Raw genomic sequence first — 60,923 nt, 5'->3', positions numbered from 1 at the left:
TTTAGGTCTGATGTGACTTCTTCATATCCCTATGCTTTCTGAAGAGCAACACATGGGCTGGATTATCAGTGCTGAGATAAGGGTGTCAACTGAAAGCAAAAGCAAATAAAAATGAATGAAGCCTCATGACATAACTTTGAGTCAAAATGCCTTAAATATTGATATAAATTTTAATATAATCATAAAATCCCTACAGTGTGGAAGCAGGCCATTTAGCCCATCAAGTCCACACCAACCCTCTAAAAAGCATCCCACCCAATCCCTGTATCCCTGCATTCCCAGTGGTTAATCCACCTAACCTGCACATCTCTGGGCACTATGGGCAATTTACCATGGCCAATCCATCTAACTGGCATATCTTCAGACTGTGGGAGGAAACCCATGCCTACACAGGGAGAATGTACAAACTTCATACAAACAGTCACCCACGGGGGGAATCAAACCCACATCCCTGGTGCTAAGAGGCAGTTGTGCTAACCAATGAGCCACCATGCCGCCTAACATAATGGAATATAATATGGGGAAATATGAATTAGAAGACTAGAAGAGTAGAATAGTCTTTAGATGGTGGCAGACTAGGAAATTTAGTAGTCAGAGTGATTAAGATGATGTTGATAAATTAACAAACAAAATTAACATAGCAGGTATAGCAAGCAGTTAAGAAAACAAATAATATGCTAGACTTTATTGCAAAGGGAGTATAGAAGAATATTTTCTGAAGAAGGATCTAGGCCCGAAACGTCAGCTTTCCTGCTCCTCTGATGCTGCTTGGCCTGCTTTGTTCAACCAGCTCTACACCTTGTTATCTCATTATCATAGAAGAATAAAGGTCTATTGTAAATGTATAGGGCCTGGCTGAGACCATACCTGCATCACTTTGCACCTTTTGGCTCCGAAAAGAATCTACTTTCATTGAAGGAGTGCAACAAACATAATTAGACTGATTGTTAGAATGCAGAGAGACTGAGTAGATTTGGATATTATTCCCTAGACTTCAGAAGAATGAGATGTGATCTAATTGAAACAAATAAAATTTTTAATGTGCTTGGCAAAGTGGACAGTAGGAGGGTGTTTCCCCAGAGTTAGGCAGATTTTTGATTGACAGGGCAGTCAAGGATTTTGTTCGCAATAATGGTGAGATGCAATATAAATCATAAGGGTCGATTCTAAATGGAGTGCAGGAGCAGAGTAACCTGGGGATATATGTACTTAAACCACCAAAGGTGCCACACTTAAAATTGTTTTGCACTCAAAGGGTTGTCTTTGGAAATCTCTAATGCAGAACAGTTATTGAGCATTTTCAAGTTAGGGATTGACACATTTTTGTATATTCATGGAATCAAAGGATATGGATATTGCACAAGTACATGTTGCAGAGTTGTAAGTCAGTTCGCATTGAATGGTGGAGCAGTAAGAGGGGCCAAATAGCTTACTTACATTCCCACTGCTTTGATTCTTACATGATTGCTGCTTATAATGGAATGTGGCCATTTAGCTTTAATTAAAAAACTGAAATTTTCTCAGATGTTGATTTTTAATTTTTAGGGGGTCATGTGAAAGAGTAAAGTAATGTACTTCATAATTTTTTTTGAAAGAGGTCAAGCTATATACCACATATATGTATTGTGAAATTTGAGGAGATAGTGATAGATTTCAAGAGGATATAGGCAAGTAGTCAGGTAGAGGGGTGGCTATATTATAGATGAAATGTGAAGTGATACATTATGTTAGGAATAATGAAGAGATACAAGATAAACTAAAAGAGACAATTCTAAAGGAATTGCCATTGCAGAGAAACCTTGGGGTACATGTGCAAAAATCATTAGAGGTGCTAGGAAATTGGTTAAAAGGACACTTAATTTCTGTTTTGAGCTTTATTCCATTGTCCACACTGTTATTGCTGTCACATGCAATATTACTTATTTCAAGCATGTTTATACCAGATTACCCACCTTCTCAACCTTTGCCCTTGCCTGAGGTATGGTGACTCTCAGGTTAAACCACTATCAGTCTTCTCTCTCTAATAAGTGAGCAGCCCTATGGTCCTCTGGGACTATGGTGACTTTAACTTTATACTTAATTTGTGTTTTTACATTTTGATATCACAAATATTTGAGTCAACTGACTTTCACACATATTTTAGATTATTTTTATTTACTTTCAGTACCCTGTGCTTACCAATCATGCTAGACCCTTACTAGTATTGATACAGAACTTGACCCAGGGCTTATGGACACTCCCTACATATGATTATAAGAGCATGAAAGCAGGTGCAGTGAACCTTTTGATGTAGATTTCCTTCTTGTCCTCAAATTACAGACATGAGGAAGTTATGGTCCTTCTGGTGCAGTGGGTATAGCTGCATTTCTCAGCATGATAAATGACTTCAAGTGTCATGAAATGCCACCAACATCTAACTATTGATGTATGCCAAAGGAACCCAGCCAGAAGTCTAAGTCTCATTATCAGTGAGCATTCACAACCTTTTGTCTGAATAAACAAAGACATATTCTTATTACAAATAAGTCAGCACATTACAGCGAGAGTTTACTGTTATGTTCCATACATTGGCTCAATGAAATACTATGACAATATATGAAATCTCCCATCATGACATGAAAAAATTTTAAACAAGTTAGAAGTATCAAAATTATGTAGGTGCAATGAGAGAGAAATCATTTTCTGTGCACTGCACGGCCTTTAGTGGCATTGTGACAGAGAAACATAGAAACAGAAAATAGGAGCAGGAGGAGGCCATTCGGCCCTTTGGCCCATATGTCAGTCCCGCCATCTCCGGAATCAGCCTGGTAAACTTTCACTGCACTCCCTCGAAAGCAAGAGCATTCTTCCTTAGAAAAGGAGACCAAAACTACACACAATATTCTAGGATAACGAGGTGTAGAGCTGGATGAACACAGCAGGCCAAGCAGCATCAGAGGAGCAGGAAGGCTGACATTTCGGGCCTAGACCCTCACCAAGGCCCTGATAACTGCAACAACACATCCCTGCTCCTATACTCAAAACCTTTCACAACGAAGGCCAATATAACATCTGCCTTCATTATCGCTGTACCTGCATGCTTACCTTCAGCGACTGGTCCACAAGGACACCCAGGTCTGCTGCACACTCCCCTCTCCTAACTTACAACCATTCAGGTAGTAATCTGCCTTCTTGTTGCTTCCAAAATCAATAACCTCACATTTGTCCAAATTATACTGCATCTGCCATTGATTTGCCCACTCACCCAACTTGTCAAGACCATGCTGGTCTTCCAAACTATCAACGACATAGAACAACATCCTGAGGCACTTTGCCATAGCATAATCAAATACAAACAAATAAAGGGTCAAAGAAGAGGATATTGGGAAGGTTAACTAATAGTTTAGATGAGAGACAGGTTCGTTAAATGGCAGTGTTGATCAGTGGCACTCTTGCTTTCGAATCACAAGGTTATGCATTCAAGTTTCACTCCAAACAATTGAACACAAAATTCAGACTGAAACTTCAGTACATTACTGAGGAAGTGCTGCACAGTTAGAAGAGTTATTAAACCATGGTCTCCATCTGCTGATTTGGATGTTTGTAAAAGACCTATATTGAAGAAAAATGTTCTCTAATGATCTAGTCAATACTTATCCCTCAATCAAAATCTTTTAAGAAAAAGGTTTTTGATTGTTATCTTTGATTTGCCACTGTGTTTTCCTACAATGTAATGGTAACTGTACTTTATAAGCTGATAAATACACATGCTGTAAAAATACAAGTCCTTCTTTTCTTTTGGTAAAGTGGTAGGTTTTAAAGATGGTCTTGGGAGGCAGAGGTTTGGAGACAGAAATCCAGGGCATAGGACCTAGATGGATGGTTGCCAATGATGACGTAAAGAAACTGGTGAAAACACAAAAGGCCCGAAGGTAACTAGAATATCACATGGATTGAATCAACTTGGCTGAATATTGTGAGGGCAAGGACCTCTGAAGGAGGCCAAGATGAAGTATCCATCTCAACATTTCTGCCTGAAGGTGGTTACAAATGTTTCATCCTTGTGTTCTGTATTTATGTGCTGGATTATCCCACCATTGGGATGTGAATGTTTCTGGAGTCTCCTTACCTGTTGATTAATTGTCCACTGCCTGTCATGACTGACCATTAAAGTACTGCAGAATTCTGATTTGATCCATGGTTTGAGAGATCACTTTGACCTTCTATCACATGCTGCTTCAGTCAAATTCCACTTCTTCATGCTATGTGGATGTATGGTTTTGGACTTAGCTTTCCTCCTCTTCATCTGCACATACTTTCCAAATGTCAACTTTTTTTTACTGTAGGCCTTCCCGAAGATGGATTCGATATGAAAAGTAGGATTTTAGATCCTGCATGTAATATTTTGTCTTTCTCTATCCTTTGTTGGTCAAATTATGCCACTTGCTTCCAAGACTCTGATGCTGGGCAAATCTATTACCATTCATCATCTTCCTACTCCCCGAGATACAATGATGAACCTTTCAACAAAATATTCTGCTGCACAATGATGAGAATGTAAGGCTCCATAACTTTAGACAGTGCACGCCCTAAAATAATTGTTATTTCCAAAAGGTAGTAATGGATATATTAGGGACTATCTTCAGATAACCAAGCTTCTATGATGCCAATACAAGTGGAAAATCTACATGATATTCAATAGGCAGCATAGTAGCTCGGGGGCAGCACTGCTGCCTCACAGCGCCAGGGACCCAGGTTCAATTCCACCCTTAGGCGACTGTCTGTGTCGAGTTTGCATGTTCTCTCCAGGTCTGTGTGGGTTTCCACCGGGTGCTCTGGTTTCCTCCCACAGTCCAAAGATGTGCAAAGTAGGTGGATTGGCCATGCTAAACTGCCGTAGTGTTCAGGGATGTGTCAGTTAGGTGCATTGGCCATGGGAAATGCAATGTTGCCGGAATAGGGTGGGGGGGGATGCTCTTCAGAGGGTCGGTGTGGGCTCATTGGGCCAAATGGCCTGTTTCTGCGCTGTAGGGATTCTATAAAAAAATGTACTGCGGATTGCACAGCATGATGGGTGGAGGGGGGCATCTGGTGGCAGGGGGTGCAAATAATGGTATATAGGTAATGCTACGGTATAAGTAATCTAGATACCCAGCCTCCAAAGTGTTAATGTAGGATGTAGCTTCAAGTAACAAAATCTGAAATAAAAAAATCTAGTCTCAGTAAAGGTGGCCATGGATTGTCTTAAAAACCCATCTCCTTCACTAATGCCCTTTAAGCGAGGATACTATTAGTTCCCAAACTTTCATCTATCTTAATCTGCTCTTGCTTACATGTGATGTAAAATTAATTGACACTTTACTGCCCCCTGATGTAGTCTAGCAAACTATTCAATTCAAAGGCGGTTAGGAATGGGCAGCAAACGCTGGCCTTACCAGTAACGTGAATCCCACGATAAAATATTTTTGTTGACAAATTATGATAACACATAGTTAACTTTATTTGTTAGATTTATGCAGTCAATGAGATAAAATCATAATATAAGTTGAATGAAAAGAGGCCAAGTAGCCTGTCAGCCTGTTTCTTCCACAGCCTGAACTTTTCTTACCAACTCAGATGTGAATATTTTCTAACCAATCTGCCTGGCCATGTTAGTACACACTTCTGGAGCAGGTGGGGCACTGGCTCTGACATGACTCACAGTAGTTCATTCCAAAGCTGCTGGTGATCTAATTTAAGGCAATAAAACAGCAATGGAACATTGTGTGAATTCTGTTTTCCAACAAATGAAAAAGTTGGTCAGCTCATCCTTTCAGCAACAGGCAGCTTCTTTTTATGGCACATTAAAAAATGAATTTACATTGCAACCTTCAAAATGTTTGAGAGCTAATGAACTATTTTGGAAGGGTGGTCGTATATATCTTAACTCTTTCCTATTTCATGTCTTTGTTATAAGTTACTTTCAAACACGTCTGTTTGCTGAAGACTCTTTTTAATATTGGATGCTTTGTTTATCATTTGGCCTTATATTATCCCTAATATTTCATCATCCTCAGGCTGTAGATGCAGATAATTTATTTTTGGACTCAATCATTTCCTGCTTTACATTAATTAATTGTTTAACCACAACATAAAGTTGCTGCTGTCCAATGTGGGCTCTATCATACTTTGGTCTTATACGCTGCTTTTCAATGTTTATGGACAACAGAAGCTAACCTATCCCAAAGAAAAAATTTGAAAAAGATTCATTTCCTGTTTAAATTGCATGATTCTATTGAACAGTATACTGATTGGCTTCAAATCAAATTAAATTAAATTAAATACAGCTGCTGCAAAGGCACAATGGGGAAAGGTCACAATGTGTAGCCCTTCAGCAATAGTGCACCCAGGGGTAGAAAACTGAAAAATGCCTTGATCTGTATGTTTGGAATCTAATGAGTAAATTAAAGGTCATTTAAAATGATCTTAAGACCGTAAGATATAGAAGCAGAATTAGGCCGTTCGGCTCACTGAGTCTGCACCACCATTCGGTCGTGGGTGATATGTTTCTCAGCCTCATTCTCCTGCCTTACAGAGTCATAGAGTCATACAGCACAGAAACAGGCCCTTCGGCCCAACTTGTCCTTGCCAACGAAGTTTCCTAAACTGAACTAGTCCCATTTGCCTCCATTTGCCCCATATCCCTCAAAACCTTTACTTTTCTTTTAAATGTATCTTTTAAATGTTGTAATTGTACCTGTCTCTACCACTTCCTCTGGTAGTTCGGTCAGATATGCATCACGATCTGTGTTAAAAAGTTGCCTTTCAGCTCTCTTTTAAAACTTTCCCCTCTCACCTTAAACCTTAAACCTCTCACCTTAAATCCTTTAGTTTTAGACTTTTCTCTGTGTAACCCTTGATTCCCTTACCAATCAAGAACCTATCTATTTCTGTCTTAAATACAGTCAATAACTTGGCTTCCACAGCTTTCTGTGGCAATGAGTTCCACAGGTTCCCCACCCTCTGGCTGAAGAAATTCCTCCTTATCTCGGTTCTATCCCTTCACTCTTAGACTGTGCCCTCAGGTCCTATTCTCTCCTAATAGTGTGAACATCTTGTACATGTCCACTCTAACTTGGCCCCTCTGTATTCTGTAAGTCTCAGCGAGATCTCTGTTCATTCTTCTAAACTCCATCGAGTACAGACCCAGAGTCCTCAACCACTCCTTATATGACAAGCCTTTCACCGCAGGGTTCATTCTTGTAAACATCATCTGGACCCCTTCCAAATGTAACGAGTAACTTATAGTATTGTAAAAATTGATATAGTTCATGCTTTGTCTAATGTCAACTTTGAATGGTCATGTAATGCATACTTTTAAATATTATAAATAACGTATATTTTTAGAGAAAAATATGGAAAATAACACATGCTGATAAGTAATAAAAACAAAATCCTGGAGAAACTCAGCAGATCTGGCAACATCTTTAATAGAATCCCCACAGTGTGGAAACCAGTCATGCAGCCCAACAAGTCCACACCAACCCGCTGAAGAGCATCCCATTCCTGTAACCCTGCATTTCCGATGGCTAACACACCAAACATACACATCCTTGAACATTATGGGTGATTTAACATGGCCAATCCACCTAACTTGCACATCTTTTGAACCGTGGGATGAACCCACACAGACTTGGAGAGAACATACAAACTCCACACAGATAGTCGCCTGAGGCTGGAATCAAATCCAGGTCCCTGGCACTGTGAGGCAGCAGTGCAAACCACTAAGCCACTGTGCCAGCCCTGTGGGGAGCAAAACAGTCAATGTTTCAAGTCTGATATGATTAATCTTTGTCTGTTCATTGATGCTTTGAGTTTCTCTAGAAACTTTTGCTTTTTTATTTCAGATTGCTAGCATCTACAGTATTTTGTTTTGATATGCTAATATTGAGTGGTTACAAACAAATTGATAAAACTGTCTTAAACAGCACCAATGTGAGCTTATATTTTTCACAGTTATTTCTACCACTGTCACAGGCTGTTAGACTGTTGAGTTCATAGTCTGGTTAACAAAGAAATGTAGTCTGTAATTAGTGCAGCATTCAGCTAATAACAAAAGGCAGATTCTTTTTGATGCAAATGTTCAAGCATATTTCCCAGTGAACCATCCAAACCTAGGAGCCCACTTAAAATTGAGGCTGGCAGATTGCTTTATTATGTTTCGAGACAAGCTAATGGTCACCTGATGTCCACACATATATACCAGCATTCACCTATTATGCCACTCACAGTTTGCTCTATTTAATTCCTTCAAAGAGTATTTTGTGCTCTGGTGACTCAGCCATGCGAAAATTGTCAAAGCTGTTTGAGCTTGATACTTCTCACAACTTAGAAAGTAAGAAAACAGTCAGATTATCAACTCATGCATGTTTCTTTGCAAAAATAAACCAGAAATGTAATGAGTAGGTGAGTAAACAGTTTTGTTATTATATTTTATCTTAACAGCACATGAGGAAGATAAGATTAGCATTGATAGGGCATTTTTCAGGGCCTCAGCATATCCCAAAATACAATTCAGTTAATTAAGAACTTTTTAAAACTGTTATGATTGTTGCAATGGCAAAGAAAACACAGCAGCCAATTTGGACACAGCAAGATCTCTCAAATAGGAATCGGTTAAAGAGCAGATAATTTTGTTTTAGCATTTTTGATTTAGGGACTGTAGTGATTGTAATGAGGTCAGCCAATTGGACTTCATAGAATATGAGTTCTCTGATTGGGGATGTTAATCTGGTCCAATCAGGGAGCCCTGGCTGACATAAAAAAGTTGACTGTCAGGGATTCTGGCATTCTGGTGACTGACTCTTTACGAGGCAGTACTATAATCAGGGACTGTTCGTGTATAAATAAAGGGTGACTTGGTAATGGGATACTGGCCTCTATGGAGTTATTTCAGGGACAAATATTGGCCATGTCTGCAGGAACAGCTCCCATCCTCTCCTTCAAAATAGTGTCATTGAATCTTTTGTGTTAGCCTATGAGGATAGATTATACCTCAGTGTAATGTCTCACAAAGAAAAGGCACCTCCAACAATACAGACTCTTGCACTTTTTTTTGTTCAGATATGGAACTTCAACGCAAAGCTTGCTAAATCCAAGAAGATGAATTGCTAGAATATAATACAGGAATTGTTTTCTGAATTTGTACCGTTTAAAAAAGATTACAAAAAGCCTCTGACTATTCACATCTATTTTTATAGAATTGATCTCACCTATTTTAACATTTAATGATTATTCTGAATCTAGTGATGGATTATTACTGTTAAAGTCATGATTTTTGGAAGAAGATTTACAGAGATGCATGTACAGATACAATGATGTATAGTCCAGTTTAGATCTTATACTCCCCAAAGCATCAAGCAGATGGAACTGAAGCAGTTTTGATGGGTTAATGCCAGAGATGATTATCAGACTGGTCATTCTCAAGTTTGTGTTCCTCAAGTCTCTCCTGTTTTTCTGCCCACAGACACTGCTAGATCTGCGTATCTCAATCATTTCCTTTTTAAAATCCCAAGCTTATCATTGTTAATCAATTACACTGTCTTATCCCGTATTATGCAAGATTAGTATATCTTCCACCATCTGGAAATCTTTTTCAAAAATGGACACAATAGATGTTGTCTAAAGTTCCGTAACCAAATCATTTCTCTCATTACTAATGATTACCAATGGTTCACAAATCTCAATGCAAGTACTACAGCTACAATTCATCTTGTGGGATTCATTTGTTTTTGAGCCCTTTAGATCTTTTAACTTTCTATATTTCATGTCACAGACATTAATTCTACTAGGATTATAACTATTTAGATATATTTTGTACAGTTACCTGAATAAACACTTGGAAGAAGTAATCATTTGATAAAAATACCTGAGGGTAAATTTAAATATGAATTGTAGCATTGATGTGAAGTGAGTTTGCTTTGCATCAATACCAATACAAGCCTAGTGTGAACCTCGCATCAAAATCCAGCCTGATATGGTACAAGATGAAGTAAAACTCCCTGGATTATGTTCAGGGCCTCACACTATATTGATACGCCAAATTGCAGTTTTATACCGATGGTGACTTTTGGGATGTGAATGTACAAGATAGTTAACAGATTGGTGTGTGAAACTGTTGGTCTGCACATTCTTATTACTTGCTTTATACCGCACCATGAAAGTCTGATGCTGGGAAATGTTGAGGAAGGGACCTGTGCCAAGATATTTATGCCATTTAAATTCTAACATTGCTTCATGAAGCATTAGGCAGTTTGTGAAAAAAAGATTGTGCAGTGCAAAGACATATTGAACAAAGATTGCAAAGGGGTGAGATTGAGGGCAAGTTTAGGTCCATATCACCTCCTGCCCCCACTAGACCAACACTTAAAAACTTTGGAAATATGATCTGATGCCATTTACTTTAAGCTGCTGAGTAAATCATTACACTGGGGACACTGCCCTATGATGGAAGTCTTGTTTGTTTGACTGCTTTATCTAAAGGCAGTGATGACAGTTCAAAGCCACTGAATTGTCTGAGCTCTGTGTAAACTATGATAGGCCTGGGCTTAGGTGAAATTCTGCTGCTCTGTCTGAGCACACTGATTGAAAAGCCATGGTGAAAAACACGTTGATAAAGATCTGCCACCTATTTCACTTGCACCCCTAAGATTAGGGGTCATGGACTGTAAGCCATCAATTTACAGTGTAGCTGCTTCTGTGCAGTGAGTGATCACAAGGTACTACACTCTAAGTAGAGTGCAAAACCACAATAATATCAAAGATCCAGTTTGGAAATTACAAACTAATGCCTTTTGAATTATCCTCTCAAACAGTTTACAACTAGAACTTATTCAGCAATATTACCTTATAATCTATTGTATAATTAAAAAGTTCTCCAGACCAACCCTTGGTATGGCAGGATTGTCGTCTGAGGAGATTGGGTAGATTGTGCCTGTAGTCACTGGAGCTTTGAAGAGTAAGAGAGAATCTCATCGAAGTGTACAAAATTCTGACAGGGCTGGACTGGAGTGTATAACAAGAGGTCATCGTCTCAAGATACACAGTAGGTCATTTCAGACTGAGAGGAGGAGAAATTTCTGAAAAGCATGACACACAGCCTGTTGGTGTATTTGTGCAAAAGAAACTTCTTCACTCAGAGGCTGGTGCAATTGTGGAATTCTTTAGCACAGAACTTTGTGGAGTCCTAGTCTCTAATTACACCTGAGAAAGAAATGGATAGATTTCTCAAATCTAAACATGTCGAGGGAAATGTGGAGGAAGTGGAAGTATAGCATTGAGATTGAGAACAAGTTATAACTGTGTTAAATGGCAGATCGGGCCAAATGGGCTGAATAGCCAATTCCTGTTCCTGTTTTCAGTATTTCTATACCAAGGTCTGAAAGTTCGGTGTCCACTTGGGATGGAACTGACAAAATCCATTTGTAAATGTTACTCAGAGTTTATTTCACAAGCGGTACGGATTCCATAAACTTCGTTAACACTCAGGGTAGTGCAGTGAGTTTAGAGGGGGAGTCACTGAATAGTGTTGATGCTGTTAAAACAGAGGGCAAAACCTTATTGGAGCCTGAGTGACATGGAGAGAAACATGGCAGAATCTTGAGAAGTCCAGTGATGCATATATCAACATCAGGAGCAACTTGCTGCATCTTTTAAATAAGTTCTCCATCACAAACAAACTAGATGTCAAGGAGGATGAGGAGCAACTTATCTGTCTATTTGACACTTCAAAATCCTAAGGACTCAACATCGCAAATTCAATGATATCAGAAAATGCTGGAAAAACATAGAATTTGTGGAAGATCTGAAATGTTAATTTTGTTTATTTCTCTATCGATGCTGCCAGACTTGCTGAATATTTCAGATTTCCAGCATCAACAATATCTCCCATACATATCAACTTCAACAATTTCAAGTCTGAACCTCTTCCCCATTTGTTTTTTTGATGGCTGTTATTTGTTGGTGATATGCTTTTTCCATTTGCACAGCCTCTTGTTCGATATTTTGTTTTTTCATTTATCCCATTGCCATTTCATTCTGCCTTGCTCTATGAACCCTTTTGTCTTTGAATCTCTCCCGTCTTCCAAACTATCACAAAATTTCCCATTTGTTCTTTCGTGACAACCCAACTATCTTTCCTTTCTGATTGTGTTTGTTTAAAACATGCTGCATCCCTTTTTCCACTTCTGATGAATCTTATCCATTTGATGCATAATTCTATTTCTCTCACCATAGATGCAGCCTGACCTGAGTATTTCAATAGTTTTTACTTAGAACATAGAACATAGAACATAGAACATAGAACATTACAGCGCAGTACAGGCCCTTCGGCCCTCGATGTTGCGCCGACCTGTGAAACCAATCTGAAGCCCATCTAACCTAAACTATTCCATTATCATCCATATGTTTATCCAATGACCATTTAAATGCCCTTAAAGTGGGCGAGTCTACTATTTTTGCAGGCAGGGCATTCCACACCCTTACTACTCTCTGAGTAAAGAACCTACCTCTGACATCTGTCCTATATCTATCACCCCTCAATTTAAAGCTATGTCCCCTCGTGCTAGCCATCACCATCTGAGGAAAAAGGCTCCCACTGTCCACCCTATCTAATCCTCTGATCATCTTGTATGTCTCTATCAAGTCACCTCTTAACCTTCTTCTCTCTAATGAAAACAGCCTCAAGACCCTCAGCCTTTCCTCATAAGACCTTCCCTCCATACCAGGCAACATCCTGGTAAATCTCCTCTGCACCCTTTCCAATGCTTCCACATCCTTCCTATAATGCGGTGACTAGAACTGTACGCAATACTCCAAGTGCGGCCGCACCAGAGTTTTGTACAGCTGCAACATGACCTCATGGCTCCGATACTCAATCCCTCTACCAATAAAACCTAACATACTGTACGTCTTCTTAACAACGCTATCAACCTGGGTGGCAACTTTCAGTGATCTATGCACATGGACACCGAGATCTTTCTGCTCATCCACACTACCAAGAATCTTACCATTAGCCCAGTACTTTGTATTCCTGTTATTCCTTCCAAAGTGAATCACCTCACACTTTTCCGCATTAAACTCCATTTGCCACCTCTCAGCCCAGCTCTGCAGCTTATCTATGTCCCTCTGTAACCTGCAACATCCTTCCGCACTATCCACAACTCCACCGACTTTGGTGTCATCCGCAAATTTACTAACCCATCCTTCTACGCCCTCATCCAGGTCATTTATAAAAATGACAAACAGCAGTGGCCCCAAAACAGATCCTTGAGGTACACCACTCGTAACTGAACTCCAGGATGAACATTTCCCATCAACCACCACCCTCTGTCTTCTTACAGCTAGCCAATTTCTGATCCAAACCGCTAAATCACCCTCAATCCCATGCCTCCGTATTTTCTGCAATAGCCTACCATGGGGAACCTTATCAAACGCTTTACTGAAATCCAAATACACCACATCAACCGCTTTACCCTCATCCACCTGTTTGGTCACCTTCTCGAAGAACTCAATAAGGTTTGTGAGGCACGACCTACCCTTCACAAAACCGTGTTGACTATCCCTAATCAAATTATTCCTTTCTAGATGATTATAAATCCTATCTCTTATAATCCTTTCCAACACTTTACCCACAACCGAAGTAAGGCTCACTGGTCTATAATTACCAGGGTTGTCTCTACTCCCCTTCTTGAACAAGGGGACAACATTTGCTAGTCTCCAGTCTTCTGGCACTATTCCTGAAGACAATGACAACATAAAGATCAAAGCCAAAGGCTCTGCAATCTCCTCTCTAGCTTCCCAGAGAATCCTAGGATAAATCCCATCCGGCCCAGGGGACTTATCTATTTTCACACCTTCCAGAATTGCTAACACCTCCTCCTTATGAACCTCAATCCCGTCTAGTCTAATAGACTGTATCTCAGTATTCTCCTCGACTACATTGTCTTTTTCCTGTGTGAATACTGACGAAAAATATTCATTTAGCACCTCTCCTATCTCTTCGGATTCCACGCACAACTTCCCACTACTGTCCTTGACCAGCCCCAATCTTACTCTAGTCATTCTTTTATTCCTGACATACCTATAGAAAGCTTTCGGGTTTTCCTTGATCCTACCTGCTAAAGACTTCTCATGTCCCCTCCTGGCTCTTCTTAGCTCTCTCTTTAGGTCCTTCCTGGCTAACTTGTAACTCTCAAGCGCCCTAACTGAGCCTTCACGCCTCATCTCTACATAAGCCTCCTTCTTCCTCTTGACAAGAGATTCAACTTCTTTAGTAAACCACGGTTCCCTCGCTCGACCACTTCCTCCCTGCCTGACAGGTACATACTTCTCAAGGACACGCAGTAGCTTTTCCTTGAACAAGCTCCACATTTCAATTGTGCCCAGCCCCTGCAGTTTCCTTCTCCATCCTATGCATCCTAAATCTTGCCTCATCGCCTCATAATTGCCTTTCCCCCAGCTATAACTCTTGCCCTGCGTTATATACCGATCCCTTTCCATCGCTAAAGTAAACGTAACCGAATTGTGGTCACTATCACCAAAGTGCTCACCTACCTCCAAATCTAACACCTGGCCTGGTTCATTACCCAGTACCAAATCCAATGTGGCTTCGCCTCTTGTTGGCCTATCTACATACTGTGTCAGGAAACCCTCCTGCACGCATTGGACAAAAACTGACCTATCTGAAGTACTCGAACTATAGCGTTTCCAGTCAATATTTGGAAAGTTAAAGTCCCCATAACAACTACCCTGTTACTTTTGCTCCTATCCAGAATCATCTTTGCAGTCTTTTCCTCTTCATCTCTGGAACTTTTCGGAGGCCTATAGAAAACTCCCAACAGGGTGACCTCTCCTTTCCTGGTTCTAACCTCAGCCCATACTACCTCAGTAGACGAGTTGTCATCAAATGTCCTTTCTGCCACCGTAATACTGTCCTTGACTAACAATGCCACACCTCCCCCTCTTTTATCACCTTCCCTGATCTTACTGAAACATCCAAACCCCGGAACCTGCAACAACCATTCCTGTCCCTGCTCTATCCATGTCTCCGAAATGGCCACAACATCGAAGTCCCAGGTACCAACTCATGCTGCAAGTTCACCCACCTTATTCCGGATGCTCCTGGCATTGAAGTAGACACACTTCAAACCACCTTCCTGCCTGCCGGTACACTCCTGCGACCTTGAAACCTTATTTATGACCTCACTCCTCTCAACCTCCTGTACACTGGAGCTACAACTCAGGTTCCCACCCCGCTGTTGAATTAGTTTAAACCCTCCCGAAGATCATAAGCAAATTTCCCCCCCAGGATATTGGTACCCCTCTGGTTCAGGTGTAGACCATCCCGTTTGTAGAGGTCCCACCTACCCCAGAATGACCCCCAATTATCCAGGTATCTGAATCCCTCCCTCCTGCACCATCCCTGTAGCCACGTGTTCAACTGCTCTCTCTCCCTATTCCTCGCCTCGCTAGCACGTGGCACAGGTAACAAACCAGAGATAACAACTCTGTTTGTTCTAGCTCTAAGCTTCCACCCTAGCTCCTTGAATTTCTGCCTTACGTCCCCATCCCTTTTCCTACCTATGTCGTTGGTGCCTATGTGGACCACGACTTGGGGCTGCTCCCCCTCCCCCTTAAGGATCCCGAAAACACGATCCGAGACATCACGGACCCTGGCACCTGGGAGGCAACACACCAGCCGCGAGTCTCTCTCGTTCCCACAGAATCTCCTATCTGTCCCCCTAACTATGGAGTCCCCAATGACTAACGCTCTCCTCCTCTCCCCACTTCCCTTCTGAGCAACAGGGACAGACTCTGTGCCAGAGACCTGTACCCCATGGCTTACCCCTGGTAAGTCGTCCCCCCAAACAGTATCCAAAACGGTATACTTGTTTTTGAGGGGAACGGCCACAGGGGATCCCTGCACTGTCTGCCTGTTCCCTTTCCGTCCCCTGACTGTAAACCATCTACTTTTTTCCTGTACCTGAGGTGTGACTACCTCCCCGTAACTCCTCTCAATTACCCCCTCAGCCTCCCGAATGATCCGAAGTTCATCCAGCTCCAGCTCCAGTTCCCTAACACGGTTTCCGAGGAGCTGGAGTTGGGTGCACTTACCGCAGATGAAGTCAGTGGGGACACTAGTGGTGACCCTTACCTCCCACATTCTACAGGAGGAGCATACAACTGCCCTAACATCCATTCCCACTGTTCTGAATTCCCAAACAGACAAATTAAAAAAAAAAATACTAGTAGCCTTACCAAATCAGCGCTCAGAACCTTTTTTTTTTGGTTAGAGGAGGAGGATGGGTGGGAGACACTACCTAGGTAGTGTTTCGGGTAAAGCAACCGCCCAAATATATTACCTCACTTACTCACTCCGAAAATGCAGTCACGCGAGGTAAGACCTTTATAATCAAAAAAGCTCACCTTCCCAGGCTGCCCTCGCGCTTCCTCCCAGACTCCCGCCGCTGAAACAACTGATTGATTGCAGATTTCCAGCATTCATAGTATTTTACTTTTTAGCATGAAATATAAGTACCCTAATAATTTATCCCATTGTTTTTTCATGGGATTATTACTGTTTTCAGAATAGCTGCTATAATTATAGCCCTAACCATTTCTAAAGGTTATCTGGAAAGTACTGTGGGATATCAGTAAAGACACAATGTGATGTAATTAACATTTTTAATCTTCTAAAAGCCAACTTCATAACAACAATAGTGTAGAAGTCATGTTAGCCAGCCATCCTCTCAACTAGAGGTCAGGTTTTAGAACAAAACAGCAAATAGGAACTCAGATTTTGTCTGTATGGAGTTTGCACATTCTCCCGTATCTGCGTGGGTTTCCTCCAGATACTCCAGTTTCCTCCCACAGTCCAAACATGTGCAGGTTAGCTGGATTGGCATTGCTAAATTAGCCATAGTGTCCAGGGATGTGTAGCTTAGGTGGGTTATAAGGGGATGAGTCTGGGTGGGATGCTCCAAGGGTCGGTGTGGACTTGTTGGGCTGAAGGGCCTGTTTCCACGCTGTCGGGATTCTATGATTCTAGTCCATGTCCATATACAGCATGAGCTGGACAATATTCAAGCTTGCGCTAAGTGGCAAGAAACAACATTTGCGCAACACAAATGCCAGGCAATGATCTACCTGATTCGAACCTATATACTGTTCTTTCGATGGCACGCTGTACAAATCCTGGAACTCCTTTCTAACAGCATTTTAGATGTACTTATACTGCACTGACACAGCTGTTCAAAAAGGCAGCTCCCTACACCTTCTCAAGGGCTATTAGGGATGGGTCTAGCCAGGAACCTCCACATCCCAGAACAGAATCACTATATTTTTACAAAGTTGAGACAAGGGGAGAGTGAAGTACCCCACAATGCTGTGTCAAAACTGTTTGCTAACTACTGTAATGAGCAAGTCAGATTGCCTCCCACCACTCACTGTATCAATTATCCTGTGGCTTTTTGTTTTGAATTTTGAAGTTTTGAAAATGTCAAAGAATGATATTTGAATCAACAGTTGTATTACCCACCTTTTTAAAAATCATACTTTAGTCTCCCTGTGTTTTATAATACCCACTGCATTTGTTTTCAGATTTCTGTAGATATAAAACGTTGACTCAGGGCTCAGGGGATGTTATATAATGATCTAGTGAACAGGACCCTCTATTTCTTTTCTCAGCGGATGACTTGAGATTACAACCTACTGGATGGGAAACTGTACATGTAAATCTATAAAACTTCAGTCTCTTCTAGATGGCATGTTAGTTGTTTGCTGGAGCTGATGACACCTAATGATGAAATAACAACTTTTACAGCATACTATTGATGTTAGGCAAGGTAATGAATGGTAGTGAGGCAACAAATGGTCCTCGTGCCTCTGGATAAAACACACAGCCATGGCCCCTAACTCTAGTCATTGTCTAATAATCCCTGTGGCAAGTTAACATGAGCATGATCATTAGTGACAGCAAAAGTGGACTCAGTTATAATGTTCCCATCAGTTGGACAGATAATCTGTCAATTCCCAATGTCAAAATAGATGCTTAGTTCAGTTAGTGGGAAATGCCCATACCATATCCCACAAATAGTCAACTCATTTGTTGATTTATATATAATAAACAGCACAGAAATGGGCCATTCAGTCAATTCCACCTACCTCATCTCAGTCCATTAAACTTTTAGTTCATTTTTCTCTCTTTTAAATCATCTAGTTTCCTTTTAAAAGCATCAATTTGTCCATGCTATTTTCAATGATAGGGATTTCCATATTCCAATTACTTTGTGGATAAATACATTTCTTCTTAATTTTCTATTAGATTTATTACAAACTACAGAGATATTTCAGAATACATTCTAGTGAGAGAGAAAGGTTCAATGGAAAGGATGTACTATCAGTGGCTAACTAAGGAGGTTAACGTTAGTATCAAACTGAAATAAAAGCCATATAATTCTTCAAAGAGTGGCAGATCAGAAGTTTGGACAGAATATAAAGAAAAGCAAAAAAAAGACTAAAAATTAAAAAGGATGACAGTTTACAAATACAGTGTCGCCCATTTAAGAGGGAAATTAGATTTTTTTTCCTCAGATATTCCCCAGAGAATAGTGAAGATAGGATCACATTTAAATTGGAGGTAGATAAGATCCTTGACTGACAAGGGCGTAAATGACTATTGTGGGCACATGAGAACTTGGAGTTGAGGCCATGGTCAGATCAGGTTGTAGACTTGCTCGTCGAGCCAATGTGTTTGATTGCAGAAGTTTCATCACCCTGCTAGGTAACATCGTCAGTGCGCCTCCAGTGAAGCAATGGTGTTCTGTCCTGCTTGTTATTTATATGTTTCGGTTTGTTGGGGTGGTTGGCATCACTTCCAGTTCTGCTTTTCAGTGGCTTGTATGTGGGTCCAATTCAATGTGTTTGTTGATGGAGTTCCAATTGCAATGCTCCAGGAATTCCTTGACATGTCTCTGTTTGGCTTGTGCTATTATGGTCTCAATATACACAGACAAAAAAGGACATGAATTCGACTGGAACAACACATCCTGAGTTATAAGTCTTCTCAAAAACTTTAAACAGTCAGATCAGTTGAGATCTTATTGAATGACAAATCAGGCTGGAGAAGCTGAAACACAAACAGAAATTGCTGGAAAAGCTCAGCAGGTCTGGCAGCATCTGTGAAGAGAAATCAGAGTTAATGTTTCAGGTATGGTGGCCCTTCCTCAGAATGGAGGAGGAGCTGAAGGGGTATTCCTACTTTTGTATGTTCATATGTTGTATTTATATCCTTAGTTTTAGATTCTTCCACATCCAGCCTGTTCAATTCATGCATTATTTTAAAGAATTCCATCAGCACTCCTTTAAAATCAGGACAGAACAGTGAACCTTTGTTTTGAAAACAGAATGATGGTCACAATGTATACGTCATTCAACTATGACTGAAAGGTTGGCAATATGAACAAGTAAATTACCTCCCCTGGACATATGGCTCCAGTTCGTCTCTTCCAAACAAAACATATTAGCTTTCTCCATCATTGTAACATTTCAACATTTAAACAAAATGACAGAGTCTGCCTATAGAAACAATGATAAAATCTTAAAATGGGATTTACAGTTCTCAGTTGCCCTTCTCCCACAATCTCAGGTAACATCAGATCACCAGCTGCATTCTGAACTATGACTTCGAAGGAAAGCTGAAGAATATGCAATCACAGTATTGGTTTTTGTTACGGGCTGTTCGTGAGTTTTCTTTTTGATTTGAAACACAAATTGCCAACTTTTAATCTCTCAACTCTAAGGTAGGCAGTGCTTTATCTGTTTCCACACGCATTATCCTTTAACTCAAACATACTTTAATTCCACAGCTTTTAGGATCTATTACAAATCTCACTCATCAGCTCTTGTGACAAAGCAGATAACAAATTTTCAAGGCTTAAGTTCTGCATTTGAGGTTTATGGAGATCAACAAGATGACAGAAACTCAAACATGAACTCTTGACCATCAGGCCAGCAAATTGATTCTGAGGGATAAGCTGATGTCCATTGACATTAGGATGTCTTGGTGTGGCTGCCGGTTTAAACATATAAAATTAAATCTATAGATATAGATTGCGGTAGTGATCATAACTCTGTTTCTTTCACGATAGTCATGGATAAGGATAGGTACATACGGCAGGGTAAAGTTTACAACTGGGGGAAGGGTAATTACAATTCAGTTAGGCAAGAACTGGGTAACATAAATTGGGAACAGATGCTGTCAGGGAAGAGCACCACAGAAATGTGGAGATTGTTTAAGGAATGCATACTGCATGTGTTCGATATGTTTGTCCCTAGCAGGCAGAGAAGATGCAGTCGAGAGAGGGAGCCATGGTTCTCAAGAGAGGTCGAATGACTGGTTAAGAGGAAGAAGGAGGCTTATGTAAGGTTTAGGAAAAGAGGAACGGAAAAGGCTCTAGAGGGATACAAGTTAGCCAGGAAGGAGCTGAAGAAAGGGCTTAGGAGAACTATAAGGGGGCATGAGAAAACCTTGGCAGATAGGATCAAGGAAAACTCCAAGGCTTTTTACACATATGTGCAGAACAAGAGAATGACCAGAGAAAGGGTAGGGCCGATCAAGGATTGTAAAGGGAATTTGTGCACAGAGCCTAAAGAGATAGGAGAGGTCCTTAATGAATACTTTTCTTCAGTATTCACAACTGAGAGGGACCTAGTTGTAGAGGAGGACGTTGTGAAACAGGCAGGTAGGCTAGAGGAGGTTGATGTTAGTAAAGAAGACGTGCTAGGAATTCTGAGGAAGTTGAAGATAGATGAGTCACCCAGGCCTGATGGGATTTACCAAGGATTCTATGGGAAGCGAGGAACGAGATTGCAGGGCCTTTGGCGATGATCTTTTTATCCTTACTGTCTGCGGGTATAGTGCCGGAAGATTGGAAAGAGGCAAACGTCACTCCCTTGTTCAAAAAAGGCAACAGGGATCACCCCGGAAATTACAGGCCAGTTAGTCTTATGTCAATGGTGGGCAAATTATTGGAAAGGGCTCTGAGAGACAGGATTTATGATCACTTGGAAAGGCACAGTTTGATTCGTGATAGTCAGCATGGATTTGTGAGGGGTAGATCATGCCTTACAAACTTTATTGAATTCTTTGGAGGTGACCAAACACGTGGATGAAGGTGGAGCAGTGGATGTGGTATACATGGATTTAAGTAAGACATTTGATAAGGTTCCCCATGGTAGGCTCATGCAGAAGGTAAGGAGGCATGGGATAGGGGGAAATGTGGCAGATTGGATTCAGAATTGGCTGACCCTTAGAAGACAAAGGGTGTAGCGGACGGAAAATATTCAACATGGTGCTCAGTTACGAGTGGTGTACCACAAGGATCTGTTCTGGGTCCTCTTCTATTTGTGATTTTTGTAAATGATTTGGATGAAGGAGTGGAAGGGTGGATTAGCAAGTTCGCAGACAATATGAAGGTGGGTCACGTTGTGGACAGTGCGGAGGGCTGTTCTAGGTTACAAAGGGACATTGATAGAATGCAGAGCTGGGCTGAGAAGTGGCTGATGGAGTTTAACCCTGAAAAGTGTGAGGTGATTCATTTTGGAAGGACAAACTTGAAAGCAGAATACAAGGTTAACGGAAAGATTCTTGGCAGTGTGGAGGAGCAGAGGGATCTTGGGGTTCGTGTTCACAGTTCCCTGAGAGCTGCCACCCAGGTGGATAGAGTTGTTAAGAAGGCGTATGGTGTGTTAGCCTTCATTAATAGAGGGATTGAGTTCAAGAGCCGTGAAGTTATGCTCCAGCTGTACAAAAGCCTGGTTCGGCCACATCTGGAGTATTGTGTCCAGTTCTGGTCACCTCATTACAGGAAAGATGTGGAAGCGTTAGAAAAGGTGCAGAGGAGATTTACCAGGATGTTGCCTGGAATGGAAGGAAGGTCTTACGAGGAAAGGTTGAGAGAGCTAAGGCTTTTCTTTTTAGAACGCTGAAGGATGAGAGGTGACTTGAGAGAGGTGTACAAAATGATTAGAGGTATAGATAGAGTAGACAGCCAGAGACTTTTTCCTAGGGTGGAGGTAGCTTTTACGAGGGGACATAGTTTTAAAGTGAAAGGAGGTCGATATCGGGGAGACGTCAGAGGTGGGTTCTTTACTCAGAGAGTGGTAGGGGCGTGGAATGCATTGCCAGAGAGGGTAGTGGAGTCGGCCTCATTAGGGGCATTTAAGCAGCTATTAGATAGGCATATGGATGATAGTATAAGGTAGTGGTGGAGGTTAGATTGACCTTAGGTTTAGGGTAAAATTTCGGCACAACATCGTGTGCCGAAGGGCCTGTACTGTTCTATGTTCTATGTTCATATATCTCAAGGGGAGGCAGTGACCTAGTGATAATGTCACTTGCCTAGTAATCCAGTACCCCATATTAATATTCTAGGGACATAGGTTTGAATCCCACTGCCAGATGGTGAAATTTGAATTCAATTTAAAAATGTAGAAGCATTTCAATTCAGCATTTTGGAGTGCAGGGGTAGTGTCCCTCCCTTTGGCTCAAGAGGCCTGTCTAATCAGGCGATCTATGACCTACAATATTATTACAGAAATAGACATTTTTTCATAAGCATGGATTAAAAACTCAAAACATGCAAGCCAAGTTTAAACCTAGCTGGACTCTGCAATTTGCAAACTGCAGACCTGGAACAGACAGTATTCATACAGTCAGGCCCGGGACAATCAATTTCTCACCAAAACCAGAGAGGTCTGGAACTGCCTGGCCAGGTACTAACAGCCACATTGTTTTGGAATGAAATGTTGTTTACCCCTTAGAAACTATTTAAAGAAATAATTGACAGTCAATTATGTGTGTCATGGGAATGTTTGTATCTCTATTGTACAACCCTCCATTTTCCCACTGCTACCTCACAGTTCAAAGGTTAGGTGCCATAATTAAATGAGCATCTGTAAAGACATTTATACCTTGGTTGTGACAGTGGATGCTTTGAGGCTACAGCTCCTTCCAGAACCTTTTGAACTTGCCTGCAAACCTCAAAACTTACTGGATAACTTCAACTGCTCTTACCATCTATTCACTGCCAATTTCTCCCCAGATAACTATGATTGCACAACTGCTGTTACCAAGACACTCATTAGACCTCAGCTAGTGTATTGTGTGCAGTTTGGGGCACCACACTATGGGAAGGATATGAACGTCTTGAAGAGAAGGCAGAAGAGATCTATAAGGTTCCAGGTATGAGAAATTTCAATTACAAGGATAGATTGGAGAGGTTGAATGTGTTGTCCTTGGAAAGAAGTCAGTAAGAGGACGGCTGATAGCCGTTTGCAAAATAATGAGTGGTGTAGACACAGCAGATAAAGACAAACTGTTCCAGTGCAAATAAGCTTCAAGTATGATAGGGCTCAGAATTAAAGTGACTTTCAAAAGTAGCAAATATGATGCGAGAAAAAAATTCACACACAAGTGGTTCAGGTCTGGAATACTTTACGTGGAACTGTGGTGGAGGCAAAGGAAATTGTTTCTATATTCAAATATTCATCCAATATGCAAAGTCACACGGAAAAGATAGGACAATAGCACTAAGTCAAAACGCTCATTTGGAGAACTGGCCAAATACCTACCTTTTGCAATGTAACACTTCTCTTTTCTGTGATACTTTGCAAGAATTAGTCACTAGGTTAGGGATAGCCACCAGCTCTGGCCAGCTGTCCCTCAAGCTTATACAAGTCAGTCCTATTTGCATTTATCTATTTCTTTGATAGCTAGAATTTTACAGGCCCAGAGCTTTGAGAAGGACTGTGACAAGGTTGCCTACTGTTGCCCGTACTATTAACTTAAACAGTTTGATCGCTCAACCGAAAGTAATGGTTCAGGTTCACAGCAGGCATTGCTAAATAATTCAGATGGTGCTTTTCCATGACATATTAAATGTGTTGAACAGTGGTACACTGTGATGGGTTTCCACAAATGTCCCATTTATATGGCTCATGGGAAAATATCAAAATTGCTGATTGTGCAATACGCCAATGCTTGGAATTTGGTGAATCCAACTTCAACCAGGGCTTAATAATTTGGAAAAGTAAGGATGCTTTGATCTTTTTCCAATGACACCAAACCTCCAATGGATTAACCTTGCGACTTATAGCATTTTCAGGAGTAGTCTTCCTTCATAACTGAACTTGTCGGCATCCAATTTAAGTAGTCCCATGTTCAAGATCCAGGATTAAGCTAAGGATAAACTTTAAGCAAGAAAGGAGAGTGGCTGTATGAATGTGGGTTCCAGGTACCCCTATCCACCAAAAGTATCCTGGAAGAAGACAGAACACCTGACGAGAAACATGGCACTTTAAAAAAAAGTGTTCACAACAACCTGTGTTGTGCTTTAAATCAATAGGCCTTGGACAAAGCAACTGCTCTGTTTTTGATCCTTGCAGCATGCAAAATGGATATTTCTCTAGTGCAGCTACTAAATAAACTCAAATTTGGAATGATAGCTGCTCACGTAAGAACAAAAAAAAAAGGATACATACTCATATATGCATGCCTAGATTTCATCAATTACTGGGTTACAGATAAACCAAAAAAATAACAGACGTTTTGTACCTCCAATTATTGGAACCATTACTCGATGGGGTATGATGAGACTATGGTGTAACCAGGCAATGCACTTGAAATTTAAAGTGATTTGTACTGCTCACCATGTTACCTGTCAGGGTCTGCTGGCACCTGCAACAGCTCAAACCTATACTTATCACTTGTCTAATCATAAACCAATGAGCAGGGTCTCAATCTGTCTCCAGGGTGATGTATTGGGCAATGGGAGTTCAGAACAAAGTAGCAAACTTAGAATTCAATTACCTAAAGGAGGCAGGTCTGCATTACTTGACCAATGCCTGATCAATGAGCCTAGTTCATCAACAGAATCTGAAGAGAGAAACCAGTCACTACAGCCCAGGTTCCTTCCCACTCAATTCCAAATAAACTATAGGCTAATCCTGTAATGTGTAGGAAACTTCTTGCTGGACAAGATGTTTCAAATTAACCACTGCAGAAAACACGTAAGCTGCATGGATTTTAGTTAAAATCCAAAAATACGCAGTCATACATGATATCCCTAAGCTTTCAAACCACCAACTGCACCCAAGCATGTAAAATGTGAAATTGTGTGCCTCGATGGTTCAAATGAGAGGATGGGTTTATTTTCAAGTGTCACAAATCCTAATCAATTTTTCTTCTATCCTAGCCCAATGATGCTGTTGCCAATTGGAGACTCCTTACTCCCAGTTAATTCAACACAAATTATAGGCTTAGCCTTGGGTCTTCACAAATTCTATGGCCCAATTTCGTACAGTGTAGAATAAAATGCCTTTGGAAGCAAAAGTATGATTTTCTAGAATTATGAAAATTTTAATTCAAAGAACTATAAATGAGCAAGGAATCAGAATGTATCTGTTGACAGTGTTCTTGAATAAGACGAAGCGTTATAAATACATATTAATTAATGATCAGAAGTGTCACTACAGTTCTCAGTAAATGAATCCATATTCCTAGCAGCACGTGTACGCCATATGTGTGGATGGTCACCAGCTGATTCATGAGATGAGGAAAGGAAGAACATTCGATTCACTTCACTGATGGAAACATCTTGAAGGCCTGGGATTGCTCCTTCAACATACGGTTTGCTCTGTTGGCTTTTTGCATAGTTGTCTGGAAAAAAAAATCAAAGTAAGAACTGCAAAACTAATGAATTCATTATGTTAAGTGATGGATGTAGGGTAATAGATGTATTGGGCAATGACATTAAATGTTTCACACTTTCCAAATTTACAACTGTCCCGTATATATGTTAATGAGTACAGAAACATAGATTCAAATATGTATGTAGTGCAATATCCCTAGCTCTGCACTCATCCCTGAAACATCTGGATAAAGACACCTACGTCGGACTCCTGCTTGTTGACTACATCTCTGCCTTCAACTTCATTATCCTCTCCAGACTGATCTCAAAACTGCGTGACCTTGGTCTTGGCTCTGCTCTCTGCAACTGAATCCTCAGGTTTTTGACCTTTAGGCCGCAATCAATGAAGATAGGTAACTGTACCTCCTCCACAATAACACTCAACACTGGAGACCCAAATGATGCATCCTCAGCCCCATACTGTACTCCCTGTACACCTACGTCTGTGTTGCCAAATTCCGAATGAACGCCATCTACAAGTTCGCTGACAACACCACTATAGTGGGAGAGATATCTAACAATGACAAGTCAAAATACAGAAGAGAGGTAGAGGGCTTGGTGACATGGTACAATGAAAACTGTCTTTCAATGTCAGCAAAACTAAACAACTGATCATCTACTGCAGAAAGAAAAGAGGAGAACACGCCCCCATCTACAATCAACGGAATGGACGTTGAGAGAGTGAAGAGCATCAAATTCCTTGAAGTGACGATAAACGACAACCTGTCCTGGACTTCTCAAGTAAATGTGACAATCAAGAAGGCACACAGCACCTCTTCTTCCACAGGTGGCTCAGGAAATTTGGCATGTCCATAAGGTCCCTCACCAACTTCTACATATGCACCATTGAAAGCATACTGTCCAGGTGCATAATGGCCTGGTATGGCAACTGCTCTGCCCAGGACCGTAAGAACTACAGAAGGTGGTGTGCACAGCCCAGGCCATCATGGAAGCCAATCTTCCATCCACGGACTCTACTTACACAGCTCACTGCCATGGAAAGGTGGCCAACGTTTTCAAAGATCCACTGCATCCTGGTAATGACCTCCTGCAACCTCTTCAGTCAAGCAGAAGATACAAAGCCTGAACACGAACGAACACACACACACACACACACACACGTACAGGAACAGCTGTTGAATGGACTCTAGCCTCAAATAATGCAACCTGCATGCAAGCCTCTAAGTTTTTTTGATCTGTATGTCCTTTTTTGGGTGTGATCTGCCTGTGCCGCTCGTAAACAGAGCTTTTCACTGTATTTCGATACATATGACAATAAAATCTAAAATCAAAGAATCAAAGGCCAAAGTTAGCAGAGATCAGACAAGCTATCATATTGCATCTATTTTTTTCTAGTTTCTCTCCTATTTCCCTTTGTGTGCATTCTGAGCTCATCTTACTCACAAGACTCTCTTCCTGTTCCTCAACCCTATTCCCACTAAACTGCTAAGCACCCAACTTTGCACTTGGTCCCAGTGTTAACTGATATTGTCAATAGTTCTCTTTCTTCAGGTGGTATCCCTCTCTTCAAATTTGAAACATCCCCAATAAAGATAAAATATAGTTCTTTAGGTACAAGGAAGTATGATTAACCAGATGGGTCAGTAACCAAATCTTGACATCACTATCCCTGCAAGATACTGGCTTGTTTCTAACTCCCCTCTTCCTCTCCAAAATCCTTGAATGTGTGGTTGCTTCTCAAGGCCATATCTCATTTTCCTGCAAATCCATGCGTGAATCCCTTCAATGTTTCTATCCCTGTCATATCAAAGTCACAAACAATATCCTACGTTACTACAACAATGGTAATCTTTCCCTCCTCATCTTTCTCAAACTGCCAGCATCCTTGACACAATTGGCAACACCATCTTCCTCAAGTCTCTCTCTACAGTTGTCCAGCTAGGTGGAACTGCTCTCGTCTGGTCCCATATAACTTATGCCAGAGTATCAATTGCAAGGCTTTTCTTCCTACTCCTGCACCATTATTTCTAGTGGCATTCAAGGATTTATTCTTGACCGCTTCATGTTTCTCTTCTACATGCTGCTCCTCAGCACCATCATCCAAAAGCACAACACTAGTTTTCAAGTGCAGAACCAACTCTATCTCAATAGTCTTTACTCCTGACTGTTACTAAATTATCAGGCTTATCGCACATCCAGTACTGGATGAGCAGAAAGTTTCCTTGATTAAATACTGGAAAGATTGGAGTCATCGTTTTCACTTTAGTGGTTGCCAAAACCTTCATTTTGCCTCTAGATTTGACTCGTCCAACATACTTCTGGCTGGTTTTCCACATTCTACCGTCTGTTGCATTTTTAATTTGCATCAAATCCAGTCCACCTACCACCCTTCTGCATTCAAATCCCATCTACTCCAGAGGTGCTCAATAACATTTCTGAACAGATTAATTGAAAAATATCAAGAGCAAATAGGGGCAAGCTGCTTCCACTGGTAGGAGAATCAATATCTAGTCATAGGTATGAAATTACTTGCAAAAGAATCAGCGCGGAGACAATGAGAAATATTTTTGCACAGCAAGTTAGAGTACAGAATATACTGGATGGTAGAAGTCAATTCATAACAACATACGAAATAGGAGCAGGAATAGGCAATTGATCCATTGGGCCTGCTCTGCAATTCAACAAGATCATGAGTGATCAGATTGTGACCTTAGTGCAACTTAGCTGCCTGCTCACTATAACTCACCTGGAGATTACCTCACGATGGGAAACTTCCTCTCTGCATCTATCTTGTCAAGCCCCCTCAGAATATTTCAATTCAACAATAAGCTTTTAAAGAGGTTTGGAAAATAATCAATAAAGATAAAATATAGCTCTTTAGGTACAAGGAAGTACCTAAAGAAAGACTGTCTTTCAAACAGTCATGACACACGTTGAACCAAATGGACTCCTTCTGTGCTGTAAGATTCTGTGAAGTCATCATATGATGGGTGCAACATTTAAGTTATTTCATTAATAGGTGTAAAGGAGATGCTTATTTCAAATGGTTTAAGGTCTAAACTGTCCTAATTCTGCACTATTAGCACAAAAGTGAAAACAGTACATTAGTAAAGAAGGGGGTACCATGAGGCCAGGCTGAGGACTGCAGTGAAGATATTGTACCTTGAACTTCACTTTCCATGCCATATTCTTTTGGCAGTTTTAGTTCACTGCAGCCAAGGACTCGGTGCACGAAACCGAACAGTACTTTCCAACCTTCAAATTACCTGATTCTTGTCAGAAAATCAAGGATTCAACATAAGTTTTCATCAAAATATTTCAGAAAAAAATCAGAACTGGTTGATTTAAAATTAAGTGACTCATTCCTAATAGAAGAAACAAACTAACAAGTTGTTTAATGGTCACACCATTCAAAGACCACTTCCAATACTGGTTTGATTTGCACAGTTATTCCATGTTATGGTGTTTAGACTCACCTGTAACATTATCTACTGAATCCAGTGGAGCTGTGCTCATCATATTAATTCCACAGAGTAACATGTATGCAATCACTATCACAACAAGGATGTAAATGGGCAGGGCCACAGCCCAGTACCTGTAACAAAAAATGTTAGTAACATGTTAAACATTCATGGTGGTGTTACAAATCAACTAAACATGCAGAAAAGTTTTAATCGTTTCTTTAAAAACAAAACCATAAATGCTGGGAAGATAACATGAAGAGTTAACTTTATTACAGATTCTCTTATGATTTTTTTTTCATTTCTACATTTACATTTCTTGATATATTTCCAGAAAGCATACCTCAGGCAAAATAATGACAGAATCTGAGAGATTATAAATTTACTGAGTCACATCAAAAAGTGAAATCATTGGTACATTACAATAAATAAAGGAGATGTCTTGCACTTATAGAATGTTTTTTAGCCCTCATCATGTCCAAATATGCAAAGTTAGTCAATTAATTACCATTGAAGTATTAACTTTGTTTGTACAGAGCAATGTCCCAAACAGCAGTGCATCAAGTCCCCCCCCCACACCAATTAATTCTGTGTAAAAATGCTGGTCAATGGAGGAATGCTAAATGGAGGCAAGACGTTTTTGATATAATGTAAGATATTTCTCTGACAATGTTAAACAGTCTATAATGGATTTCTTTTTAAAAGGAAGCAAACCCTTCTGAAAACATGTCTTTAGTATTATTTGAATCTGGGATCTTTCTGGGAACTGAGACAACTATTGTATAAATGAGATAATGTTTATCACATTAATGTGGAGACTCAATTATAATTAATATAATTTTAACTGATACTTACTTCTGCGGCCAGTAGGTGAGACCCACCGAGTGTAGCCAAGGTTCTGGAACGTAAGCCCATACTAAATACAGAACTGTTAAACAGGAAAACAAATAACAAGAAAAACTATTGCAAAAAAGAGAACAAGTACCATGGTAACAACCAATTTCATCAACCTCCACTGACACACAGGTTTACACCAATTTCATTCTGCCTTGTTAAATGTTTTCAGTATCATTTTAAATGACTACTGGTCTAACCAATATGATTCCAGTTACCACACTAACACTGCTGACTCATAACTTCCCTGGCAATGGCATAGCAAATCATTACAAAGGCTTATCCCCATCCTCACCATGCTGGACATTGTGACGGGTGATAAAATCTTGGTCTTATAAGCAACAACCAAAAAAAAGGCTTGCTCCAACAGATTGCTTTAAAAGATTGAAGATGTGGGTCAGCCAGTGACTGGCTCAGCCTCAGCTGTGAAGTTCCTAATGTCAAATGGCCTTTATTGTTATGAACATTTTTTATTGCAGGGAGAATAACAGGCAAACTCAAAAGCAATAAATGTAACCAACACGGAGTCAAGCCCTTTGGAAAAGAAGAAGGCAAAACTAGCAGAGAAATTGATGAGGAAAAGAATGATATCATCTCTCTCCTGTCCTTAAGATCCCACTGATACTAGACATAGAAGCCACAAGTTTGTCATGTATCATACAAACAGTTCATGCAAACGTCTAATTGTTTCTTCAAGTTTATTTAGGTAGGACCATCTCTCCAGACTTGTATGGTCAACTACAAGCTAATCTTTTACAATAGGGACCAAAATAAAGACTATTCACAGCTAACCACATTTGTAGCACTAAACCAAATGCATGTAAATCTAGCATACTTAATGTTACTTACTGAATGCAAACTTTGAGGCGAGGAACAAGACAAATCCATAAATGGCCCTTTCAGGTAATGGTGAAGGGGAGTTTACCACCATTGCTCATTTCTGAGAAAGAAAAGTTTGTTTTCACTGAGAAATATCCTTTGGAGAGACCCTATAACATCACATGGCTGAACAGCTATAGTGCAAGTAAATTCACACATTACAAAGAGATTCCTCACTTAACAGGGTAGCCACATTCCTGGAAAGTGAGAATTTCAATGAAACATTATGCAAAACAAATTTTCCCATTAAAAATTAATGCATAAACTGGAGTTAGATTCTTTTAGCTATCTGGACACCTTACTAAATATTTATTGCTGGCATTATGTGTATTAATAATACAGAAATATAGCCACTGTCTAATTATGGAATCATAAACACAACCCATTAATAAAACAAAGAACTGGAGATGCTGGAATCTGAAACAAAAACAGAAAAAGCTGGAGAAATTCAGCAGGTCTGGCAGCATCTACAGAGAGAAAAAAAGTTAATGTTTCGAGTCCAATGAAGAAGGGTCGCAGGAGTCAAAATGTTAATTCTGTTTTTCTCTCCACAGCAGCTGCTAGACCTGTTGAGTTTCTCCAGCACTTTGTGTTGTTATATTAAACACTCTTGATTTGTGAACTTACTGCTGCCAGAGAAAACAATGATAGTATAACGTGTTATTGTTTATCTTACAAACTGACTAAAGCCTCTTTATTAACACCCCTCAAAAGCTCACTGCCAGTTTTAAGGTTTATTGCTTCCAATTATAATAGACATTTATATTCAATCCCACCTTTTTAATTCTCATTGTTACAGTCCACATATTTTGCACAATTATTTTCCTTTTATGAGTCACATAAAAGAGCTGCAATTGAAACTCCCTTTTCCATGACCCTCAGCCCCAAATTGTACATGATCATCCCCTTTAATGTTTCATTTTCCAGACTGAACATCCTAAAGGCCACATTGTAATTGAATTTACTTTAGATCACAGAGGCTGACAGTTTCATTTAAACTATCAGACTGGGTTCAAATCAAACTAAAGTCACGGAGGTGCAAACATATTTTGGTGTCCGTGACTTTTTAAAATTTTATTTAAATGTATGCTGGTCAGTTTTCTTTAAAACAAAAACAGAAATTGCTGAAAAAGCTCAGCAGACCTGGCAGCATCTGTGGACAGAAATCAGAGTTAACGTTTCGGGTCAAGGGATCCTCCCTCAGAACCCCAGTTTTTTTTAAAATTGCTCTTTTGTTCTCTGCTACAACGAGGCAAAGGCTGCAGCAAAATTGAATGATATGTTCACCATGGCAAAACGATAGCAAACTCACTTCAGTGGTAGCAAGTCAAAGTTGTTTGCCCACAACCCAATTAGCAAGTAAATAATTTCACTAAAGCCGTGGCTTCGTCTGCCCATGGTCAAAGGGAAATGTTAATAAGTCACATTGACAGCAGGCTGGTTGGACAAGTGCATTGACAACTAGATTCCTCAACACTCGGTGAATCTTCATCAGTAAAGATCAGAACTGCCACCGACTGCACTCCACCCCTGGCCCTTACCCAACAACTTAACAAAATACCAAATACAAGATCCCTTCTTTCAACTGAATACCGTGCCAAGGATCAATCCCAGATGAAGCGTGGCCAATTCCATTTCCCTTCTTTTTCGCTTACCTACAAACACTCCTGACTAGCGGCGCAAAAGACCAGGCGCACGTTTATAATTGCAAGAAACCTCCAGTTTTTAAGAAATAAAATCTCTGCCATCACCATCCGCCCCGCAACAACATGGTGGCACTTCCGGCACACAGCGCATGCGCTGGCATGTCGTCATTGCTCCTCGGAGAGAACATGGGGAAATATGGAGTAATTTAGAAAAGCTGCAGGCATATTGCACTGGGTATCATGCAGCAATATACAAACACTGCAAATATTGCACTGGGTATCATGGAGGAATATATATACACTGTAGATATTGCACGGGGTATTATGGAGGAATATACAAACACTGCAGATATTACACAAAGTACCATGGAGGAATATGTAAACAATGCAGATATTGCACATGGCATCTCCAACACATTGCAATGTAGTGCAATCTACAAAGACTTCAGATATTGGATATTGCAAATCAGACACACTGACTAATGTAGACTCATAAATTGTAGATATTGTGGCATTTATTAATTGTACATATTGAACTCCGGACTGTAATGCAATCATCATAGTGGCTATCTTGTGCATGTATCAGCTGTATAACATTGACTTATTTTCATTTATCCACAGGATATTGGGATTGTTTGTTAGGCCAGCATTCATTACCCATCTTTAAATACCCTGAAAAAGGAGGGACAGAGTTGCCTCCTTGAACTACTGTAGTCCTTGGGTTAGAGGGATTTCCACAGTGCTGTCACGTTTGGAATGCCAGGATTCTGATCCAGCTACAACAAGCAATATATTTCTAGGTTTGGAATGGAATATGATTTGACAAGGAACTTGCAGGTGTTGGTGTTCCCTTGCATCTGCAGCCCTTGATGTCGGAGAGGTCATGAGTTTGGAAGGCTATCTAAGGAGCTTGGGAAAGTTGCTGCAGTGTATCTTGTAGATAATACACACTGTTGCCACTGTATGTCAATGGTGAAAGGTGGTGGATATGGTATCAATCAAGTGGGCTGCTTTGGATGGAGCTACACCCCTTCAGGTAACTGAAGAATATTTCATCAGTCCTGACTAGTGGTTTATTGATAGTGGACAGTGTGTGAATCATTTTAAGTACTGAAAAGATTATGCATGGATCAGCCATGTATAGAGCACTCTGTGAAGTAGGGCAAAGTGTATAGGAGCATGATATTGTTGTCATGATATTAGCATACAACACCAATAACAATATATCGGTATTTACTTTCATTAAAATTCTCGACATCTGTGACACTGGCATTCTCTGTGACACCAGAGTGATTCCTGAAATGGCAGGACTGACATTTGAAGAGAAACTGGATCAGTTAGGACAATATTTACTTAAATTTAGAAGAATGAGGGGACACTTCATAGAAATGTATAAAATTCTAACAGGACCAGACAGGGTAAATGCAGCAAGTATGATCCCAGTGACCAGGCGGTCCAGAACCAGGATTCACTGTCCTAGGATGCATGGTCGGACGGTTAGTACGGAGGAGAGGAGAAATTTCTTCACCCAGAGAGTGGTGAGCCTGTGGCAGAAAGCTGTTGAGGCCAAAACAGTGAATGTTTTCAAGAAGGAGATAAATGTAGTTCTTAGAGCTAAAAGGATCAAGGATATGGGAAGAAAGTGGGATCAGGGTATTAGGTTAGATAATCAGCTATGATCATATTGAATGGTGGAGCAGGTTTAAACAGTCAAATGGCTTACTCCCACTCCTAGTTTCTATGTTTCTATGTATCTCCAGCTCAGAGGTACACCCCACAGAGGCACAGGCAGAAGTGTACTTTTCACCATTCCCCAACACGACGTCAGCAACCAATGGAAATGCCACAAATGAACATTATCAATCTTTTGATATCCTTTGTGAAACTGCATTTGTGCTCATCATTTTGTTGTGACCAGAAGAACAATAAATGCCTAAAATATATAGTTTGCTCTCCTGTTATCATCTTCCTCGCTTCAATCCCAAACCTGTGATAGTTGCTGATCACATGTAGTTTTGCCTTCAGCACTCATAAACCAGTGGAATAAATCAAACAAGGTTTCCACTCCAGTGATCCTGGCAGGCATAAATATCAGAAGATCTATACATATTCATGTATGATGCATATGATGGTTGAATAATCTGCTCACACTTATAGCCTGCACTTGCAGATGAAGAATATTCACATGTTTAAGCAATTAATGAATCTAAAGGAAGAGCCGATTAATTAGAAAAGGAAGCATTAGGAGGGGGTGCTTGAATTGGCAAATGTATATTATTTCAACTTAAAGAAGGGCTTAAGTATGAACATTCCCACTTTCCCCAGCTACCACTAACATCTGTATTCATATTTCTACACTGACTATTGCAAGTGAATGTCTGTTATTGCTGCAATTACTCAGCACTTTTTAAGGAATTTTGGTCCATTACAGGAGAAGTAATCAATAATAGAGTCTGTGCTGTGTAAACAGAAAGTGTTAAATACTTTCAACCCAGCCAGTGAAGATCTGTCCACTAGTCACCCTCGTCTAAGTACACAAAAACCTAATAGCGTATCTGATTCCCCTGCAGTGCTCCATTACTGAGGCACAAAATGTGATGACACATGTTGCACTGATCTGTGATAAGCAGGAGGTCTGAGATCAACAACAAAACTAAAGTCAGCAAAAGTTCATCATTGCAGTTGACCCTTGTATGCCCTGCAGACCGTCCAGGTCAATGGAATGTCAGAGGATCACCGACTGGTCAGTGCAACAAACAGAGATAGCGGAGGTCCCAGCAAGGAAAAGGCTCTCTGGATTCTTCTGCTTTAATAACAACGATGCTAAGCAGCAATGATGAGTGCAGGACTGAAAAGTCAGCTGACCTGCTAATTTAACAGTCAATCATGGCCCTACACAAACTAATTCAAATTCCACCCTTTCAACACGTTGGAAATTGAGGAGTATGTTTTCTTTATAGTTGCCTTTCAAACCAGATCAGGCATGGCACCAATAAATGAGCTACTGTACTCAGTGAAGAGATTTCACATGTTTGGAGGCATTTTCAGCAAAATACTTGGCTATAATAATTACAGAGGTGGAAATTAGAAAGCATTCTACCACCCCAAGTTAAAATGAACAATTGGTTCCATTCAAATAGTACATTGAAAATTCTTACTAATCCCACATAATAACAGAAGTGGCTGTATATTGAGAGAGGTCAGTACAATACTCAGGATACTGGAGGTCCTTTCTGCATGACTGATCCAAGGTAGTAGTTGCAGATTGAATGCTTAGCTTGGGTGAACATCAGAACAGCACTAAATATACTGAATGACAGAGAAGAGACCCAAATGGTGTGCAGGTGTACTTAGGACAAGTTGCAGAGATCTTCTCCAGCGTTCTTAGGGTTTTTTATTTGGCAGTGCACACTTGATGGGCCAAAGGGCCTCTTCTATACTGTGTAACTCTATGACACTGCTGTTGGGAGCCCGGAGAACACCGGCTCCAGTTATCAGCTTATACAGAGAGAAGAGTCAATTCTCATAAACTCACAAATTACTTGACCAATATATTAAACAAGGGACATGTTGCTTAAATGTATTCATTAACAGGATGAGGGTATCGCTGGCTAGGCAGCATTTATTGCCCATCCCTAATTAACTAGACGGCAGTTCAGAGTCAACCACATTGCTATGGGTCTGGAGTCACATGTAGGCCAGACCGGGTAAGAATGGTAGTTTCCTTCCCTAAAGGTCATTAGTGAACCAGATGGGTTTTTCCAACAATCAGCAATGGATTCATGGTCATCATTAGATTATTAGTTCCAGATATTTTTACTGAATTCAAATTCCACCATCTGCTGTGGTGGGATTCAAATCCAGGTCCCCAGAACATTATCTGGGTCTCTAGACTAACAGACCAGCGATAATACCACTAGGCCATTGCCTCTCCCTGAAATGTTTTTAATCACAAAATTAGAACTTATACATTTTCCCAAAAACTGAACTAGGACGTACTTATACACCCACAAGAGTCCTCTGACACTCCACAAGTAGTCACAGAATATAAAAGCTAATACCCAATCAGGATAGCAGCTGCTGTTGCTGATGAGGGCTGAACTGGCCCAGCGCTGCACTTGGTGTCATCACCATGTCCTTGATATAGGGTCTGCTTCTGCGATGGTTGGTCTCTGGAGTTTTCGCTGGCTGCGTGCCCCAAGGGTCTTCTTTTTATGCTTTCTCTATCTCTCTCACGTCATGCTGTCTTCTTCCCGTGGGCTTAAGCTAATTCACGTATCACGTGCCTTTACCTTATTGGTCCTGGCCCAGAGACTTAGGTAGCATTACCTCATTGTTTCTCGTCCAAATAAGGCTTTTGCAATGCCTCATCTTTCTTACTTTTTGCAGAACTTAGTTAATTCAAACCAGTTTAAATCGGCTCAAACTAGCACCTGACACAGGTCATTTTTATTTCACAAGCTGCTCCTTTCTTCGTGTCAGCACCTTGGCATTCACAACCTCTTGTTAACAATATTGGCAGCTGGTCACCCTCTCTCTCTCTCTCTCTCCCACTGTCTCTCTTTATCTCTCTGCAGCCTCTGGCTAACATCTCCCCAGGCAGTGATGCCAGCAGCTTGTACCTCTCTCTCTATCTCTCTGCAGTTTCTGGATAACAGAACTATCATAAATATCGATTTCCAGCCAATTACTTTCCCACCACTTGATATCAAGAAATGGCTGGGAGCACTGGATACTGCAAAGGCTATGGGCCCTAACACCATGCTGGCTATACTGACTTGTAGTACTGATCTGCCACACCCCTAGCCAAGCTGTCCAGTACAGCAACACTGGCATCAACCCGACAATGTAGAAAACTGTCCAGGTATGTCCTCTACACAAAAATCAGAATAAATCTCAGAGGGCCAATTACCACAATCTGTTCTAATCCACTCATGATCATTAACAAAGCGATGGAAGGTATCATCAACAGTGTATCAAGCAGCACCTTGATCATTGATTGGGTTCTGCTAGGGCCACTCCGCTCCTGACCTCATTACAACCTTAGTTCAAATAAGGACCAAAGAGTTGAATTGCCGAGGTGACGGTGACATCAAAGCTAGAATTATACAAGTGTGGAATCCAGGGACCCTCACAAAACTGGATTCAATGGGAATCAGAGGAATCTCCACTGGGAGTCATATCTGGCATATCTGTTCAGCACCACTTGTGACTTCTCAGATACTGAACAGTCTATGCCCAAATGCAGTAAGGCATGGACAATATCCAGATTTTGGCTGACAAGTGGCAAGTAACATTCGTTGGACACAAGTACCAGGCAGTGACCATCTCCAACAAGAGAGAACCTAATTATTGCCCTTTGACCCTCAATAGCATCACCATTACTGGATCCTCTATTAGCAACATGCTGGGGGTTACCATCAACCAGAAACTGAACTGGATTAGCCATGTAAATACTGAGCAGGCCAAAGGCTAGGAATCTTGTAGCAAGTAACCTCCCACCTGACTCATCAAAGCCTATCCGCTATCTACAAGGCACAAGTTAGGAGCGTGATGGAATACTCCATAGTTGTCTGGATGGGTGCAGATCCAATAACATTCAGGCTGCTTGACACCATCCACGAAAAAGCAACCCACTTATTTGTCACCACATCCTCAAACATTTAATCTCACCTGCATTGATGCTCAGTAACGGCAGTGTGTACCATCTACAAACAGCACTGCAGAAATTCACCAAGGCTTCTTAGACAGCACCTTCCAATCCCACGACCACTTCCATCTAAAAGGACAAGTGCAGCAAATACATGGGAACACAACTACCTGCAAGTTCTCCTCCAAATTACTCACCACCCTGACTTCAAAGAATCACAGAAGTGTCACTTCTACACAGAAGTGCAGAAGGAGGCCATTCAAATGAGCATCATTACTTACTGCAATCTCCTGCTTTTTCCCCATCCCCTTGCACATTATTTCTAACTTTATAATCATTCAATGCTTCAATTGATACTACCTCCACCACACTTCCAGGCAGTACATTCCAAACTCTAACAATTCATTTTTTAATTTTTTTCCCCACTTCGCATTTGCTTCTTTTGAAGATCTCTTTAATCTGTGGCCTCTGGTTCTTGATCCTTTTATGATTGGAAATGCATCAGCTTTCCTTCACTATCTCTGGGTCAAAATTCTGGAACTCCATGCCTAAAATCACTGTGGGTGTACCAACACCTCACAATCTGCAGTGACTCAAGACAGTAGCTCATAACCATCTTCTCAAGGATAACTAGGGATGAACAATAAATGTTGGCCCAGCCAGTGACAAACTTATTCCATGAATGAATTGCAAAAATGTTCCCTTCCAATCTCATCAAATACAAGCCTGAATTTATCTGAATATTCTGATCAATTATGACAACTTTGTTTTTATATTTTCAGGATATGAGTAATGCTGTAACTTGCATGTAATATCATTCAATAGCAGTTTTGCGAACAAGCTGGACTTTCTACTACAACTGGGAGGCTTGCTCAGTTAGAAAGTGTACTGAGAGTCAAATAGGTATTGAAAGCAGGAGATTCATAGGGTTTAAAACAAAGAGGACTTCAGTTGGATTTTTGCAATAGTGATCATACTTTCTCATGCCAGTCAACAAGCCGCCAAATTTATAAAACTCAGCCCTCTGAATTATTCATACAGTGACATAACTACCATTGGCATATATCTTTCCAATGCAAAAAAACGCACCATGATTCATCTGCGTGCACACAGCTGTGCCTGTGATGTCAGACAGCATAATATTAAACTAGCTGTAAGATGCAGCAAAACAAAGCAACAATAATAATTAGTCATTGTGAACTGGATACTTGTTTCCTGCTTGGAATAAATTTCAAGGCAGCAGACACAGTCGGCTTTGTTACATTGACTCAGGTGCAGCTCTCTCACCTTTTGTGTTTGTGGACTGCAATGCTCCACCTAGTGGTGGCGTTGCCCATAAACACAGCCAACTACCATATCATAACATATAGCAAAAATTATTAATTTTTTCCACTAAAAACAGTTCTGGTTTTATGATTCATGGTATTATCCGAATCTCTTGATTTCCTTTTCTTTCATCTTCTAAATGCTATTTGCACTAATATAGCACCTTTCACATGATAGCAAAGTCCTTCACTCAATTAATTATTTAGACACTGCAGTTATACTGTAACTTTGACACAAACAGAAACCATTCTGTTCTGTTCCACAAACAGCAGCAAATTTAATTTGGTTTTCTTTCTGACACTAGTCATGAAGGAAATGTCGCTTTGTCAGTGAAAGTAAATAAAGTCACTATAGTCCCAGAGGACCAGAGGACTGTAGGACTGCTGTCTCATTAGAAAGAGATGCCTGGTGATGAATTAAACCTCAGGCAAGGGGTGGGTTTGAGAAAACAGGTCCTTCATTCCCTCAGCTGTGGGAACTGAACCTGTGTTATTGGTGTCACTCTGCATTGTAAATCAGCTGTCCAGCCAATTGAGTTTACTGACCCCCATTGTCTCATGCACTTGCATAGTACCCTGCTTTTTGTTTTGTTGGTCTTTGTTTTAAAGGGAATGGAGTATAAAAAGTTAGAAGTATTGCTAAAACTATAAAAGGCATTAGTCAGATCACAGCCATGAATGCTCTGAACAGTTTGGGGCCTCTTATCTATGAAAAGATACACTGCTATTGAAGGCAGTTCACTAGCTTAATTTTTGCTGCGGATGGTTTTTATTCTCAGGAGAGGTTGAGTAGGTTGGACCTGAACTCATTAAAATGTAGAAGGATGGGAGGCAAGCTTATTGAAATGTATAAGATTCTTAGAAGATTTTTCAGTGTAGGTGTGGAGAGGTTGTTTCTCTTTGTGGGAGAGTTTAGGACCAGAGGGTATAATCTCAGAGTAAAGGGTCACTTAATCAAGACAGAGATGAGGAGTGAGTAGTGAATCTAGGGAATTCTTTACCACAGAGGTCTATCAAGGCTGGATTGATAAGTCCATTCAAGGCCGAGACAGATTTTTAGTTAGTAAGGGTATCGAGAGTTATGAGGATAAGGCAGGAAAGTAGTGTTGAGGATTATTAGATCAGCCATGATTTCATTGAATGGCAGAGTAGACTCGACAGGCCAATGGCCTATTTCTGCTCCTAGCCTTGAATAATTGATGTGCCCTGCGTAGGATAGCACTTCTGAAAATGCAGTATTCATTAAATGCTGAAACTTTAACCCAGATTGTGAGCTAAAATCACGATGCATTGGTGCCTTTATATTTTTTATTATGTTATTTGCACTGTACAAATACAGCTGTTGTTGTGTGGTTCAAAATAATAAACCTTCGAGTAGAGGCTAGAGGATTACACACTGAACCAACCTCACATTACCTGCTGCTTTGTACTGTCTCTTGGCACTCAGGCACTGGCAACACTCCAGAACTTCAACCAATTCATGACCTTGGATATTGAGCATTAATAGGCTATTTAGTTATGGGGTCGTCACATCTCAATTGAGTATATATTGTCACATTGATTAAACAAAAAACTATTGATTTTTAATTCCATCATCCAATTTCATACCTGGGACTTTGATGGACTGAAATGTTTGTTTTAAAAAGGATCAAAAGCACAGACTTCAAATACCTACAGGCATTACCTGACTACTCAAGTGTCCAAGTTTCATCATGGGTTAGACAACAGACAGCCAAACTGAAATTAATATTTCATCCAAAGGCAACAAAACCAGCTAGCAAGCCTGTCTGAGGAGGTACAAAAGACCCTCATTCACATTTTGGACCTTGTCTACATTAATTAACAAATGGAATATAAACCTTTTTAAGGAGCTACTTTCGCCAGAGCAGACAGATGAATAGAATAGAATAGAATATCCTTTATTGTCACATGCACTCCATTGAAGAAGCACAGTGAAAAGCTTTTACAATATCTGCCTCTTATGGCACCATCTTAAGTACAAGTACCTAGGTACAAATCTTGGATACAAAAGAGGAATAAAAAGTAATTACTTTACTTACAGAGATTAAAAAATAAGCTAGAAATAAGACATTGTTAAAGGATTGACATTACAGTCAGGTAAAAAATTTCAGATAATCATAGCAGCTCAGAGCAGGCTGACCACTCGCACCAGACCCCAGTCCAACAACCATTCCCACTCTGCTCCAAGCCTCTAGTCTGCTCCGTACTAGCACTCAGCTGCTCCAAGGTAAGTCCCAGGACTGCCTCTCCCATGCCAGTCGCTGCCCGGGACCCACTGCCCTTGTGCTGCTCTGGGACTCGCTGCCCGCACCTGCCACTGCTCCTGGATTCACCTCCGGGGCTAAGGGGAGAGAAAAAGGAAAGAAAGAGGACAAAAAGAAAAAGAGAGAAAAAGAACAGGCCGAGCAAAGGAACTCTGGCAGGAGCATCTTATTCTGCTGCCATCTTGCTGAATGAAGACTAAGAATGAAGCACTGAACACAAGTTGAAACATTTTGCTGTGTCTCTCAAGAAGAAAGAAACAGCCAGTGAGCATATTGATTAAAGAAGAACAACAGAACACCCAAAACTCAAGAGATAACAGCAATATTCACTATTGCTAATGATCCTAGACACCAACTAAATGAACATGGTTTCAGGTTAAAACATATTCCCAAGGACACCCTAAGGTCTTTTTTTTTATCTCCTTTGTACTGGTCACTAGCCCCCTTTAAGTCCAATTTATGACTTTTCTGGTTTGAATAGCTGTGAGAATTTTAAAATTTGAAGCATTGACAGATTGGAGAGGTGAGGCCAGGATTATTAATCCAGAACTTCAGGCTAATATTCTGGGGAATACAGCAGATGGTGAAATTTGCATACATATAATTTTTAAAAATCTGGAATTAAAAAGCTGGCCAAATGGCAATCATGTAATAGTCAATCGTCTTAAAAATACATCTGGTTTATTAATATCTGTTAGAGAAGGAAATCTGCCATCTCTACTCAGATGGACCTATGTGTGACTCCAGAGCCACAGCAATATAGTTGACTTTTAACTTCCCTTGGGGAAACTAGGGATGAGCAATTAGGGATAAGCGATACCCACATCCCATTAACAAATGAAAACAAATGCAAGTCAGTGAGCATGGGAGTGAAGGGGGTAACATGATCTGGTGTGCAACATGTGTACTAGAGTTTTTGAATGTGTTTAGTTTATGTAAGATGGGAACTGGGAGGTCAGCCAGGAGATATTGAAAGAGACAGGGCTTAGATGTAACAGTAATGCAGACCTTTTAACAGCTGATGATCTAAGAGTGGATGGAGACTGGCAAGGTTATTGGCAGCAAGTAATCTTGGTGATGGAGTGGATATATGGTTGGAAACTCATCTCAAGGTCAAATAAGATATGAAGGTTGCAAATGGTTTGGTTCCACTGTTGTGGTTGGTTGGCTCGCCAAACTGGTTCGTTGCTTCGCGGACGTTTCATTACCCTGCTGGGTAACATCATCAGTGCAGCCTCTGACGAAGCGCTGTTGTATTTTCCCGCCTGTCATTTAAACTCTGGTGTCCAATGAGCTGGATTACCTCCCTTCTGGTTTTCCTTCACAATGGAGTGTATACAGGGTCTAGCTCAATGTGTTTATTGATGGCCTCCTTAGTGGAGTATCAGGCTTCTAGGAATTCCCGTGCTTGTCTCTGCTTTGCCTGTCCCAGGATCCTGGAGTTGTCCCAATCGAATTAGTGGTTTTCCTTATCCATGTGGATGGAGATGAGTGAGTATTGGTCGTGTCTTTTAATTGCCAGTTGATGTTTGTGGCTGCATGAAATGTCTGTGGAACAATGAACCAGCTTGGCGAGACAACCAACCACAACATCCACAACCCGAGCTACAAATCTACTGTAAAACCTTAGGTTTAGTTCCCCCTCAGACAGTGACTAGCAATAAGGGTGGAGCGATGACTAGGGAAGTGTTTGTGACAGGGATGGAAATATTTAGCTAGTGGAAATTCCCAATCATCCAAGATCAGATATTGAACAAGCAGATTCCTATTTAGAGACAGGGAGGAGTCAAGAGAGAAGGGAAGAAAGGTAAGATCTTTCTAGGCAGATGAGTTAAAATGGATATATTTATTTTCAAATGAATATCTCTAATTAGATAAGATCCCATGTTGTTGGAGGTAGCATATTGGTATGGATAGATAGTTAGCTAACAGGCAGGAAACAGCAAGTGGGGATGAGGGGCTCTTTTTCAGGTGGGCAATCTATGACCAGTGGTGTTCCACAGGGATCAGTGCTGGGACTACAACATTATATATTAATGACTTGGAGGAAGAAAGTGAATGTACTGTAACCAAATTCACAGATGACACAAAAATAGATGGAAAGGCACATTTTGAGCAGTATACATCAGCTTACAGAGGGATATTGATAGATTAAGTAAGTAGGCAAAATGTTGGCAAAGGGAGTACAATATGGGAAAATATGTTCATTTTGGAAGGAAGAACAAAAGAACAGAGTATCATTTAGATGGAGAAAAGCTGCAACACAATGGGACTTGGGGATACTTATGCATAAACCACAGAAAGCTAGCTCATAGGTGCAGCACGTAATTAGGAAGGCAAATGGAATGTTGGTCCTTATTTCAAGGGAATTGGAGAATTGGAGTAGGGAAGTCTTTCTGCATATGCACAAGATGCTTGTGAGACCACATCTGGAATACAGTGAACAGTTTTGATCCCCTTATTTAGGGAAATATATCATTTCATTGGAGGAAGTTAAGAGAAGGTTCATTAGGATGATCCCTGGTGTGGAGGGATTGTCTTATGAGCAAAGGCCAATCAGGTTGGGATTCTACTCATTTGAGTTTAGAAGAATGAGAGGTGATCTCATTGAACCATAGAGGATTTTTAAGGGGCTTGACAGGGTAAATGCTGAGAGAATGTTTTGCCTCAAATGGAGAGTCTAGGACCAGAGGGCAAGAAAGGAGTGCCAATGTAAGACTGAGACATGGAGGAATTTCTTACCTCAGAGGGTTGAGAATCTTTGGAACTCCTTACCATAGAGTACTGTGGGGGCAGAGTCCTTGTGTATATCTAGGACTGAGATAAATAGATTCTTGATCAGTCGGGGAATCAAGAGTTAAGGGTAAAGGGCAGGAAAGTGGATGGAAGGAATGTCAGATCAGCCACAATCCTATTGAATCTTTCTATTTCTTATGGTCTTATGGTCTTTTTGATCTCATCAAATTTTATAAAGAATAATACAGACAGTTACTTGGTGTCTTGGATGATCACTAATAGTTAGTGTTGTTGTTATCTTTTGAGTTACAGAGTTATAGAGTCATACAGTGTTCTGATGTTTCTTTTTAAGCACATGGCAAATCTGCAAGTTCACATGTTGCTACTAAACACTTACTAAACATAAGTTTAAGCCCTTATTCTGTCGCTTACAATGTTACACTGTCTTGATTTATTGTTTGACATGGCATTTCAAGAGCAATATCAAATTCCAATCTAGAAGATAGGAATGAGTAGAGGTGAAATAAAGCTACTGTATGTGATTGCTATCCGTCCACAATTTCTACAGTCAACCTCCATGTAAGAGATAAGCACCGGGACTATAACACGAGTTCCCTAGTTTCTTTACTGGCACTGGAAGTCATCAAAAACTTCACGTTGAAGAAATAAAAACAGAGTGCAAGAGATTAACTTACTCATATATAGCATGGTATTTGGCTGAGAAACAGCCCAAGTTTTCTTGGAAAATGAAACCCATCGGCAATTTGTAAAGACCCATTTTGCTCCTGACCTGAAGAGTGAAGAGATGAAAGATTAGTTTATCTGTTTCAATCAATGCTGTTGAGGAAAGAATGCTGGTCAGGACTCCAGGAATCTTGCTTATCAGGCAACCGTTTTTGTTTGGGGGGTGGGGGAAGCAGGTGATCCTTCTGCATGCACACAACAGACAGCTGGTGCTTCAGTATAATATCGTCACTGAAGAAGGACACCCTCTGATTGTGGTGTTCTCCATCTGTGAGGTATTAAAATATCACATGCACAAAATCCAGAGCAAAACCTCAAACTTCAGCTTCAAAAGCTGGAACATGACTATGACAGAAAGGCAAGGAGCCAGAGGACCATCTCTATTCATGAAACTGTAGAATCAAACTGTACAGAAGAGACCCATCAGCCCATCAAGGCTGTACCATCAGATAAACACTATTATCTACACTAATCCCACTTTCCTGTGCAAGGCCCATAACCTTGAATGTTATGACATTTGAAGTGCTTATCCAAGCATTTTTAAAGATTGAGGTTTCCAGTCTCAACTACCCTCCCAGGAAGTGCCTTCCAGAGCCCCACAACTCTCTGAGTTAAAACTGTTTTCCTCAACTCCCTTCTAAATCTCCTGCCTTTCACTTTAAAATAGCTTCTTTTTTCCACTTTAAAACAGTCTCTCTTGGAAGTTAAAATTCTCCCTCAGTCATATCCTACCTATCGCGGTGATTAGAAGTGCACACAGTACTCCGCCCTGTGACCTAACCAAAGTTCTGTACTGCTCCAACATGAACTCCTTGCTCTTATTATAGTTGCCTCTACTGGTAAAGGTAAGTGTCTGGTATGCCCTCTTAACCACCCTATTAACATGCCCTGCCAACTTCAGGGATCTGTGGACAAGTATCCCAAGATCCTTCTGTCTCTCTGAACTTCCTACTGTTCTGCCATTCATTGAGTATTCACTCGCTGTGTTCCTTCCTCCCAAGTGTACTTTTGATATCCAAATTACATCTCTCAACCTCTGTAAAATTCCATACATAATGCACAATTCTTAGAATTATCAACTGCCATATTATTCCGATTCACACTTATTTGACTTTTAGGTGTGTTTCATAAAATGATTTAAAAATAAAGTTGCGCTCAATTCAAACAATCTGTGATATTGGCAGCCGTTTTCCAAAAGTGAGATTTTTTGTAAAAGAAAGAGAATCTTATATATGGGCAATACAGTCTGTCTTTAAAGCACATTCTCTTCGGTAGAACCTCGTATAATTCTGACGGTGACGCAGCTTGTGCAACGGGCAGAGCCGAAGTTGGTGAGGTCGGGGTTTAGTAAAGAGCAGTTGGCTTGTTTAAAGCTGGGAGGAGGTATGTCCGGAGTCCAGCTGTACATCTCCAGTGTGTCAGCATCGAGAGAGGTAAGTGTAGCACAGTGAACACAAACAGTCCGCCGGGGGCGATGTAACTCACTAACATTTTCACCCTCTTGTTAATTTCACATTGTTAGAGACATGGCTTTTGATCACTGTTGACATTAACGAACTAAACTAACTAAATAACGAAACTAAATTACATAAACTATTATTAGTTTATTCCAAGTATTTGGGTATAACTTCTGCCAGAATAAATATAAAATTATTCGGTGAGTTCTATTTCCCGTTTAGGGGTGTATAAGATCAGGTTTCTCCATTCTCACCAATTATGATTGTTTTTGAGACATTATTAAATCTGATAAAAATGTTGAGAGGCTTCAGAAAGACATTAAAGAAAAGCATCAACCAAACTCGTGAGCCCTTCTACACTCAGTCATTTGGCAGGAGTTGTCCAGGTCCAGTAGAACCTTCTTGAGTTTAAAACTAAACGAAGGCCCTGGGATCTCTCCCTGACGAAAGGGGGCCCTTTAACATTCACATTCTCTCAGTCCAGCACAACAACATAATCACTTCGAACTCTGGTGCACTGCAGAAATCCTTTAAGTGAAACTGAAACTGTGGCAGTGACCCATCAAACTTAGAAATTCCCGGTTTGATCCCTGATGTATGAGGTTAATCGCGTTCAGCCCAATTGATCTGTCAGTCAGTAGGGGATAACACAGAGTTGGAGGAACACAGCAGGCCAAGCAGCATCAGAGGAGCAGGAAGGCTGACATTTCGGGTCTGGACCCTTCTTCAGAAATGGGGGAGGGCAAGGGGGCTCTGAAATAAATAGAGGGGGGGGTGATAGAAGATGGATGGAGGAGCAGATAGATGGAGAGAAGACAGACAGGTCAAGGAGGCAGGGATGAAGCTAGTAAAGGTGAGTGGAGGTAGGAAGCGGGGGTGGGGGTTGGTCAGTGAGGTGGGAGGAGCAGATAGGTGGGAGAGAAGACGGACAAGTCAAGGAGGTGGGGATGAGCGGGGTGCTGGTCTTGGGATGAGTTTGGGGGCAGGGAGATTTTGAAGCTAGTAAAGTCAACATTGAGACCATTGGGTTGTAGGGTCCCAAGGCAGAATATGAGGTGCTGTTCTTCCAGTTTCCAGGTGGCATCGTTGTGACACTAGAAGAGGCCCAGGATGGACATGTCGTCCAGGAATTGGGGGGGAGGGGTGGAATTGAAGTGGTTCGGGACGGGGAGGTGTCGTCGTTTGTTGTGAACCGAGCGTAGGGTGTGCTCCACAAAGCGGTCTTCTAGCCTCCGCTTGGTTTCCCCGATGTAGGGGAGGCCACATCGGGAACAGCGGGTACAATAGAACACGTTAGCGGACGTGCAGGTGAATATCTGTTTAATGTGGAAAGTTTTCTTGGGGCCTGGGATGAAGGTGAGGGGGGAGGTGTAGGGGCGGGTGTAGCACTTCCTGCGGTTGCAGGGAAAGGTGCCGTGGGTGGTGGGGCTAGCAGGGAGTGTGGAGCGGATGAGGGAGTCGCAGACAGAGCGGTCCCTCTGGAAGGCAGATAAGGCTGGGGCAGGAAATATATCCTTGGTAGTGGGGTCAGATTGCAGATGGTGGAAGTGGCGGAGAATGATGCGTTGAATCCAGAGGTTAATGGGGTGATATGTGAGGACAAGGGGAATTCTCTCTTTGTTTTTATTGCGGGGAGAGGGTGTTAAGGCTGAGGTGCGGGAAACGCAAGAGATGCGGTCGAGAGCGTTTTCAACCACTGGGGGGAAATTGTGGTCCTTGAAAAATGAGGACATCTGGGATGTCCAGGAGTGGAACACCTCATCTTGGGGGCAGATGCAGTGAAGGCGGAGGAATTGGGAATAGGGGATCGCATTCTTGCAGGAAGATGGGTGAGAGTATGTGTAATCTAGATCGCTGTGGGAGTCCAGTGTCACAACAATGCCACCCGGAAACTGGAGGCGGAAACCTCATATTCCGCCATAGGACCCTACAACCCAATGGTCTCAATGTGGACTTTACTAGCTTCAAAATCTCCCCACCCTGACCTCATCCAAAGACCACCGCCCCCTCCCCCATCTAAGCCTCCTTGACCTGTCTGTCTTCTCTCCCAACTATCCGCCCCTTCCTCCTCACTGACCAACCCCCATCCCAACTTCCTACCTACACTCACCTTTACTAGCTTCATCCCCACCTCCTTGACTTGTTCGTCTTCTCTCCCACCTATCTGCTCCACTATCCACCTTCTATCACCAACCTCCCCCTCTCTATTTATTTCAGAGCCCCTTGCCCTCCCCCATTTCTGAAGAAGGGCCCAGACCCGAAACAACAGCTTTCCTGCTCCTCTGGTGCTGCCTGGCCTGCTGTGTTTCTCCAGCTCCACATCTTGTTATCTCGGGCTCCAGCATCAGCAGTTCCTACTATCTCTGAGTCAGTAGGGGATTCTGGTTTCTGTCCAGTGATTCAGAGCATTCTCTTGTATGACACAAAAGGTAGCTCTGAGGGCCATCTTCCTTGTGTCTCTTTTTGAAAGAACTATCCATTTTTTCCCCCACTCCTCTCTCTTGTTATATAGTGCAGCAAAGCTTTCCATTTCAGTTACAACTTCAATTTCAGCTCTAATTCCTTTTTTAAAAAGTTTTTTACTGAATCTGCAGTCAATGCAATTTGGTATGGCAGATGGGTTAAGAAGAAGCTAAGAGCCCATGGACAGAGGATCAGACAGATATTGGTGTGCATGTCCATACATCCTTGAAGACAGAAGGTAGATAAGGTTAAGCAGGCTAAGGAAGCACGTGGGATACTTGTATTCAATGTCTCAACTAATAAAAACAAGAGCAAAGAACTTATGATGGAACTAGTAAGGCCACAGCTAGAGTACTATGTGCAGTTCTGGTCACAACACTATAGAAATAATATCATTGCAGTGGAAGAGGAAAAATGAGATTCACCAGAATGCTACCTGGACTGGGGCATCTAATTTACGAGAGGCTGGAGAGTTTGGTGTTGTTTTTCTTTGAGTTGAGAAGGTGGAGGGAAAACTTAATTTAGCTGGAGGTGCCTGTTGTTGGAGCGGGGTGGACAAGGACAGAAATCACACCACACCAGGTTATAGTCCAAGAGGTTTATTTGAAAACACAAGCTTTTGGAGCCTTACTATCTCACTCTAACATCTGAGGAAGGAGTATCAGACACAGAATTTATAAGTAAAAGATCAAAGGGTCAGACTACTGATGAGGATGTACTAATCAAACCAATATGCTGTTAAATCTTTAATCTGTTAGAAGGTTTTAATTGATTAACTGGTTAAATATTTAATCAGTTAAAACCTTCTAACTGATTAAAGATTTAACAGCATCTTAGGTTTTAGTACATCCTTATCAGTGGTGTGACCCTTTGATCTTTTACTTATAAATTCTGTGTCTGATACTACATCTCTCACGAACACCTGAAGGAACAGAACGGCACTGAAAACTTGTGTTTTCAAATAAACCTGTTGGACTATAACCTGGTGTCATGTGATTTCTGACCTGATTTAGCTGTTCAAAGTATTGAGGAGTATAAATAGGATAGAGAGAGAGAGAAACTTCTCCCCTTAGCCAAGGATACTTAACCAGGGACCATAGGCCATAAAGACAGAAGGAGACCAATCAGCCCACACAGTATGCTCCACCATTCAAATGAAATCATGGCTGATCTGATAATCCTCAACTCCACTTTCCTGCCTTTTCCTCATATCACTTGATTCCTTTATTGATTACAAATCTTAGTCTTAAATATTTTTAATGACCCAACCTCTACAGTTGTCCGTGGTAAAGAATTCCACAAATTCACTACTCTCATAAGAAATTCCTCCTCATCTGTTTTAAAAGGGCGACCTCTTAATCCTGAGATTATGCCCTCTGGTCCTGGACTCTCTGTTCAATAAGATCTTCTCTCATTCTACTAATTTCCAATGTATACTGGCCCAACCAACTCAACCTGCCCCAACAGACAACCCCGCATATCTGGGATCAACGTTCTGAATCTTCTCTGCACTGCCTCCAATGCCAGTTTATCTTCCTTAGGTTAGGGATCAAGATTGTTCACAGTACTCCAGCTGTAGTCTAATTAGTATCTTGTACAGTTTTAGCAAGACCTCACTACCTTTACACTCATTCCTTTGAAATAAAGGGCAACATTCCATTTGCCTTCCCCATCACCTGCTGAACTTGGATGCTAGCTTTTTAAAACTTAAGCTCCCAAATCTCTCTGTGATGTAACCTTCTATAGTCATTCTCCATTTGAATACACTTCCTGCCAGAGTGCAGAACCTCACATTTTGCAACATCATATTCCATCTGTCTGGCAAGTTTTTGCCCATTCACTTAACTTGTCTATATCTCTCTGCAAACTCTTTGTGTCATCCTCCCAACTTCTGACCTCAGCACTGATTCCTGTGGCACTCCACTGTTACAGGTTGCCACCCTGAAAATGACTCCCCTTATCCCAACTCTGTATTTTATTAGTTAGTTAATCTTCTATCCATGCTAATATACCATCTCCAATACCATGGGCTCTTGTTTGATTATGTGAGTAAGAAGCAGGACATCTAGGAGGAGATTTGAGGAAAACAAGCACTCAGAGGATTGTGCTTGTGTGTAACTAATTGGCTAAAAAAGGTGATGGAGGCAGGAACATTTAAAAAGTATCAAAATGAGCACTTGAAATGTAGCGTGCATGGCTATAAGCTAAGTGCTCGAAAATGGGATGAGGCTAGTTGTTTGATGATTGGCATGGACATGATGCATCAAACGTCCATTAAGACTGAAAAATCCAGGTGGTAACAATTTTGCTGCATGATTTCCTCTCCCACCCCACCTACGTATTACCTTTAGTTCTTTTGTCATTTACAAATCTATAACCTTGTTATCATTTGCAGTTTCTAAACTTTTGCTAATATTGAACAATCTGCTGTAAGAACAACTCCTCCAGGGCTCTTTGATGTTTTGCATAACTGACCTACTGATCCCAATAGCATTTCAGTAAATCCTCACTGCATCTTCTAAGACCCACCATCCTTCCCAAGGCCTAGTGCACAGAAGTGGCTACAATTAGCTATCAGCTAACCTATTTTAAACAGGCTTGCAGTAACGTCTTTGCTTTTGTGCTCTTTTGGTTAGAAATTAATCTCAGGCAGTTGCATAGAGTAGGTAGTATTTGAGAAGCCACTTAAGTTATGCAGCACGTTGAATTTCTTTTCAGTTATTTCAGTTTATTTATGGGATGTTGGTGTCACCAGTTAGGCCTGCATTTATTGCCCATCACCAGTTGCCTAAGTGGTGGCAGTGGTGAGCTGCCTTCTTCAAACACTGCATCCTTGGTGTGTAACTACATCCACATTGCCATACAGGAGGTAGTTCCAAGATTTTGACCCAACAACAAAGCAACTGCAATAAAATTCTAAGTCAGGATGGTGCACAGCTTGGAGTGGAACAAGCAGAGCATCACTTCTGTATCAAAGATTAATTGTAAAGAAGGTTGTAACCACACCCTCTGCAATTTCCTCTCTTACTTTCCTCCTCTCATTGAGTCATAGAGGTCTACAGCACAGAAAAAGGTCCTTCAGCTCATTGTTGTTTTTGACTGACAGACTCTATTATAATCCCATTTTCCAGCATTTGGCCCATAGCCTTGTACACCTTGGCATCACAACTATACATGTAAGTATGTCTAAAATGTTATGAGGATCTCTGCCTCTACCACCCTTTTTTGGGCAATGAATTCCAGACTGCCACCAACATTTGAGCGAAAAGGTTTCCTCACATCTCTTATAAACCTAATCAGAGATAGTGGGAACTGCAGATGCTGGAGAATCCGAGACAACAAGGTGCAGGGCTGGATGAACACAGCAGGCCAAGCAGCATCATAGGAGCAGAGAGGCTGACGTTTCAGGCCTAGACCCTTCATCAGAAAAGGGGGAGGGGAAGGGGGTTTTGAAATAAATAGGGAGAGAGTGGGAGGCGGATAGAAGAGGAAACAAACAGGTCGAAGAGGCGGGGATGGGGCCAGGAAAGGTGAGTGTAGGTAGGGAGTTGGGAAGGGGATAGGTCAGTCCAGGGAGGACGGACAGGTCAAGGGGGCGGGATGAGGTTGGTCGGTAGGAGATGGAGGTGTGGCTTGAGGTGGGAGGAGGGGATAGGTGGGAGGAAGAACAGGTTAGGGAGGCAGGGACGAGTTGGACTGGTTTTGGGATGTGGTGGGGGGAGGGGAGATTTTGAAACTTGTGAAATCCACATTGATACCATTGGGCTGCAGGGTTCCCAAGCGGAATATGAGTTGCTGTTCCTGCAACCTTCGGGTGGCATCGTTGTGGCACTGCAGGAGGCCCAGGATGGACATGTCGTCTGAGGAATGGGAGGGGGAGTTGAAATGGTTCGCAACTTATAAACCTGTTGCCCATTACCTTAAAATCATGCCCCCAGTCATTGATCCCTCTATCAATGAGGGAAGCTTTTCTCTGTCTATGCCCCTCATAAATTTACACATCTCAATATGCCACCCCACCCCCTCAGTCTCCTTGGCTCCATGGAAAACAATCCCAGTCTATCCCAACTCTCTTCCTAACTGAAACTCTCCAGCCCAAGCAACATCCTGGTAAATCTCCTCCATATCCTCTCCCATGCAATCACATCTCAACAAGTTTGTCCATCTTATAATGCAGTGTTGAATCTTGTGCATTTACCCAGGTAGAGAGAAACCCCGCCAGCAATTCTGGTATCACTACATCTCAAACCCAGGTTAATTTCTGTACCATTCATCTGTCATTAGTAGCTACCACAAAAGGTAGACTTTCAAGTGGCATATTCCTAGAGCAAGTGTGGTTGTGTGCACATACAGGTGTGGTGATGGGGCATTGGAGGCAGTGGCTGTGGGATAATAATGGAGAATTTAATGTTTATCATTTTCCTCTATCTTGAAGACACTCTTTGCCAACCAGACCAGTTTCACACATTATAATTTTGAACTTATTATGGAGACATAATTTCACATGCACTCTGATAAAATTTAAACAGGAGTCATTTGCCTACGTTGCCTTTGTACTTTTGTTTATCGTACCTATTTGCTTACTATCCCTACAATGGGTATTCTCTCAGGAATATTTTGAATAAATCACCATTTCAATAGGGCAGTTTTTGTTGACTACCCCCATGTTTCTTGTAAGAAACAAGACAGCAAGATCGTTGCTAAACATTTTCTTGCCTACCAATGATTGACCTACTTGCTTTTAATGATAAAGTATTTGTTGGTGATAGTTATTGATTCCCAGAAACTAGCCACTATACCTATTCAGTGAACAGAAGTAGCATCACAATGGTTTTATCTTCCTGCAGGTATAGGGATAGCCACAGTAGCAGATGTACAGTAGTTCTACTCACTGCTGGGAACTTTATGCCTTTGAAGAAACTATTTTCAAATCAGCCTGGTCTGAGATGTTATTCCACCCCTCTGCAGCAGCTGAGACTTGAACCCATACCTCCTGGCTCAGAAGTAGGGATACTAGTGATTGGGCTCCAGCTTATCCAGCTCTTAAATGCAGGGGCTAGAGGTACAGAAATCAAATCCATCTTTCCGTTTGTCTCTGGACTTGGCTGGAAGACCAATGAGGGCAATAAGAAGGTCAAACTAAGTAGAGGCAGCAAGAACTGCAGATGGCTGGAGTCAGAGATAACACAGTGTGGAGCCGGAGAAACACAGCAGGCCAGGCGGCATCAGAGGAGCAGGAAAATTGATGTTTCAGGTCAGGACCCTTATTCAGTAGAAAGCTCCTCTGATGCTGCCTGACCTGCCGTGTTCCTCCAGCTCCAAACTGTGTAGAGGCAGCAACTTCGAGATAATAAGAACTGCAGATGCTGGAGTCAGATAATATATTCTGGAAGTGGAGGAACACAACAGGCCAGGCAGCAACAGAGGAGCAGGAAAGTTGACATGGTGGGTCGGGATCCTTGTTCAGAAAAAATGGGCAGCAACTTCCTCCTTTTTTGAAGCACATCCATAAATCAGTTCTGTATTAATCCAGGAGCCTTAGATAATAACAATTTTCTGGTGTTAGCTACAAATTTATCAGAAGTATTGCATTTGACTTCAAATTTAAATTATGGTAAACTTTGAGCTCAAGGTGAAAGTTTATTACCATATTATTAGCCACACCTGCTGCTAACTAATCCCTCAGAACCTGATCTACAAAGGAAATCAGCTGCACTGTAGAGGGGCAAAAAAAGTCCCTAAAGGTACAAGGGATAATTGCACCTTACAGTGTTGTGCTGAGTCATTCACAACAGGCTAACACTACGTTTAATGCTCCTGTACCTAGCACTAACAGACTTCAATTCAATATTACACATAAAGGCAGAAAACTTATAATATTACAACAAATGCATTTTACACTAGTGACACTAGGACAAATACTCCAGGAAGTTTAGTTTTATAAAACAAGCCTGTCTTGAATTAAACTTAAGGGTTTATCATTCTTCAGAGAACGTTGATACTATAACATTGCTGCCGAGAAACTGTATACGTGGGATGTCTCTGGATGATAAGTGCCAAAGATGATTTTCTATTTTAGTTCTTAGTAGATTCTTCACTGGTCCTAGGTCAGATCTCAACAGGCAGAAGTGGAAAGAGTGCTAGAAATAAAACGAATAAAGTACAAATTGATAGATGTTTCAGTCAGTGAAGAAATCTTGGAAGAAATGAGAAACAGGACAGGCAATCCCACAGCTCTTCCACCACAAATATTCAATGACGATTTTTACTGCGGGGTAAGAGATCTCTAATTTGTCGCTATAACCAATGAAATAGAACATGGAAAGTAAATTTTTGTTAAAATCAATGTCGGAACAAAACATCAGATCTCAGCTTAAAATTCTCCTGTCTGGTAACTTTAATGATCAGATGTAGATAGGATACATCACAAGCTTCTGAGAATTGTAGATTTTGAAACCGTGGAGGCTGTAACCACATTATACAAATCCTCCTCAAGTTTTTGGGAATGATGCCAGAAGATTGAAGGATTGCAGCTGTTACAGGCCCCATCGAAAAAGAGCGATAAATCCCGTTACTGCAAGTCAGTTAATCCACTGTTAATGGCAGCGCAACACACGTACCTACATGCACAAGGCTGAAGTTTGCAAAACTCGGAAATGCAGTAAATGGGGAGGACAGGATGAAACCAGACAAGGACAGGTGCATGATGGTCTGGTGATTAATGTTTAAATCTTCACCTGATCATTAGATGTAGCTCTGCCGTAGATCACGCACTTGCTAGATCTTAATGTAACCACATATTTCAAGGTCAAATATTGGTCTATGCCGTTGGCCAAACCACACAACTAATTTCAGGCCTACTAAAGGAGCAACAGAGAGAAAGAAAAATCAAGCATTTCTCTGTCCCCAAATGACTTCTGCTTAAAAAGTTTTGATGGCAGCTGAGGCCACATTAAGTTTAGCTCTGATGTTCCTAGGGCTAGCTTGCCCTGTATTGTCCATTCCTCTCACATGTGGGTACTATAACAATGTGCAATGGCAAATTTGAATCAGGCCCACCTTATCAAATTCATAAACAAGAACATAAATTGGTGGAAAAGCTCAACAAGTAGGGAAGCATCTGTGAAGAGAAATTAGATTGTTTCAGGTCGACCCTGAAGAAGGATCACTCGACCCAAAAGTCAACTCCGATTTATCTTCACAAATGCTGCCCGACCTGCTGAGCTTTTCCAGCAATTTGTTTTTGTTTCCGATTTAGAGCATCCACGGTTCTTTCGGTTCTTATCAATTCAGGTTCTGGAAATATTGAACAGTTCTCAGTGAAAGGGACGGAGAATACAGGGCATGACTATTATATAAATCGTGGGATGAAACAAGCTCATTACTGGTTTTACTCAGCACGTATACGAATCGATGCGTTTAATATTGTTCCAACAGCATAAACATTATGTGTCGAAACGGTATTGAACCAACATATACGGGCATTGTCCTACTAATTGAGAAACACGTTGTAATTAATCCCCCACTGGTACACTTATTAGGGGTTTACACACGTTGCAACTGATTTGTGACAGATTAGGGATCAACAATGGGAGTGGAGACTTTGGTGGGCAGGAGCAATGGAATGAGGGTACTTCAGGTCACGCAAGATAAAGTCATGAGCCCCAGTGGAAATCTTCTCAAGAATCCAGAATTTATGTAATGAACACATTTACGTTTCTGGCAGCCAGAACACACTGACTATACCCTGCCCATTACATAGACAGTGAAAGTGTTTACTGTGTTTGAACATTTATAGAAGCACATGCATAAGTTAGAGCAATTTGACAAGTCTTTTTTTGTAAAAAAAAAAATAGGATTACTGGGAGTTTTATGATGCTGTGGAGAATGAAGAGATTGATCACTTCTTAAAACTGAAAGAGAAAGAGCAGTTAGACTGTAAAATTTCAACCGACTGCAATGAAAATTATACTGCGAAAAGCTGATTCAACACATGCTGCGTTGCACAACTGTGTTCATTTTCTGGTAAATACTTAGTCGGTTTGATAAAACAATACAATTTAAAATCACAAAACGTTGTATTTAGCTGTATTGACGATCAGTCATGACAATTAAAACTGCCCTAATTGTTGTTTTTAAATAAATGAAGGTAGAAGTGGGCACTTGAAATAACTAAACTTGCACAGTTACAGAGCTGGAATCGGTGTGATTAAATTGCTCCATAACAAGCTGGCAAACAGCAATGGCCTACGTGGCCTCCTTTTGTGACATAAATGAAACTGGGCGCCAGAGTTGGAGGAAAAGATCTCTTGAACGGTTGTAGGACTGGCAGAACTCTAAGGAATAAGTTTGAGAAGGTTTTTTTTAATTAAGAACCGCACACAAGCTGTGCATATCACTAGTAACAGCAACAGTTGGACTTTGGTTCTAGTGCACTCGTTCGCAATCGTCTTAACCTTAGGAGAAATGGCAATGTCTCTACTAAGTAACATGTACACCATTCTTCAAAACAGACAGTAGCTAGAAAAGGGCAGTGTTTATGATGATGTGGGGGTGAGAGAGAGAGTGAGCAGATAAGTGGATACAGAGTACCTAGAGAGACGGAGAGTGAGAGAAAGACAGTTAGGCAAAGAGATGGCTGATTGTAAACCAGGGAAGGAGACAAGTTGATACTGGGACAATGAGTAGCTGAAAATGGGCTGGCTGTTCTGAAAGCAGCTCATAGCAGGACAAGGCCTGGAGTGAGGGGTGGGTAAAGGACAAGGAAGGTGCTCAGGCTTAAAATTATTGAACTCCATACCGAGTTCTAGAGGCTGCAGAGTTCCGACGAGAAAATAAGGTGCTGTTTTTCCTTGTACTCAACCTTACCATAGCACTGCAGCCAACTTGAGACATGGCCAGGGAACAGGGTGGTGTGGCAAAGCGGTGGGCAGCTGGAAGCTCAGGGTCATTTTTACAGACAGAATGTAAGTGTTCTGCTGCCTGGCCTGCTGTGCTCCTCCAGCTCCACAATGTGTTATCTACAAAACAACCGGTGTTTCTTCTACCCAAATGTAGAGTGGACATGAATGCAGTAGGCTGGATTGAGTGATGTGCAGGTAAATCTTAGCTTTATCTGTACAATGAGTCTGGGGCCTTGGATATAGAGGAGGGAGGTTGTGAACTGGCAAGTATTACACCTTCCGAGACTGCACGGGAAAGTGCTACAGGGAGGTGTGGGAACATGTTGGGAATGGAGTAGTAGTGGACCAAGATGTCCAGTAAGGAACAGTCCCTGTAAAAGACGAAGACTCTGCAGCAATTTCTGTTTCAGATCTTCAGCATTCACATTTCTTTAATAAAACAAAGCAGAATGGAAGACTCATTAAGACAATTAAAAAATTTCTTTTAAAAAAGTCACCAGAATTAGTAACAGGCCATTATTTGCTGTCAAAAAAGGGCAAGGATATAACGTGCCCTTTTTTATTTATTCATTAAGAGGACATAGGCATCACTGGTTAGCCCAGTATTTATTGCCCAGAGGGCAGTTAAGAATGAACTGCATTGCTGTGGATCTGGAGTCACACGTAGGCCAGACCAGGTAAGGATGGCAGTTTCCTTCCCTAAAGGACATTAGTAAACCAGATTGGTTTTTCTGACAATTGACAATGGATCCATGGTGATCAGACTCTTCATTCCAGATTTTTATTGAATTCCACCAGCTGCCATGGCAGGATTCAAACCTGGGTCCCAGAATATTACCTGGGTCTCAGGATTAACAGTCCAGTGATAACACCACTAAGTCACTGCCTCCTAACATTATTGATGCATTAATATAACAGCAACTTTGGATAATGGACAGAGGGATGAATGAGCTCAAAAGCTGATGTCCAATTTGTGCCATTCTGTTTCAGCTGTTGAAAAGACAGCAGGCAACACAATGCCTTTTTTACAAAGCTAAAGAGCTTCTGAATTGCATGGTCAATGTGAATCAAATCCATGAAGTTAAAACCTTGTCCTTTTCAATCGAAGTAACCATTTAGTAAGGTGGTAGATGTTAATTACTGCAAGTAAGCCATAATGGTGCTGAAAATTAACTGCTACAACTATGGAGCCTTTGTTCAAGGTTCAATTCTGCTTGAGAATTAAATACTGTGAGATTTAATGTAATGTTTTACTTCTTTATTTCCTTTCTCCCTCCCTCTGAATTCAATTGTTCCCTTCCCCTTCCCCCCTCAGTTTGTTTCCTTACCTGATTTAGCATTAAATCTTCTCAGAAATTAATGTACAATTTCTTTCCAGTTCTTCGCTGTTCATTACACAGTACGTCAATCAGATTCCTTAAAAAAGAAACCGTTGCTTACTCTGGTCACTCAGGTTCTTATTCTCACTATCACTATTAACTCTCACTTTCAGCAACTTAATAGTAAAAAAAATCCAAGGAACATCTAATTAATGGCAGACACTGATAAATGCCATCTCACAGCAATGATATTTTTGAACTCGGATGATACCACTTTAAGAACTAGATCTGTGTTACATCTTTGGACCAAGATCACATGATCATTCATACGGAAAACACTACAAATGAGAAAAATGCATCTAGTTCTTAATTGTTTACAAAATTCTGTTCAAAATTCATGTTTTTTTTCTTTATTCGTTTGCGGGATGAGGGCATCGCTGGCTAGGCCAGCATTTATTGCCCATCCCTAATTGGCCAGAGGACAGTTAAGAGTTACCCACATTGCTGTGGGTCTGGAGTCACATGTTGGCCAGACCAGGTAAGAATGGCAGTTTCCTTCCCTAAAGGACATTAGTTAGCCAGATGGGTTTTTCCTGACAATTGACAATGGATTCATGGTCATCATTAGATTCTAAATTCCAGATATTTTATTGAATTCAAATTCCACCAGCTGCCGTGGTGGGATTCGAACCTAGGTCCCGAGATCATTACCTGGGTGGTTGGATTAACAGTCCAGTGATAATACCACTGGGCCATCGCCTCCCCATTGTATGCAATAATCTATATAAATAAGTGAACGATTCACCAAAATTTAATTAAGAGGACAAAGTTACAGTGCAGTTGTACTGGCATGAATCCAACATGAAGAGCAAATAATAGTTGGGTGAGTTTACTATGTTGGAGGCTGTGCTGTTAGATCAGTTAGCTCCTTGTTCTGCTGTAGTTACCTTTGCATTGAGAAAAATGACCGATTTTTCGGTTTGTTTAATTTCAAAGCTGTTAAAGCTCACTTTCAGGCTCAGTAGGTGAAAGTACTTCCTTAAACAAAATTAAAAATCAGGAGAGATTCTCAGGTTTCATTCCCTCTGTACAGGGAAGCAGACAAGCTCTATCACAGTAGCACTGGCCGCTGCAATTAGTCTCATTGTCTTAGGTCAAGGAATGGAAAAAATCTACTTATGTTCTTGGCTCCAACTGTCATCCACAGGACTCATTTATTTATTTCATATTGGCTGAAGAGCAGAAGGGACACAGCTGTACTAATCTTTGTGTAAAACACTCTTACAAGACTTGTGCATTAGGAACTGCATTTAATAAGCCTCGGGAGAAGTCAGAATTTGTAAAAACTTACCATGCTCATTTTAGATAAAAGAGAATGAGGCTTTAGCTGATGGTAAAACTATTATGACTTTGCACATTATAATATAAGTGAAC

General features: G+C 41.1%; 2 protein-coding genes across 2 annotated transcripts; one reads left to right on the top strand and one right to left on the bottom strand.

The window, feature by feature from the left end:
- Positions 1-25,409: 25,409 nt before the first annotated feature.
- Positions 25,410-32,766, bottom strand: LOC109917527 (phosphatidylinositol glycan anchor biosynthesis, class P). Its single transcript, XM_020517362.2, has 5 exons — positions 32,617-32,766; positions 30,932-31,022; positions 30,044-30,116; positions 29,204-29,322; positions 25,410-25,735 (listed from the first exon to the last, which is right to left on the bottom strand). Exons 2-5 carry the CDS (start codon positions 31,011-31,013, stop codon positions 25,527-25,529), a joined length of 483 nt encoding a protein of 160 aa, XP_020372951.1. The 5' UTR covers positions 31,014-31,022; positions 32,617-32,766; the 3' UTR covers positions 25,410-25,526.
- Positions 32,767-46,087: 13,321 nt separating this feature from the next.
- Positions 46,088-57,252, top strand: LOC109917530 (SH3 domain-binding glutamic acid-rich-like protein 3). The gene is made up of 4 exons (XM_020517367.2): positions 46,088-46,192; positions 46,623-46,780; positions 55,375-55,542; positions 57,124-57,252. Exons 2-4 carry the CDS (start codon positions 46,733-46,735, stop codon positions 57,250-57,252), a joined length of 345 nt encoding a protein of 114 aa, XP_020372956.2. The 5' UTR covers positions 46,088-46,192; positions 46,623-46,732.
- The last annotated feature ends 3,671 nt before the right edge of the window (positions 57,253-60,923 follow it).

Source organism: Rhincodon typus, chromosome 11, assembly GCF_021869965.1.
Source record: "Rhincodon typus isolate 14 chromosome 11, sRhiTyp1.1, whole genome shotgun sequence".
In the NCBI taxonomy this organism is placed as follows: domain Eukaryota; kingdom Metazoa; phylum Chordata; class Chondrichthyes; order Orectolobiformes; family Rhincodontidae; genus Rhincodon; species Rhincodon typus.
The sequence above is the reverse complement of the archived record's forward strand: the minus strand, read 5'-3'. Positions and strand labels throughout refer to the sequence as shown.

What these genes read in the sequence shown, in the direction of transcription:
- LOC109917530 (XM_020517367.2), top strand. Translation starts at nt 46,733, where the DNA reads ATGTCCGGAGTCCAGCTGTACATCTCCAGTGTGTCAGCATCGAGAGAG. An exon ending in GTGTGTCAGCATCGAGAGAG is followed by an intron (nt 46,781 to 55,374) that starts GTAAGTGTAGCA and finishes CACTGGTCCTAG; the next exon opens with GTCAGATCTCAACAGGCAGA. An exon ending in ATGACGATTTTTACTGCGGG is followed by an intron (nt 55,543 to 57,123) that starts GTAAGAGATCTC and finishes AAAAAAAAATAG; the next exon opens with GATTACTGGGAGTTTTATGA.
- LOC109917527 (XM_020517362.2), bottom strand. Translation starts at nt 31,013, where the DNA reads ATGGTGGTAAACTCCCCTTCACCATTACCTGAAAGGGCCATTTATGGA. An exon ending in CTCACCTACTGGCCGCAGAA is followed by an intron (nt 29,323 to 30,043) that starts GTAAGTATCAGT and finishes TTTTTGTTACAG; the next exon opens with GTACTGGGCTGTGGCCCTGC. An exon ending in TTCAGTAGATAATGTTACAG is followed by an intron (nt 25,736 to 29,203) that starts GTGAGTCTAAAC and finishes TTTTTTTTCCAG; the next exon opens with ACAACTATGCAAAAAGCCAA.